The sequence below is a fragment of the Durio zibethinus genome, chromosome 22 (genome assembly GCF_047325235.1).
Source record: "Durio zibethinus cultivar Kanyao isolate XHJ-2024 chromosome 22, ASM4732523v1, whole genome shotgun sequence".
NCBI lineage: Eukaryota > Viridiplantae > Streptophyta > Magnoliopsida > Malvales > Malvaceae > Durio > Durio zibethinus.
Genome location: NC_143183.1, coordinates 8747959 through 8808906, shown reverse-complemented (window position 1 = coordinate 8808906; position 60948 = coordinate 8747959). Strand labels below are relative to the sequence as shown.

The 60948-nt window shown below is 41.5% G+C and overlaps 2 non-coding genes and 6 pseudogenes across 2 annotated transcripts; all 8 read right to left on the bottom strand.

The window, feature by feature from the left end:
- Positions 1–753: 753 nt before the first annotated feature.
- LOC149512564 (18S ribosomal RNA) lies at positions 754–2489 on the bottom strand (annotated as a pseudogene).
- A 7586-nt stretch (positions 2490–10075) lies between these two features.
- LOC149512563 (25S ribosomal RNA) lies at positions 10076–13385 on the bottom strand (annotated as a pseudogene).
- A 232-nt stretch (positions 13386–13617) lies between these two features.
- Positions 13618–13773, bottom strand: LOC149512562 (5.8S ribosomal RNA; annotated as a pseudogene).
- Positions 13774–14060: 287 nt separating this feature from the next.
- LOC149512561 (18S ribosomal RNA) lies at positions 14061–15852 on the bottom strand (annotated as a pseudogene).
- Positions 15853–20876: 5024 nt separating this feature from the next.
- Positions 20877–24269, bottom strand: LOC149512560 (25S ribosomal RNA). Its single transcript, XR_016332237.1, has one exon. It is a non-coding gene; the product is annotated as a 25S ribosomal RNA (ribosomal RNA).
- A 233-nt stretch (positions 24270–24502) lies between these two features.
- On the bottom strand, positions 24503–24655 carry LOC149512559 (5.8S ribosomal RNA). The gene has a single exon (XR_016332259.1). It is a non-coding gene; the product is annotated as a 5.8S ribosomal RNA (ribosomal RNA).
- A 7270-nt stretch (positions 24656–31925) lies between these two features.
- LOC149512558 (25S ribosomal RNA) lies at positions 31926–35077 on the bottom strand (annotated as a pseudogene).
- Positions 35078–45837: 10760 nt separating this feature from the next.
- On the bottom strand, positions 45838–48986 carry LOC149512557 (25S ribosomal RNA; annotated as a pseudogene).
- Positions 48987–60948: the final 11962 nt, after the last annotated feature.

Genomic DNA, 60948 nt, shown 5'->3' with positions numbered 1-60948 from the left:
GATTCTAAGGTATTCTAAGAAGCGATGCCTAAGAAATCTCTAGGTGAGAAAAAGTCCTTCTAATGTTACCAACGTACTGGAACATTTTAAGAATATTTCAATAAAAAGGTTTTAATTTATTTTTCTCGAGAATAAAATTTTTTTCTAATAAATAAAAAATCAAGGAAATTATTTTTTGAACACAAAAAATTAGACTATTTTTATCAAAATCAAAGGATAACACGTTGTTAATTGATACCGTTTTTAACAGGCGCTGTGGGGGTGCTAATTCTTCCCCACACATAACGGACTCTCGAACCCAGACTGTTTCACAGATCGTAAAATTATCTTTTTAATAAATTTTAATTAATTTTAAAACTTTATTAAAATGATATATTTTAGTAGATGGCCAATCGCACCTAGCCAAAAAAAATTGGTGGCGACTCCGTTATTTTTTATTTCGTTTTCAAATTCATCGGGCAGACACAAAACCGTTACAATAAGTCATTTTGATTTTTCATGTAAAAAAAAGTCACAGTGGTGCCCATGCATGCACCATGAAGGAGATGATGATGACACACATACCTTTTTTCATTTTGGTTGGTTCATATTTCAACTGTAGATGATGAAACCAATCATTTCACCTACATAGGAAGTAGAACGAAGTGATCGTCATGCAACTCAAGGCTAGAAGGGGCTCTAGGCACTAATGCATAGTCACTCCCTTGTTATTTTGTTAACACATTCACAGGTCATTTGTTAAGCAGGTTTTGACAATGATCCTTTTGCAAGTTCACCCATGGAAACCTTGTTACAACTTCTCCTTCCTCTAAATGATAAGATTCAGTGGACTTCTCATGACATTATGGGCAGTAAGCCATCCATGTTGCCATAATCTAAACATTTCATTAGACCATTCAATCGATAGGAGTGATGGGTGATGTGTACAAAGGGCAAGGATGTAATCAACCAATAATTGCAGTGACCTATCCTTATCACGATGAAATTTGAAAGATTACTCAACCCTATTAGCCATGGCTATAAACTCGTTGAATACATCAATGTAGTGTATGTGTGGCCCAAAACATCTAAGGGCATTATAGACCTGTTATTACCTTAAACTTCCTTAGCCTAAATAGCCATAGTCCCTCTAAGAAGCTACCAGAAGGATCACCTTCGTGTAGCTAGTTAGTAGGCTAAGGTCTCATTCGTTAATTGAATTAACTAGACAAATCACTTTGCCAACTAAGAATGGCCATGCACCACCATCCATAGAATCAAGAAAGAACTATCAATTTGTCAATCCTTCTATGTGGAGTCAAATAAAGTAACAAGCTCCACTCTTTGTGGTGCCTTTCCATCAATTCTTTTAAATTTTAGCCTTGCGACCACTCTCCCCTTGGAACCCAAAGACTTTGATTTATGATAAGGTTCCGATGGAGTCCTAAAAGTAACATCTGTTGATCCCTGATTGGCATCATTTATGGTTAAGACTAAGATAGGACTTTGATCGTCTTTGGGCCCCCAACTTTCATTTCTGATTAATGAAAGCATCATTAGCAACTACTTTGTAGTTGTTCATCTTTCATAGAATCAAGAATTTCATCTCTGACTATGAAAAATGAATGCCTTCAACTATCCCTGTTAATCATTACTTTAATCTTGAAGGCCAACATAATAAGACCAAAATTCTATGATGTTATTCCATGCTAATGTGCACAAGCATAGGTCTACTTTGAGCATTCTAATTTCTTTAAAGTAATAACGAAAAAAGAATGACCTGGCCAGTTAAGGCTAGAAGTGCATCATCAACAATAAGGATGAGTAGACCGATGCCTACCATGAGGTACACCAAACCACTCAACCCTCATTCCAATTACAAGCTTTTAACTACAACAACTTAAATATATGCTATTGGAGCTAGAATTACCATGGTTGTAGGCACCAAACTTGCCCTCCAATGGATCCTCATTAAGGGATTTAGATTGTATACTCATTCCAATTACCAGACTCATAAACCTTGTATTATTATTTATTGTCACTATCTCCCTGTGTCAGGATTTGGTAATTTGCGTGCCTGCTGCCTTCCTTAGATATGATAACTATTTCTTAAGATTTCTTTTTGGAATCGAACCTTAATTCTCCATTACCCATCACCACCATAGTAGGCCACTATCCTACCATTGAAATTTGATAGGGCAAAATTTTGAATGACGCATCACCAACACAAAGGCTATGAGATCTATCAAGTTATCATGAATCCTCGAGGCAATAGATAATGCCCGCATTGACCTTTTATCTAATAAATGCATCCCTTCCAAAAGTTAGGGTTTGTTGCACATATTAGATTTAGAATTACTATAGTTATCCGAGTAGTAGATACCATCAAAAAAACTATAACCGATTTAATGAGCCATTTATAGTTTCACAGTATGAATTAGTTCATACTTACACTTGCATGGCTTAATCTTTGAGACAAGCATGTGACTATTGGCAAGATCAACTAGATAGCATAGAGAGAACCAACACGAGGCACAAGCATCATGTGTGTTGAGCATGTAAAATGCATAGCATCAGATGAGCAAGGGCTAAGAGCCCACACCTATAAAATTTTTGCATCTAAAATCATGATTGAACACCAATATACCAATGAACCCATAAAGGTTAAGGTGGCACATTTGGGACACAGGGCATGATTAAGGTATAACCTATAGTCCCTAAGGAAAAAAGATGGATGGAGGATGGCAAGACATCTGACTTCCATCAATTTAGTTATGTAACATAAAATCTTGATTACACTCCCATGGTAAGCTGACCACATGGGGGGAGATTGAAAAAGATTATGGGTCAACAATTCGATGCTTCCAGCATAGAGCCTACTAACATGCACAACCATAGTACCACTTATATGCCCATTGCGTTCAAGTGGCATCATCCATGCATATCGATCGACAACCCACCTAATCGATTACTCGATGAGTGAGTGAAGGAAACAACGTACGATGCCACGCTAGAACCACATGGCATAGGACAAACACAAGCAAGGGCCATGAGACTACCTTGCCATCCAACAAGCAACAATGACATGACACAACTAATGCTTGCTTTGGCCAAGACCACACACACAAACTCTTCTGCTATCACCACACTAGAAGTATTTTGCCTAATTTAAAGACTTGTTCTTAGGGTTTGGGTAACATCGATTGCATGCATGGGCTTGGCTAGGACAATCCATTTATGTGGTCGATAAAAAGAGACCATGAGACTACCAAATAATTGAAAGACTTGGCCAAACCAAGCCTCATGACCGTAGCTTTTATTTCACCACCCCAGAGAGCCATTGCCTAATTTAGGGACATGGTCTAAGGACTAGGGCAACATTAGCCGTAGGCACAAGTGTCAAGACCATTTTTCATATGCATGCCAACCAGTCAAAGCCATGGTGCTTGCAGGTCATTGGAGCAACCAATCACTAGATGACAAGGCAAAAAAGCATGCATGACTAAGATTTTGCTCCAAAGATGTTGCCATGGATGTACGCAATGATAGGCCCAGCATGAACACCCCATAAGAGATTCTATAGATATACTAGTAGTAGACATTAAAGTGTCTAAAATGGGGACACATTCTTCAAATGGGCATATCTCACACTAAGGGTCTACTGGTGCAAGTGGTGGTTGAGGTATGCGCCCTTACCATGACCTGGCATGTGTTGATGGTATTTGAGGCAAGTAGTATTAGAGCAAGTTTGGAGCTAGTTCAAAGTTGACAAAAGTTGGTCTGAAGGAGATGATCAGTTTGGGTGCTACTAGAACCAGAGTTGGCCTTAGTGGAGGTTATAGATGTGCTGGTGTGAACATTCATTCGTGTAGAGCAAGCATCCTAAGTCATTTTTATGCTTTTGTGGTAGTGATACACCCCTTGGTGCATAAGGTACAAACGTGTAGGAGTGCAAGGTAGATGTTGCACTAATTACTACTATAATGTTATAAGCATCCTAGGTATACATTATAGGTGTGCAAACTGGTGCTTGATCGAGAGTGTAGGGCATACTGAGCTAGTGTGTAGATTGTTCCTGATAGTATGTGTGTTTTAGTGTGCTATGTCAATAGACAGGTGTATTGGTTCATCATGACCAAGATCGAATTATTGGAGTGCACAGAAAGTTGAAGTAATCTCTTTGGTTTTGTGCATTCATGACTGATAGTGTATTTGAGGTTGTGGCATGGCTAGGTAAACCAAATAGAGGGCCAGACCAAGGGTTTTGATGAGTGCCCACCTACAAGCAAGGCTAGGGAAGCTATATCGAGAGACATGGTGATGCCTCTAGACACCTAATTACAAAAGTGCAAGGTGACCATTGTTGATTTGAAAGAGAAGTTCAAGGATAGAGAAGGATCCTGAATGAGGCATTAAAAGAGCTCATGTAGAGAAATGAGGCCACAATGTCAACCTTGCGAAAGGAGCTGGAGAGGCTCAAGGTAGATCACAATATATTGTAAGATGTTGTAATTACTGGTGTGAGCTTAAGACCCAAGATAGTGGTGCTTAAGCACTTTTTAGATGGTTAAAAGTCAAGAGTTAAGATAATGCTACAATAGAATAGCGTGCAAGAATCAAGTCAAGCTAGTGTTGCTATGGATTCGAAGACTTAAGTCAAGTGCACAAAGTCTCCAAGGCCTAGGGGAAATGACTGAAGTGAGGGATAAATCAGTGTTTGTTCTTCAAGGGAGGAAAAGGTTATAGAAAAGCCTAGATTTTACAAGGTTAACAATGCCACCAATAGGGGCAAAGAGAAGAAGCCCTTCAGTTGCTTTTTGTGTGGTGGTCAGCACAAAGTCAAGGAGTGCCTAAGGCATGAAAGGTTTTCAACCATCAATCGAGTAGAGAAGCTATCCGTAGGTAAGAGTAGTAGAGATGATGAGCACTAAGAGGAGCCTAAGGTGATGCAACTCGATGTTTTTTTATTCTATCAAAAGGGTAGAACCTCTCTAGAAAATGAAAGCAAAGTGATAATGGAGTGCCATAGCATGAATCCTAAGGTATATCAAAATCCCTCCAAAAGGAGTGTGCAATGGACAACTCAAAGGAAGTAGAGGAAACATCGAGCTTGTAGGTGAAAAAGACCAATGCAACATGGGGCTGATGATACTAAGGAGAATAACTAGTAGAGTTCTTGATCAATATGGGATAGACACATTAGAAATATGGTTCAAGGGTAAAAGATAAAGCCAACTTGTATAGGGGCATGCAGTCTAAGTGCAGCATCCCCTTAGCAATAAGTGCATTGCTAGAGTGAGTGGGGGAGAATGTCATGATTTGCAAAAAAGATCAAGGCCAAGGTTCTTATCGAGATAAGGAATGGTCTAAGGTAACCAAGATTAAGTCAGAATGCAAGGAAAACTAGGCCTAGAGGCTCAATAGAAGTTCTAAGGGTAAGACCATAACCCAAAATAGGTGCGAGCACTAAAATGAGCTCATACAGCTCAGGCCAGGGGATTTGGTTTGGTAGCTTTCAGACAAACCCAAGCATAAGTGCAGGAGTAAGCCCAGGCACGAACAAAACAAATCTTGGCACAAGCCCAAAAAGAGGGCCCCTCGTAGGCACTGTTGATTAAAGAGTCCAACCGAGTTCAAACCTTTTTTTTGATAAAGTCCATGTAAAATTAGAACTTTTCAATTTAATCTTATTGTAATCTCTGGTATATATTAGACTTTTTATGAGCCCTAGGATAGGAACAATATTAGCCATTGATTTAAAGGAGCTTTAGCTATAAATAGAAGGTGCCCCCACCCTCATTGTACATATACCACAACTTGAGTAACACAAGTTTACTCTTGCCTATCATTGTTGTTCTCTTAATCTTTCCATTAAATAGTTTATGTGTAGCCTTGTCTAGCAACAAATTAGCATAGCTAACCTTGGAGTTTTGAGTGTCCATGCACTGGACTAGTTGAAGTTGATCTGGGATGTCGAATGAGTCCATTCCTGGGTCTTAAAGCCACACGAGTCAAAGCTTGAGTCTTAACCCATGATATATGCAGTAAGGGCTAGCATGTGCTAATGGTGTTCAAGGTATCTGCCCACACCAAGAGCCATCTTCTACCAATGTTGATCGAGGTATGTGCCTTTACCAGCTCTAGATTATGCCAATGCTGATCGACACATGTGCCTTCAATAAAGGCTAGCATGTGCTGATGGTAGTTAAGGCAAATGTCTATACCAAAGGCTAGCTTATGCCAATGGTGGTCAAGGTAGGTGCCCATACCAAAGGCCAGCTTATGTTGATGATGGTTGAGGCATGTACTCACACCATACTCCAACATGTACTGATAATGGTCAAGGCTTTGGCTGAAGTTTGATTCTAGGCAATGGTGCACATGTTAGACTATGGCATGTGTTGGTGCCACATTTTTTTGCTTAGGGCACTATCATCGAAGCATCATTGTGAACCTGACTGGCGATATTGGGGGTTTCAGCTATTAAGGGAGGGGTGAGGGCTGTGTGCACATGATATGTGATGAGTGTTGGTCCTTAGACCTTATATTGGCCCCCTATCCCCAAAGGAACCTCAACAACTCATAACCTCTTAAAGAGCATACAAACTTTTACAGGTTTGCAACTAGTTGCCATTTTAGTGTTTAAAATAGGGACACTTTTTCAAATGGCAACAAATTCTTTTACACATCAATTTTTTAGATGAATTTTTGTATGAATGATGAAAAAAATATAATGATCACACATTCCAAATTGGGGCCATAATGCCTTTTAAAAAAATTTCAAAAAATCTCAAACAGTGAAAAATTTTTAAAATCATGAAAATTGGAAAATGAGTCATCATGCCACAAAACTTCACATTAAGGCATTGGGGGAATGTTATATCAATTTACAAGCCATAAAAATGACATGTTACGGTAGATATATGAATATGTGCCTAAACCCACCTACTATAGATCGTGGTGTATGTGATGTATGGCTCGGGCCCAAGATACCCTCGCATGATGCGTAGCCTAGCATATGCTGATGCTATTTAAAAGAACTGCTTGCACTAAGGGCCAGCATGTACCAATAGTGGTCGAAGCATGTGCCGTAACCAAAGGCCCATGTGTCTCAATGGTGGTTAGGACATGTGTATGTGTCATAGTCTTCAAGCTAGTCTAGGTCCAAAGGTTCTCATTAAGTCGAGAAGTAGTTCAAGTTTGGTAGAATTGAGCGAGCCCTAGGAGCATGTGTTGGTGAACGTGCATTGGTGAACGTTATATGAATTTACAAGCCATAAAAATGGCATTGGCATGGTAAAAATATGAAGATGTGCCTAAACCAACCTATTTGCCTAGTCGTGGTGCATATGGTGCCCTATTCGAGCCCAAAAACTAGAGCTTGGTGCATGACCCAACATGTCTGATGGTATTCAAGGGAACTGCTTGCACAAAGGACCAACATGTGCCAATGGGGGTCAAAGCATGTAGCGAGACTAAGGGCTAACATATCCTGATTATGATCAAAGTATGTGCATGTGTCATGGTCCATAAGCTAGTCTTTGCCTAGTGTTCAATCTGAGTCGATGAGTAGTTTTAGCTCTAGCAGGATAGAGTTTGACAACCAGGAGGACCAGGCCTTGAGGTAACTATAGGCCTAGGTCATAGGGAACTAGCCTATAATAATGGTACGGGTAGTGATCAGGACTCCAGATGCTCAGGCCTGGTGTTCAAGTTTGATAGAATTAAGCCAGGCCTAGGTGAGGGCAATGGTGATTGTTATACGAATTTACAAACCATAAAAATGGCATTGACATGTCAGAAATATAAAGATGCGCCTGAACCCACCTACTATCCAGTCATGGTGCACTTGGTCCATAACCTGGGCCTAAGATATCCCCGAGTGGTGTGTGGCACATCATATGCCAATGGCATTCAAGGGAACTACCCACACCAAGGGCCAACATGTGCCAATTATGGTAAAGGCATGTACATGTATCATGGTTTGGAAGCTAGTCTAGGCCTAGAGGTTCTCTCATAGTCAAGGAGGTGTTTAAGTTTGGCAGAATTATGCCAAGCCTAGGTATGGGTGTTAGTGACCGTTATATGAATTTAAAAGCCATAAAAATGGCATTGGCATCATAGAAATATGAAAATGTGCCTAAACCCACCTGTTGCTAAGTCATGGTATGCATGGTGTTGGCTCAAACCTAAGATCCCTTACACTTGGTGCTCAACCCAGTATGTGTTAATGGTGCTCAAGGAAACTGCCCGTACAAAGGACCTATATTTGCTGATGGTGGTTGATGCATGTGTTGACACCAAGGGCCAACATTTCTTGATGGTGGTCAAGGCATGTGCATGTGTCATGGTCTACAAGTTGGTCTAGGCCTAGGGGTTCTCTTTGAGTCGAGAAACAATTTTAGCTTGAGTGGGATAGAGTTTGACAACTAAGGGGACTAGGCCTTGAGGTGTATTGGAGGCCCAAGTTATGGGGAATTATCCTAGGATAATGGTATGGGTAGTGATCAAGACTCTAAAAGCTTAAAAACAATGTTCAGACTTGGCAAAATTGAGCCAACCCTAGGTATGGGTGCTTGTGAGTGTTTATATGAATTTACAAGCCATGAAAATGGTATTGGCATGGCAAAAATATATGTGCCTGAACCCATCTACAGCTTGGTCATGGTGTGCGTGGTGCACAACCCAGCATATGCCGATGGTGGTCAACACATGTGTTGAGACCAAAGGCCAACATGTCCCAAAAGTGGTCGATGCAAGTGCCGAGACTAATGGCTAACATGTGCCGATGATGGTCAAGGCATGTGCATGTGTCATAGTCCACAGTTGGCATAGGCCTAAAGGTTCTTTCTGAGTCAAGGAGTAGTTCCATTCTAATGGGATAGGGTCTGACAGTTAGGGGCACTATGCCTTAAGGCCTACTGGAGGCTTAGGTCATAAGGAATTAGCCCAGAATAGTGGTATAGGCAATGATAAAGACTCCAAAGACTTAGGCATGGTGTTTAGGTTCAGCAGAATTAAGCCAGCCCCTAGTGTGGGTGTTGGTGAATGATGCATGGGCACACAATCAGACCCAAGTGCACGTACACCTAAACATAGTCTTGGTAGGATCAAATTTATGGGCTTCCAAAAGGTCAAGTACTGTAGCATGATATTTAACAAGTTAGAATTATGCTAAGCACCATGTTTCATAGGCTAACTTAGGCATACAGAGTCAATTCCTTATCCAAGGCCATATGGAGTTTGGCTTAAGATCGAATCCTGTGACACATGCACCAAGCATCATTTGATGTCGATGGCGATCGAAGGGTAGACAAGTGCCTTATACGAGAAGGTCACAATACACATGCTACACTAAGTGCCATCATTTGTTAAAGAGTTGTCTGAGGTAACAACCCATACCAAGGGCCCGTTTATGCTAATGATGGTCAAGGTATTTACAAACACCAAGTGCAAGCATCTAGCATGGTGTCAGAGGCAACATCTTACACCAAAGGGCCATTATCTAATGATGATATCTTAGTCAACATTAGGCAACAATGGGCTAGCATCGGGAAGGTCATAGTACACATGCTACACCAAGTGCCAGCATCTACTAAAGAGTTGTCTAAGGTAACAACCCACACCAAAGGCTTGCTTATGTCGACAATGGTCAAGGTAATTGCCCACTCCAAGTGCAAGCATCTAGCATGGTGTCATACGTAACATCTTACACCAATGGGCCATTATTTAATGATGATGCCTTAGTCAACATTTGGCAACAATGGGCTAGCATCTACTAATGGTGTTCGATGTGATTGCTCACACTAACCAAGGTCCAAATGCTATCAATGGTGTTCGAGGCAACTACCCACACCAAGGGCCAATGTGTGTCGATAAAGTTCAAGGTAGGTACCCACACCAAGAGTGAGCCTGTCCCTATAACAAATACGAAGGGCATTTGGTTGTTATGTACTTAGACATTCAAGAGAGGGATGTCATCCCCCAGCCAAATCAATTGCAATGGAGAACATCATTCATTCCTAACCCCAAAGAGGTACGGTGTAAAAGAATAAAGTGAGAGGACTTTAATGGGTGTGTGTGTGGGAAGGGACGGATGAATCAAAGCAACAAAAGGGTTAAATCTCAATGGATCATGGTAGTAAGGCCACTTTATTACTTACAATACCCTATTGCATATTTAAGTCATATGTAAAGGATTTTACCTGCCACTCAATAGGAATTGAGCTCTAAGGAGGCCCACGTGGCTTGTTCGCTACAAGGGCTACACCTACGACATATGCCCTTGGAGGCCATAGGCCTATACTACGGGTTGACAATCAAGCAATAGTACATCTGAATTATGACTTAGAAGCATTCAGATATAATCTAGGGTACAATAGCTTCATGCCACTAGATTTTCAATCAAATATGAAGACCAATTGTGTGAATCAATGGCTTATCCGTAATAGGTTGAATTACTATTGTGATGTTGCCATTAATAGGGTAAAACTAAGCTATCACACAAAGTCTAAACCTAACTGATGGTCCCTATTAGTGGGAGAACAATCCAACACTTAGTGAATTCTACTTCATAATGATAGGAAAAGTTGACATCAAAGGATCAAAATGCATGTTGCTATGAACATTTGGCTACCATAAGCCAGTTATCCTTGTGGTAACTTTTTTGACAGCTTTAGCTTCAAATTTCGAAGGTTTAAATGATCGATAGGCCATAATTTCATGGTTTGTATTCATACTAAAAATAAAAATCAAATAAGCTTTTACCCTTTTGTTCCACATGAGATTCTGCTATCATTGAGCTCATCTTAGGACACCTATGTCGTCTTTTAATAAATGTGCTACCCTGGCCAAGCTCCCTACTTGACAATGTCTTTAGCCTAGTTTGACTGGACATGGTCAACCTTAGCTTTAAAAGAAGAGGTTGTGCCCTGCCTTTGATTCATGAAATAAGTAAAATAACATTAAAGTAATGGTATTTGAATTTTGCTTGAGGGCTACCACTTATCCCACACCTCTCAAGTCATTTCAAAAAGTTGAACTAGAGTCAAGTTGAATAAGGTCTTCTTTCTCGATTGATTTTACCATGCTTATTCCTTTAGCTATGGTTTCGCTGGATAGTAGATAGGGATATTAGGAATCTTGTTAATCCATATCACTATTTAGATGACGAGGCATTTGGCTACTTTAAGAGAGTCATAGTTACTCATGTAATTTACTTACGCTTACTTAAATTTCTTCACTTTAACTTTTGAGCACTGCACAAAAGTCACATTGCACGAGCATCTACAAGGACAATTAGAATGCTTTATTTTAATTAAATAGTTAGATTCCCCATGTTCGTACCAATTTTGAGTAGACTATTAGTCACTCAAAAAAGGCCATCATGGGTGCCATTCCTAATCTATCCCCTAATCAATACATGGTGACCCACTCTTACCATGAGAGTAGCTCAAGCAATGCACTAACAACCAATGTGTTTGGGATTGGGACCCTCATGCCTAGCTCTCAGAGCCAATCTTTTTCTTGAGGTTATGAATCCACTTTGTCGACATCCCTTGTCTATATTGTTTCATCAACCACAGCCTGTTCACCTTGGAGACCTAATACGATTATGAGTACGATCGAGTACAGACGGCACTTGATCTTTTGGATTTTCAAGGGCCACCGTGGGCACATCATACACCATATAATGTACTATGTTGTTTCAACCATTGGACCCTACCTCTAGTTAAGTCATTTCCAAGGCGGGTAGACCATTAAACAGAAAAGATAACTCTTCCCAAGGCCTTCACCAATGTCTTTGAACTCCTTAACATTGCTAGCAGTCATTGCATCTCAATTCAAGAATTTTAACTCGATTTCCTTTCGAAGCTCATATTGGATGCACTATCAGATGGGCTTCCCTCGTCTCTTAGGATTGACTAACCCATGTGCAAGTGACATTCACATGAAACCCCTCCTTTCTTCACCCATCAAAGTTCTTATCAGGCACACACCTTAGATTTTGTGGCAACCACCATGCCTTCTTACTTATCAGAGACTAACGTATGCCTTAATGGTTGGGTGCAAGTTGTGTGCTTAAGTGCCAACCATTTTTTAGGCTAGTTGATTTAGTAGGTGAGTTGTTACATACTCTTTAGAGGTTTTCGACTTCCATGACCACCGTTCTGTTATCTTAATTGACCAACACCCTTGTAGGTTCTAGGTTAGTGTGTAGTTAGGCATTGTAACCCAGCTTTTGGTTCATCCTACATCACCAGTTTTGCTTACAAAAAAAGGCCCACTTGGAGCTCTTGATTTCATGGTGTGACCAAACGAAGTAGCCACATTATCCTACATATTTAAAGTTTAAGAACAGGCCAAAGGTGTTGCACCCTCGATGCCTCTAATCATTGGTGTTACTTGATAGAACTCGTTATGGGCTCTAGCTATCCTAAGGGAAACTTTGGATGCAACTATCTACCAAACGGTTTGATTAGTCTTTCACCCTTATACCCAAGTCAAATGAATAATTTGCATGTTAATATCATTGTGGGTCTTCACTAAAGTTTCCTATGGCTTCACCTACTTAGACATAGCTCACCATCTTTCGAGTTCTGACAAGCATGCTTACACTTGAACCATACTCAGAAGATTAAGGTTGGTTAGTGCTGCACCCATAAGGGATCCTATTAATTGGCTTCCTTGTGCCTTATGGGTTTTCTAGCCCATTGATTCACACACATGCTAGACTCCTTGGTCCTATTTCAAGAATGGTCGGATGGGGAGCCTATAGGCCGATGTTGGAAGCACGTAGGTGCTAGGGCATGCCAAGATGATGCGTGCTACATTCCACGATCACAACAATGATGTCTCCATAGGCATATCAAAAGTGTAGACTTGGGCTGTTACCATAACCCATATAAGTCCACACCACAAGTTGATCTACGAATCAGCTCTTATTGTTCCAAATCCAACTGAGGTGCATCGCCTAACCCAATATTCTTCCCTCTCAATACTTTCAAGCACTTTTTAACTCTTTTTTCAAAGTCCTTTTTATCTTTCCCTCATAGTACTTGTTCATTATCAATCTCTCACCCATATTTTGCCTTGGATGAAATTTATCATTTGATTTTGGTTGCATTCTCAAGCTACTTGACTCACAAATAGCGTTTCATGGTGCAATAGGGTCTAGGCACAACATGACTCTCAACCGCTGTAGAGCCCTTTTCCAGAGGACTTAGGCTCAGTCTACCACTGAAGATGCTTCTCTAGACTACAATTCAAATGTCAAGAATGCCCGATTCTCACGCTGGGCTCTTTTTGGTTCACTCGTTGTTACTAAGGGAATCTTGATAAATTTCTTTTCCTCTACTTATTAATTTGCTTAAACTCAGTGGGTAATCCCACCTGACCTAGGGTTGTAATATGACCATTGACCGAGCGATGCTGGTGGTTTGATGGGATCTAGATGGACAATAAGCATGCATCACTAGAGACAAGGCATGATGGGAGCTTTAGCACTAATGGTCATGGTGCTATCATTGCTGGAGACTCTTTTTTGGGTTAAGCATGATCAATGAGATCACGATAGGCCATCTTCTACCCCTTTCACCTAAAGCCTAATTGGCGATGATTAGAATGGGTGACAATTCATGGCACCCAAGCAGACATACCTTCAATCTAATGGCTTGGGACACAACTTATGTTTAAAGACATGATGGTTTATGGGATTCTACAATTCATACTAAGTATTGCATTTTGCTACATTCTTCATCAATGCAAGAGTAAAGATATCCATTATGAGTTGTTTTGGTTTTTTTATGACAAAAAGAGTCACAGTGCCACTCATACATGCACCATGAATAGGATGGCAAAGGTATACATGCTTTTTTTCATTCTAGTTCCATGGTACGATTCATGCTAAGGATTCGTTATTCGACCACGGATGATGATATCAATTCCTTCACCCACTCGGGAGGTAAAGTGAAGCAACTATCATGCATGCCCAAGGTTAAAAGGGTCTCAGGGCACATAGGCACCCTCACCCCTTAGGTTTTATTCATACATTCATGAGTTGTTCATTAAACAAGTTTTGACAATGATCTTTTTATAGGTTCACCTACGAAAAACCTTGTTATGACTTCTCTTTTCTCTAAATAATAAGGTTCAGTAGACTTCTCATGACATCGCAAGTAGTGAACTATCCACATCTCCATGATCTGAACATTTCACCAGACCATTCAATTGGTAGGAGCAATGAGCAATGTGTACAAAGGGCTGGGACATAGTCAACGTGAGCTAATGACTAGTGCTTACTAGGAATTCCTTATTGAAGACCAACAATTACAATGATATAACCCATTCATGATGAAATTTCAAAGATTACTTGAGCCTGTTAGGCAAGGCTATAGACTCATGGAATACATCAGTGTAGCATGTGTGTAGACTAGAACATCTAAGGGCATCATAGACCTATTATTGTGTCAACCTTCTTTGGCTTAAGTGGCCATAACCCTTCTAAGAAGCTAACCATAAAGGATCACCTCTATATAGATAGTTAGTAAGCTAAGGTCTTGTTCATTAATAGAATTAACTAGATAAATCGCTCCACCAACTAAGAATGGCCATGCACCACCACCCATATAATCAAGAAAAAGCTCTTAGTCTATCAATCTTTACTATGTCGAGACTTGGTAAGTTTCTCCGTGTTAAGTCAAATTAAGCTGCAAGCTCTACTTTTGGTGGTGCCCTTTCATAAATTCCTTTAAGTTTTAATCTTGCGACCATACTCCCTCAAGAACCTTAAGATTTTGATTTCTCATAAGGTAACAGCAGAATAATAACATCTGTTGATCCTTGGTTAGCATCATTTTATGGTTAGGACTAGCATGGTATCTGATCATCTTTTAGCCTCTAACTTCTATTCTTAATTAGTGAAAACATCCTTGGCCAATGCTTTTCCAATTGTTTTTTTTTTTTTATAAATCCAAGAATTTCACCTCTGACTTGAAATATGAAAGCCCTTGACTATCCCTATTAATCATAACTTCAATCCTAAAGACAAACACAATAGGAACAAAATCCTATGCTAATGTATACAAGTATAAGCTTACTTTAAGCACTCTAATTTCTTCAAAGTAACAGTACTAGAGGAATGATCTAGCTAGTTAAGGCAAGGAATGCATCACTAATAGTAGGGACAAGTAGATCAATGCTCATTGTGAGATGGATTGGATGACCCAACCTGAGTTTCACCTATGAGCTTTTTAACTGCAACAACTTAAATATATGCTATTGGAGTTGGAATTACCACAACTGCTAGCACCAAACTTGCCCTCTAATGGATGGTCATTAAGGGATTTAGATTGTACTTATTCCAATTACTAGACTCATAGAGCTCGGTATTGTTATTTGTTGTCACTACCTCCTCATGCCAAGACTGGTTAATTTGTGCGACTACTACTTTTCTTGGATGTGATAGCTATTTCTCAAGCTCTCTTTTTTGAATCAAACCCTAATTCTCTGTCACTCATCACCAGCATAGGAGGCCACTATCCTACCATCAAAAGTTTATAGGAAAGAAATTTGAATAATGTGTCACTTACACAAAGGCTGTACGATCTGTCAAGTTATCATGAATCATTAGAGCAATAGGTAAAGCCCATTCAACCTTTTATCTAATAAAGGTATCCCTTCTAGAAGTCAGGGTTTGTTGCACATATTAGCTCCAGAATTACTACTATTATTCGAGTAGTAGATACCATCAAACAAACTGTAACTACTTTAAAGAGCCATTCGTAATTTCACAGTCTAAATTAGTTCATACTTATACATGCATGGCTTAATCTTTGAGACAAGCATATGTCTAGTGGTAGGATCAATCGAGTAGCATTCCTTTAGGACATTAGCACTGCATAGGCCTTAACACACTAATCAAACAATAGAGAGAGCCAACACAGAGCACAAGCATCGTGCATGTTGAGCACGTAAAATGCATAGCATTAGACAAACAAAGGTTGAGAGCCCGCATACATAAAACTTTCCACATCTAATAGCATGATTGAACACCAATGCATCAATGTAGCCACAAGGCTAAGGTGGCACACTTGGGACATGAGGCATGATTAAGGTCTGACCTATAGCTCCTAAGGACACAAGATGGATGAAGGATAGCAAGACATCTAGTTGTCATCGATTTAGGCATTAGTATAGGATCTCGATTGCACCCCCTGGGCGCAATGACCACATGGGTAGAGATTGAGAAAGATGACGAGTCGACAGTTCAACGCATTGAGCATGAAGCCTACCAACATGCACAACTATAGCACCACTCATATGCCCATTGCATACAAGTGACAATGCACTCCAGTCCACAACCCACCCAAGCAATTACTCGATGACTGAGTAGACGAAATGATGTATGAGGCCACACCACAACTGTTTGGCATGGGAAAAACACAAGCAAGAGTGATAAGACTATCCCTACCACCCAACAAGTAATAACGGTATGACACCACCAATGCTTGGTCTAGTCAAAACCACACACACAAACTCTATTGTCACCACCCTAATAGGACGTTGTCTAGTTTAGGGACTTGTTCTTGGGGTCTTGGGCAATAGCACTTGCATGCATGGGCTTACCCAAGCCAAGGCATTTTTATGGTCAACGAAAAGGGACCACGAGACTACTAAATACCTGAGAGACTTAGCCAAACCAAGCCCCACATTAATAGCTTATGCTTGCACCACCCCAAAGAGTTGTTGCCCAATTCAGGGACTTGGTTTGGGGTCTAAGGTAGCATCAGCTGCAGGCATAGGGTTAAGCTTTTTTGCATGTACACCAACCAATCGAGGCCATAGGTGCTTGCAGGTTATCGAAATAACTAGTCATCAGACAACATGGACAAAAAACATACATGGCTTGGATTTTGCTCTAGGAACATTGCCATAGATATGTACAATGACAAGTCCATCACAAACACCTATTCCCCTCATGGGGGAGGGGGCCCCAAACAACCACCCCCTAAAGAGCATAAGAGATTCTATAGATATGTTAGCAATAGACATTAAAGTGTCTGAAATGGGGATAGTTTTTCAAACAAGCATATCATACACCAATGGTTAGCAAGTGCTGATGGTGGTCGAGGCATGTTTCCTCACCAAGGCCCAATATGTGCTGATGGTTTTTATGGCAACTACCCACCCTAAGGTTCATCTTCTACCAATGTTGATCGAGGTGCCTACACCATGTCCAGATTATGCCAATGCTAATCTAGGCATGTGCCTGTACCAAAGGCCAACATGTGTCGATGATGGTCAAGGTAAGTGTCCATACCAAAGGCCAGCTTGTGTCGATAGTGGTCAAGGTAGGTGCTCGTACCAAAGGTCAGCTTGTGCCAACAATGGTCAAGGCATGTGCCTATACCATGCTTTAGCATTTGCCTACACCATGCTCTAGCTTGTGCTAATGATAGGTAAGGCCTTGGTTAAAGTTTGATTCTGGGCCATAGTGCACATGCTAGGTTTAAGCATATGTTGGTGCTGTACTTTTTCACCTAGGGCATCATCATTGGAGGACTGCTAAAGAACATGACCAACAACATTGGGGGTTTCAGCTTTGGCAATTGAGGGAAGGGGCAGGCGACATGCATAAACAAAGTACGATGGGTGCTGGTCTTTGGCCCTTATATTGGCCCTCTATCCCCTAAAATTAAGCTTAGCCCAAGTGCAGGCATTGGTGAGCGTTATATGAATTTACAAGCCATAAAAATGGCATTTGCATTGTAAAAATATGAAGATACACTTGAACCCACCTATTGGCTGGTCGTGGTGCACATGGTTCGTAGCTCGAGCCTAGGAAACCCATACATGGTATATGACCCAACATGTGCCTATGATGGTCAAAGCATGTGCCAAGACCAAGGGCCAACATGTGCTGATGGTGGTAGAGGCATGTGCATGTGTCACAGTCCACAAGCTGGTCTAGGCCTAAGGGTTCTCTTTAAAGTAAAAAGGTGTTCAGGTTTGATAAAATTGAGCCAAGCCCAGGTGCAGGCGCTGGTGAGCATTATATGAATTTACAAGCCATAAAAATGGCATTGTCATAAAAGATATATGAAGATGTGCCTAAACCCAACCACTACCAGGTCATAATGCATAGGGTGTGTAGCTTGAGACTAGGATACCTATGCTTGTTGCATGGCCCAACATGTGCAAATGGTGTTCAAGGGAACTACCCACATAATGGGCCAACATGTGTCGATGGTGGTCAAAGTATGTGCCAAGACCAAGGGCTAACTTACCTTGATGGTGGTCGAGGCATGTCTATGTGCCATGGTCTGTAAGCTGGTCTAGGCTAGCCATTCTCTCCAACTCAAGAAGTAGTTCAAGTTTGGTAAAATTAAGCCAAGCCTAGGTGTTGGCGCTGGTGAGTGTTATATGAATTCACAAGCCATAAAAATTGCATTGGCATGGCAAAAATATAAAGATATGCCTGAACCCACCTGCAACCCAATCATGATGCACATCGTGTGCACTCTATGCCCAGGATACCCGTACGTGGTGCATGGCCTAATGTGTGCCAATGGTGTTTGAGGGAGCTGCTAGCACAAAGGGGCCAACATGTGCTGATGGTGGTTGAAGCTTGTGCCAAAATCAAAGGCTAACATGTCTCAATAGTGGTCAAGGCTTGTCCATGTGTCATGGTCTGTAATATGGCCCAGGAACAAAGGTCCTCTCTGAGTCAAGGAATAGTTTAAGTTTGATAGAATTAAGATAGGCCTAGGTAAAGGCACTGGTGAGCATTACATGAATTTACAAGCCATAAAAATGGAATTCGCATAGCAAAAATATAAAGATGTGCCTAAACCCACCTATTATCCAATCATAGTGCATATGGTGGATAGTATAGGCTCAAGATACCTGCACATGGTACATGGCCCAGCATGTGCTGATTGTGTTTGAGGGAACTACCCGCACCAAGGGCTAGCATGTGCTAATGGTGGTTGAAGTATGTGCCAACAACAAAGGCCAACATGTCCTGACGTTGGTCAAGTCATGTGCATGTGTGACGGTTTGCAAACTGGTCCAAGCCTGAAGGTTTTCTTTAAGTTAAGGAGGTGTTAAAGTTTAGCATAATTGAGCCTGACCTAAGTGCAAGTGCTAGTGAGCATTATATGAATTTACACAAGCCATAAAAATGGTATTGACATGGTAAAAATATGAAAATGTGCTTGAATCTACTTACTGCTAGGTAGCAATGTGCATGGTGCACAGCCTAGGCCTAGAATACCTATGCTTGGTGTGTGGCCTAGCATTTGTCAATAGTGTTCAAAAGAACTACTAACACAAAGGACGAGCATGTACCGACGGTGGTCGAAGTGTGTGCTAAGACCAAGGGCCAACATGTCTCGATGGCAGTTGAGGCATATGCATGTGTCATGGTTTGTAAGCTAGTCCAAGCCCATGGGTTCTCTTCAAGTCAATGAGCATTTTTAGCTCTAGTGGGATAAGGTTTGACAACTAGGGGATAGAGGCCTTGAGGGGTATTGGATGCCCAGGTCATGGGGAACTAGCACAAGATAGTGGTATGGGCAATGATCAAGACTCTAGAGGCTCAAGCATGGTGTTAAGGTTTGACTGAATTAAGCCAAGCCCAACTACGAGCATTTCTGAGTGTTTATATGAATTTACAAGCTATGGAAAAGGCATTGGTATGCTAGAAATATGAAAATATGCCTAAACCCACATACAACCTAGTCATGGTGTGCATGGTGTAGGGCCCATCATGTGTCGATGGTGGTCAACGCATGTGCCAGGACCAAAGGCCAACATGTCCCAATGGTGGTTGAGGCATGTGCGTGTGTCACGATCCATAAGCTGGTCTAGGCCAAAGGGTTCTCTTCAAGTCGAGGAATAGTTCCAGTTCTATCGAGATAGGGTCTGATAGCTAAGGAGACCAAGGCTTAAGGCCTACTAGAGGCCTAGGTCATAGGGAACTAGCTCAAAATAGTGGTATGGGCATTGATCAAAATGCCAGAGGCTCAGGCATAGGTTCAATAAAATTAAGCCAAGCCTAGGTGCAGGCACTAGTAATTGATTCACAGGCATACAGTTAGACCTAAGTGTAGGCATGCTTAAACACAGTCCTAGAAGGATCAAAATTTTGTGCTTTTAGAAGGCCTAGTACTACAACACAATCTCTAGCAAGCCAAAATTAGCTGAGCACTTGAATTTTGTAGGTTAACCTAGGCACACAACTCAATTCCCTATCCAAGGCCGCATGAAGTTTGGCTTAAGACTGGAGCCTGTGACACACGCACTAAGGGTCATTTTATGCCGATGGCAATCAAGGAACAAACAAGTGCCTCAGGTAGGAAGGTCACTGTACACATGCTACTCTAAGTGCCAACATATAACAAAGAAGTGTTCAAGGCAACAACCCGCACCAAGGGCTCACTTGTGCCAACCATGGTTGAGACAAGTGTCTTCAACAAGTGCAAGTATCTGGTGATGGTGTTTGAGGCAACATTCTACACCAAAGGGCTAGCATTTGGTGCTAGTTTCCTAGTCAACATCCGACGACATTAGGCTAGCATCTGTCAATGGTGTTTGATGTGATTGCCCTCACCAACCAAAAGCCAAGTGCCAGTGACGGTGTTCGAGGCAACAACCTGCATTAGAGGCTAACTTGTGTCGATAGAGTTTGAGGTAGGTGCCCGCACCAAGGACAACCCCATCCTTATAACAAATGCAAAGCGCGTTTTTTGTTATCATTTACTTAGACACTCAAAGGAGGGATGTCATCCCTAGCCAAATAAGTCATAATGGAGAACACCATTCATCCTTAATCCCAGAAGGTGCAATGAAAAAGAATAAAGTGAGAGGACTTTGGTAAGTGTGTCGAGTGAGAGACGATTCGAAGTGACAAAGGGCTAAATCTCAGTGGATCATGGCAAAAAGGCCACTCTACCATTTACAATACCCCATTGCATATTTTAGTCATCTGCAAAGGATTCTACCTATCACATTATAGGAATTAAGCTCTAAAGAGACCTTTGAGGCTTGTCCGCTATGGGGGCTGCACCTATGACAGGTGCCCTTAAGGGCCATGGGCCCCTACTTCAAGTCAACAATTAAGCAATGGGTGCATGCATAGCTTCTAGCCCAGATTCTAACTTAGAGGCATTCAGTCATAATCCAATGCATGATAGCTTTGCACCGTTGGCATTTCAACGAAGCATGATAACCAATTGCGTGAATCAATAGTTTCTCTCATACTAGGTTGAATTACTATTGTGATGCTACCATCAGTACAGTAAAACTAACCTATCTCATGATGACTGAAACCTAGCTTATATTCCCTATTTACGGGTGAACAATCCAACACTTAGTGAATTATACTTCACAATGTTAGAGAGAGCCAATATCAAAGGATTAAAAAGCAATGTTGCTATGAATGCTTGGCTACCACAATGCTTGGCTGCCGCAAGCCAATTATCCCTGTGGTAACTTTTCTGACACCTCTAGCCTCAAATTTTAAAGGTCTAAATGATTGATGGGCCATGCTTTTGTAGTTCATATTCGTACTAGAAATCAAAATCAAATGAGCTTTTACCCTTTTGTTCACATGAGATTTTTATTCTTGTTGAGCTCATCTTAGGACACCTACATTATCTTTTAATAGATGTGCCACCCCGACCAAATTCTCTATCTGACAAAGTCTTCTGTTGGGATTGACCAACTGAGGCTAGCCTTGGGTCTAAAAGAAAGGGCCATGCCCTACCTCCTATTCACGAAATAAGTAAAATAATGTTAAAAGTAGTGGTATTTCAATTTCGCTCTAGGGCTCCCACTTATCACGTCATTTCACAAAGTCAAACTAATGTCGAGCTCAACAAGGTCTTCTTTCCCTATCAATTTCACCAAGCCTATTCCCTTGGCTATGATTTCGTTGGATAGTAGATAGAGACAATGGGAATCTCGTTAATCCATTCACATGCATCACTAATTAGATGATGAGGCATTTGGCTACCTTAAGAGTGTTATAGTTACTCTTGCCATTTACTCGCTCTTGGTTGAATTTTTTCATTTTGACATTTAGAGCACTAGGCAAATATCACATTGCATGAGCATCCATAGGGACCATCACAATGCTTTGCTTTAATTAAATAGTCAGACTCCCTTTGTTTGTACTAGTTTTAAGTCAACTATTCATCACTCGGGAAAAGCCTCTAAGGGAGCTGTTCCTAATCCATCCCCCGATCGGCATGTGAGGACCCTCTCTCATAGAGAGAGCAACTCAAAAGTGCATCGATAGCCAATAAGTTTAGAATGGGATCCTCATACCCAGCCTTTAGAGCCAATCATTTTCCCAAGGTTTTGAATCCATTTTACTGACTTCCCTTACCTACGTTTGTTCCATCGACTAAAGGTTGTTCACCTTGGAGACCTAATGCGATTATAAGTATGACTAAGCATGGATAGCACTTGGTTCTTCAGATTTTCAAAAGCCACCGAGGGTGCACCAAACACCACATAATGTGTGGTGCTTTTCTAGCCACTGGAACCTAACATCACTGAGCTATTTCCAGGGTGGGCAAGGCATTAAATAGAAAAGATAACTCTTCCCAAGGCCTCTACTAACATCTCTAGCCTCCCTAATGTTACCATTAGCTATCGTGTCTCGATTTAAGAATTTTAACCTGATTCCCTTTTAAAGCTCATGCTAGACATGCTATCGGATGGGCTTTTCCTATCTCTTAGGATTGACTAACCTATGTGCAAGTGTTGTTCACATGGAACCTTTCCCCTATTTGGCCTTCAAAGTTCTTATTTGAATATTTGCTACTACCACCAAGATCTACATCGACAGCCACTTCACCTGGGCTCACACCTTAGGTTTTATAGTTATCACCATGCCCTTCAACTCATTGAGGCTTGGCCCTTGCCCTGAAGGTCGGGTATAGGGTGCACTATTAACCATCCATTTTCAAGGCTAATTGATTTGGCAAATGAGTTGTTACACACTCTTTAGTAGATTTCAACTTCCATAACCATCATCTTACTATCTTAATTGACCGACATCCTTTGTGGATTCTAGGTTAGAATGCAATTGGAACCATAACCCAACTTTCAGCTCATCCCACATCACCAATTCTGCTTACCAAAAATGGCCCATTTAGAACTCTTGATTTCATGGTACGGTTCAAAAGGGTAGCTGCACTATCCTACCTATTTAAAGTTTGAGAATAGGTAGAAGGCATTGCACCATCGATGCCTCTAATCATTTGCTTTACTCAATAAAACTCGCTAAGGGCTCCAACTATCTTGAAGGAAACTTCAGAGGGAATCGGTTACTAGATGGTTCAATTAGTCTTTTACCCTTATACCCAAGTCAAAAGAATGATTTGCATGTCAATGTTGCTGTAGGCCTCCACTAGAGTTTCCTTTAGCTTCACCCCACTTTGGCACAGTTCACCATCTTTCAAGTCCCAATAGGCATGCTCACACTCAAACCCTTCTAAAACAATCAAGGTCAATCAATAGTGTAATCGTAAGGGATCCCACCAATCAACCTCCTATCACCCTATGAGTTTTCTAGCTCATTGACTCGCACATATGTCAAACTCCTTGGTCTGTGTTTTAAGACAAGCTAGATGGGGAGCTTACAGGCTAACACCAGGAGTAGGTAAGTGTCAAGCCAAACTGAGATGGTGCTTACTACATTCCACAATTGTTTTGATGATGACGAGTTCCTAGGCCTATCAAAAGCATGGGCTTGGGCCGTCACTGTGACCCATATCAATCCATACCTTAATATGATCAACAGACTAGCTCTCACCATTCCATATCCGATTAGGGTGCATCACTAACCCCCATCTGCTTTATTTTTAATGATTTCATGCACTTTTTGACTCTCTTTTCAAAGTTTTTTTTCATTTTTCCCTAGCAATGCTTGCTTGCTATCGGTCTTTCATCTATATTTAGTCGTGGACAAAATTTATCACCCAATTGGGGCTGCATTCCCAAACAACTCAACCCTTAAGTAGCACTTCATGTTGCGATAGGGTCAAGCTTAATAAGGCTCTCACCCTCTCTGATGCTCCTTTCTAGGGGACTTAGGCCTAGTCTAACGCTGAGGACGCTTGTTTATACTACAATTCAGACATTAAGGGTGCTCGATTCTCAAGCTAGGCTCTTCCTAGTTTGCTCACCATTACTAGGGGAATCCTAGTAAGTATTTTTTTTCCTCCACTTATTAATATGCTTAAACTCAGCAGGCAATCCCACCTGACCTAGGGTCATAATACGAGCATCAACTGAGCAATAAGAAGGGTCCAATGGGGTTTGGATGGACAACAAGCATGCATCACCAGAGATAAGGCACATCAAGAGCTTCACCTCTAATAGCCACGAAGCTTATCATTGCTGGGAACTCTTTTTTGGGCCAGCCACGATCAATGAGATCATAAAAGGCCATCTTTTTCCCCCTCACTGAAAGCCCAATAGGCAAGGGATTGGAGGGGATGAAGATGCATAACACCCAGCCAAGCGTGCCCTCGGCCTAATGGCTTGGGGCGTAACTTGCATGCAAAGACTTGATGGTTTATTGGATTCTACAATTCACACCAAGTATCACATTTCACTATGTTCTTCAATACAAGAGCTGAGATATCCGTTGCTGAGAGTCATTTTGGTTTTTCAAAACAAAAAGAGTTACGGTGCTACCTAGACATGCACTATGAATGGGATGGTGGTAGCACATATGCTCTTTTTCATTCCAATTCCTTGGCACAATTCATGTCGAGGGTTTGTTATTTAGCCATGTGCAACCATATCAATCATTTCATCCACTCAGGAGGTGAAATGAAAGGACTATCTCGCATGCCCAAGGCTAAAAGAGGCTTAGGGCACGGATACACCAATGCAAGCATACTCGTGCCTACAAAACATTCTTCATCCAATAGCATGATTGAACACCAATACATCAATGTAACCATAGTGGTTTAGGAGGCCCACTTAAGACATAAGACATGATTAAGGTCTAACCTATAGCCCCTAAAGACATAAGATGGATGAGATGGCAAGACATCTGATTTCCATCGATTTAGGTATACAGTATGAGATCTTGATTGAACCTCTAAGGTACAATGACCACATAAGGGAGATTGAAAAGGATGATGGGTCAATAATTCAATGCATCGAGCATGGACCTATCGATATGCATAACCAAAGCACCACTCATATGCCCATTATGTACAACTGATAGCATCCACGTACACTAGTCCATAACCAACCAATCGTTTACTTGACAAGCAAGCAAAGGAAATAACATACGAAGCCATGCCATAACCACTTGGCATGGGAAAAACAAAAGCAAGGGCCACGAGACTACCCTTGCCATCCAATAGTCAACAACAGCACAATACCACCAATGCTTGGTTTAGCTGAAACTACAAATGAAAACTCTACTATCACCACCCCAAGGGAACGTTGCCTAATTTAGGGACTTGCTCCTATGGTCTTGGGTAGCATTAGGCCAAGCCAAGGCATTTTTGTGATCAATGAGAAGGGACTATGAGACTTCTAAATACTCGAGAGACTTGGCAAACCAAGTCCCACAACCATAGCTTCTGCTTGCACCATTCGAGGGAGCCATTACCCAATTTAAAGACTTAGTCTAGGGTCTAAGACAACATTAGCCATTGGCACAGGCTTGAGCTTGGCACAACTGAGTGCCTTTTTTGCATGCACGCCAACTGATCAAGGTTACGAGCACCTGTGGGTCACTAAAGCAACCAATCATTGGCCAACATAGCTAGAAGGCATGCACAGCCTAGATTTTGCTTCAAGAACATTGTCGTGGATGTATGCAATAATAGGCTTATTACGAACACCTATTCCCCTCGTGAAAAGTAGAAAGGGGCTTGGACAACCACCTCCTAAAGAGTATAAATGATTTTACAGATATTCTAGTAGTAGACATTAAAGTGTCTAAAATGAGGACACTTTTTTCAAACAAGCATATCCTAGACCAAGGGTCCATAGTTGCTAATGGTGGTTGAGGCAAGTGGTATCATAATAGGTTCGAAATGGATTTAGAGTCGGTAAAAGTTAGTCCAGAGGATGTGATCAGTGTTGGGCATTGCTAGAACTAAAGTTAGCATTAGACATTTTAATACAAGTATTCGTTCATGTGGTGTAGGCATCCTAGGTCATTTCTATGCTCGTGTGCTAGTGATACCCCTCAGTGTACAAGGTACGAGCTTACAAGTGTGTAGAACAGATGTTCCGCCAACTATACTATGGTGTTGTGGGAATGCTGGGCATGCATTGCAGTTGTGTAGACAAGTGCTTGAATGAGAGTGTAAGGTGTGCTAAGCTAATGTGTAAATTATGCCTAATAGTGTGTGTGCTGGTGTGTTATGCCAATAGATAGGTGTGTTGGTTCATCAGAACCAAGACTGGATCAGTGGAGTGCATAAAAAGTTGAGGTAATCTATTTGGTTTTGTACATTTATGATTGACGATGTGTTCGAGGCTGTGGCATTGTTAGGGTAAACTAAACAAAGGGCTAGACCAAGGGCCTTAATGAGTTCCCACCTATAGGTAAGGTGAAGGAAGCTAGATCAAGAGACATGGTGATATCCCTAATACCTGATTGCAAAAGTGTGAGGTAACTATTACTGATTTAAGGGATAGGTTCGATAACAGGGAAGGATCTTTGAACGACGAATTAAAAGTGCTCATATAGCAAAATAAGGCATTAGAGGCCATGGTGTCAACCTTGCGAGAGGAGCTAGCAAGGGTCAGGGTTGATCACATTGCACTGTGAGCTACCATAGTTACTGGTGTGGGCTTAAAACCTAAGGTAGCATTGCCTAAGCATTTTTTAGATGGTTGAAAGCCAAGAGTAAAGACTATGCTGCAATAGAATGGTGTGCAAGATTCAAGTTAGACTAGTTTTGTTATAAAATTGAAGACTTAGGTTGAGTGTATCAAGTCTCCAAGACTTAGGTGAAACAATTAAAGTAGGGAAGACATCGATGTTTCTTCTTCAAGGGAGGAAGGGGTTACAAAAAAGCCTAGATTTTGCAAGGTTAATAATGTCACCAATAAGGGTAAGGAAAAGAAGCCCTCAAATTACTATTTATGTGGCAGTCAGCATAGGGTCAAGGAGTGCCTAAGGTAGGCAAGGCTTTCACCCATCAACTAGGTCGAGGAGTTACTATAGGTAAGAGTAGTAGTAGTAGTGATGAGCACTAACAAGTGCCTAGGATGATGTAGCTTGATGCTTTTTGATTCTGTCAAGAGGGCAAAACCTTTCTAAGAGATGAGGGCAAAGTGGCAATGGATGCCATAACATGAGTCCTAAGGTGCAACCAGATTCTTTCAAAAAAAATGTATAGGAGGCAACTTAGAAGAAGTAGAGGAAACATCAAACATGTAGGTGAAATGGACCAATGCAACATGGGACTGATAATACTTGTGAGAACAACTAGCAAAGTACTTGTTCAAGTATGGGATTGATACATAGGAAATATGGTTTGAAAGGCAAAAGACAAAGTCAATGTGCGCAGAGGCGTGTACTCCAAGTGTAGCATCCCTTTAGCAATTAGGGCATTACTAGAATAAGTGGGGGAGATTGTCATTGTCTGTGAGAAAGACTAGGCCCAAGGGTTCCTATCAAGACAAGGAATGGTTCTAAGGCAATCAAGACCAAGTCAAAATGCAAGGAAGACCAAGCCCAAAGGCACAATGGAGGTCCTAGGGGTAGGACCATTATCCAAAATAGGTGCGTATGTGCTGAAATGAGCTTAGTAAGCTCAGGTCAAGGGATTTGATTTGATAGCTTTTAGATAGACCTAGGTGTGAGAGTGAGAGTAAGGCTAGGCATGAGTAAAACAAATCCAAGCGTGCACCCAGGGAGGGCCCTTACGCGAGCATCACTGATAAGAGGTCCAACATGATTCAAACTCTTTTCTTGATAGAGTCCATGTGAAATTAGAACTCTATAATGTAATCCTATCATAATCTCTTGCATATATTAGACTTTTTGTGAGCCCTAGGATAGGAACAATGTTAGCCATTGATTCAATAGGGCCTTAGCTATAAATAGGAGGTACCGCCACCCTCACTATACACATACCACAACTTGAGTAATATAGGTTTACTCTTGCCAATCATTGTCGTTCTCTTTAGGTTTCCATCAAATAGTTTATGTATAGCCTTTTGTAGTAACAAATTAGGGTGGCTGGCCTTGGAGTTTTAAGTGTCCATGCACTGAACTAGTTGAAGGCTAATCTAGGATGCCAAATGAGTTCATTCCCAGGCCTTAGAGCCGCATGAGTTATGCCAATGATGTTTAAGGTAACTGCCCATACCAAAAGCCATCTTTTGCTAATGCTAATTGAGGCATGTGCCTGCACTAGGTCCAGATTGTGCCAATGTTGATCAAGGCATGTGCATGCACCAAGGGCCAGCATGTACTGATGGTGGTTAAGGCAGGTGCTTGTACCAAAGCCCAACTTGTGTCAAAGATGGTCAAGGCTTGTGCTTACACCATGCTTTAGTATATGCCCACGCTCTAGAATGTCCTAATGATGGTCAAAGCATTAGCCAAAGTTTGATTCTAGGGCATGGTGCACATGCTAGGTTTGGGCATGTACTAGTGCTATATTTTTTTGCCTAGCACATTATCACTAGAGAGCATTATCGGAGAACTTGATTGACGGCATTGGGGGTTCGATGATTAGGGGAGGGGGCGAGGGGTATGCACACATGATGTGTGATAGGTGTGGTCCTTGGCCCTTATAATGGCCCTTTATCCTCTAAGGAACCTTAACAATTCACACTCCCTTAAAAAGCATAAGAGCTTTTACAAGTTTGTAGCTAGTAGCCATTCAAGTGTCTTAAATGGGGACCTTTTTTCAAATGGCCACAAAATCTTTTACACTTTGATTTGTTAGGTAAATTTTTTTATGGATGCCAACAAAAATAAAAGGATCACATATGCCAAATTTGGGGTCAAAACTCCTAAAAAATTTTAATAAACTTTAAAATCATGAAAAATTCTAAAAATTTTGAAAAATAAAAAATGAGTCATCTTGCAACAAAACTTTACATGAAGGCTTAAGGGACCATTATATGAATTTACAAGCCATAAAAATGGCATTGCCATGGTAAAAATATGAAAAAGTTCTTAAACCCACCCACTATTTGAATGTGGTGTACATGGTGTGTGGCTCAGGCATAAGATACTTGCGTGTAATGCATGGGCCAGCATGTGTCAATGGTGATCAAGAAAACTACCACACCAAGGGCCAGCATGTGCTAATGGTGGTGAAAGCATGTGCCAAGACCATAGGCCAACATTTCTCGAAGGTGGTCAAGACATATGCATGTGTCATGGTCTACAAGCTGGTTCAAGCCCAAGGGTTCTTTAGGAGTCAAAGAGTAGTTTAGGTTCGGCATAATTGAGCTAGGCCTAGGCACAAGCACTGGTAAGCATTATATGAATTTACAAGCAATAAAAATGGTGTTTGCATGGTAAAAATATGAAGATGTGTTTGAACTCACCCACTGCCTAGTCGTGGTGTACATGGTGCATGACTTAGCATGTATTAATGGGGTTTGGTGGAATTGACTACACCAAAGGCCAACATTTATCGATGGTGGTTAAAGCATATGTTGAGACCAAGGGCCAACATGTCCCAATGGTGGTCGAGGCATATGCATGTGTCACGGTCTACAAGCTAGTCTAGGCCTAGGGTTCTTTCAAAGTCAAAGAGCAATTTAGGTTTAGTAAAATTGAGCTAGGCCCAGGTGCGGACATTGGTGAGTGTTATATGAATTTATAAGCCATAAAAATGGTAATAGCATAGTATAAGTATGAAGATGTGCTTGAACCCACCTATTGTCTCATCGTGGTGCACACAATGCATAGCCTGAGCCTAGGATACCCATATGTGGAACGCAACCTAACATGTGCCGATGGTGTTCGGTGGAACGACTTGCACCAAGGACCAGCATATATTGATAGTGGTCGAAGTATGTGTCGAGACCAAGGGCCAACATGTCCCGATGTTGGTCAAAGCATGTGCATGTGTCACAATCTATAAGTTGGTCGAGTCGTAGGGGTTCTCTCCTAGTTACAAAGGTGTTCAGGTTTGGTAAAATTAAGCCAGGCCTAAGTGTGGGCACTAAGGAGTGTTATATGAATTTACAAGCCATAAAAATGGCATTGGCATGTCAGAAATATAAAGATATACCTAAACCCACTTACTGCCAGTTTATTATGCACATGGTGTACGATTTGGGACTAAGATACCCGCACTTGGTGTGTAGCCCAGCATGTATCGATGGTGGTTAAAGCATGTGTCAAGACCAAGGGCCAACATATCCCGATGATGATTGAGGCATGTGTATGTGTCATAGTTCACCAGTTGGTCCATGTTTAGGGATCTCTCTAAGTCAAGAAGCAGTTTTAGCTCTAATGGGATAGGGTCTGACAGCTAGAGAGACCAAGCTTTGAGGTGTATTGAAGGCCTAGGTCATAAGAAATTAACCTAGGACAGTGGTAACTGCAATGATCAAGACTCCAGAGGCTTAGACATGGTGTTTAGGTTCAACAAAATTAAGCTAGGCCTAGGTGCAGGCAATTGTGAACACTTACATGAATTTACAAGTGATGAAAATGGCATTAGCATGGTAGAAATATGAAAATGTGCCTAAACCTACCTATAGCTCAGTCGTGGTGTGCATGCTGCATGGCCCAGCAAGTGCCGATAATGGTCATGCATGTGTCGAGTCCAAGGGCCAACATGTCATAATGGTGGTCGAGGCAAGTGCTAAGACGAATGGCTAATATGTGCTAATGGTGATTGAGGTATGTGCATGTGTCATGGTCTGCAAATTGGTCCAAGCCCACAAGTTTTCTCTAAGTCAAAGAGTAGTTTCAGTTCTAGTGGGACAAGGTTCAACAGCTAGAAGGACTAAGCCTTGAGGCCTACTAGAGGCCCAGATCAAGGGAACTAGCCTAAAATAATGGTATAGGTAGTTTTTAAGACTCTAAAGGCTCCAACACAGTGTTCAGGTTTGGCAGAATTGAGTTAGGCCCAAGTACAAGCACTGGTGAGTGATAATCGAGCACACAATCAAACCTAATTGTGTGTACACCTAAACACAATCCTAAAAGGATTTGATTTGTGGGCTTCTAGAAGGCCTAGCACTATAGCACAATCTTTGACAAGCTGGAATTATGTCGAGCACTTGAGTTTTGTAGGTTGACTTAGGCATATAAAGTCAATTCCCTATCTAAGGTTGCACAAAGTTTGGCTTAAGATCGAAGCTCATGGCACATGCACCAGGCATCATTTAGTGTTGATGGTGATCAAGGGGTAAACAAGTGCCTTGCATGGAAAGGTCAAGGTACACATCTACACTAACTGCTAGCATCTGAAAAAGAGATGTTAAGGCAATAACTCACACCAAGGGCCTGCTTGTGCCAACAGTGGTCGAGGCAAGTGCCCACACCAAGTGCAAGCATTTAGTGATGGTGTCTAAGGCAACATCCTGCACCAAGGAGACAGCATCTGTCGATGGTGTCTTAGTCAACATTCAACAGCAATGGGCTAGCATTATCGATGGTGCTCGATGTGATTGCCCATAGCAACCAAGAACCAAATGCCATTGATGTCATTCAAGGCAACAACCCACATGAGGGACTAATATGTGTCGATGGAGTTCAAGGCAAGTGCCTACACCAAGGGTGAGCTCTTCCTTGTAACAAATATGAAAGGCAATTGGTTGTTGTTTACTTGGACACTCGAGGGAGAGATGTCATCCCCTAGCTGAATCAATAACAATGGAGAACACCATTCATCCCCAACCCTAGAGGAGTGCGATGTAAAAGAATGAAGTGAGAAGACTTTGGTGGATGGGTGTAGGGGGCAAGAGGGATGAATCAAAGTGATAAAAGGCTTAATTTTAGTGGATTATGGCAGTAAGGCCACTTTACCACTTACAATACTCTGTTGCATATTTAAGTCATTTATAAAGGATTCTACCTACCACTTAGTGGGAATTAAGCTCTAATGAAGCCTATACGGCTCGTCCGCCATAGGAGCTACACCTACAGCAAGTGCCCTTGGGGGGCCATGGGCTCCTACTATGGGTCAACAATTAGGTGATGGGCATGTGCATCACTTCTAGCCCAAATTCTAACTTAGAGGCATTTAGTCATAATCCAATGCATGGTAGCTTTATGCCACTAGCTTTTTAACCAAGCATGTGACCAATTATGTAAATCAATGGTTCTTTTTGTACTAGGTTGAATTACTATTATGACACTATCATTAATAGGTAAAACTAACCATTTCATGATGGTCTAAACCTATCTAACGTTCCCTATTGGTGGGTGAACAATCCAACACTTAGTGAATTTGCTTCACAATGATAGGAAGAACCGACATAAAAGGATCAAAAAGTAACATCACTATGAATGCTTAGCTACACAAGCTAGTTATCCCCATGGTAATTTTTCTGATACCTCTGGCTTCAAATTCTAAAGGTCTAAAGGATCGATAGGCTATACTTTCATAGTTCATTTTGGCACTACAAATTAGAATCAAATGAGCTTTTACTTTTTTATTCCACACAAGATTTCTATTCTTGTTGTGCTCATCTTAGGACACTTGTGTTGTCTTTTAATAGATGTGCCACCATAGCCAAACTCCCCACCTAACAATCTTTTTCCTCTAGATCTACTTACTGAGGCTGACATTGGGTTCAAAAGAAGGGGTCATGCCTTATCTTCAATTCACATAATTAATAAAATAATGTTAAAAGTTATGGTATTTCAATTTTGCCTGAAAGCTTCCACTTATCCTACACCTCTCAAGTCATTTCACAAAGTCAAACAAGAGTAAAGCTTAACAGGGTCTTCTTTTCCCACTGATTCTACCAAGCTTATTCCCTTGGCTGTGGTTACACTAGATAGTAGACAGAGATAGTGAAAATCTCGTTAATTCATTCATGCGCATCACTAATTAGATGATGAGGCATTTGGCTACCTTCAAAGAGTCATAGTTACTTTTGCCATTTACCCACGCTTGGTTAAATTTCTTTACTTTGACATTCAGAGTACTGGGTAGAAATCACATTGCATGAGCATTTGTGAGGACCATTGCAATGCTTTGTTTTAATTAAATAGTTGGATTCCTATTGTCCATACTAGTTTTGAATCAACTATTCATCGCTTAGGGAAAGCCTTAAGGGAGCCATTCCCAGTCTATCCCCTGATTGACATGCGGTGACCTATTTTGTTGTAAGAGTAGCTCAAGTACTGCATCGGCAATCAACAAGTTTGAGATTAGGACCGCCATGCCCACCCTTCAGAGCCAATCCTTTTCCTAAGGTTATGGATCCATTTTGCTAACTTTCCCTGCCTACATTCTTCCATCAACCACAAGCTGTTCAATTTAGAGACCTGATGTAGTTATGTGTATGATCGGGTAAGGATGGCACTCAATCCTCTAGATTTTCAAAGGTTGTCAAGCGCATATTGAACACCATGCGACATGCAGAGCTTTTTTGACCACTACACGCTACCTATGGGTGAGTTGTTTCCAAAGTGGGTAGGTTGTTAAATAGAAAAGATAACTCTTCTCGAGGCCTTTGTTAACATCTTTGGACTGCCTAACATTGCCTTCAACCACCACGTCCTAGTTCAAGAATTTTAACCCAATTCCTTTTTGAAGTTTGCATTGGACATGCTGTCGAATGGGCTTTCCTCATCTCTTATGATCAACTAACCTATGTACAAGTGTTGTTCACATGGAACCTTTCCCCTCTTTGGCCTTCAAAGTTCCCATTTGAATATTTGCTACTACCACTAAGATCTACATCGATGACCACTATGCTCAGGCTTGTACCTCAAGTTTTGCAATGACCACCATGCCTTTCTACTCATCAGGGCTTGGCCCTTGCCCTAATGGTTGGGCATAGTTTATTACTTAAGCACCATCCATTTTCAAGGCTAGTTCATTTAGTAGGTGAGGTGTTACACACCCCTTAGCAGATTTCAACTTCTATGACCACCATCTTACTGTCTTAATCGACCAACACCCTTTATGGGTTCTAGGTTAGCATGCAATTAGGCACTATAACCTGACTTCTGGTTTATCCCGTATCACCAATTCTACTAACCAAAAATGGCTCACTTAGAGCTCTCAATTTTATGATGCATCTTAATAAAGTAGTCACAACATCTTACCTATTTAAAGTTTGAGAATAGGTTGAAGGTGTTGTGTCCTTGAAGCCTCTAATCATTGGCTTTACCCAATAGAACTCGCTAAGGGCTCTAGCTATCCTAGGGGAAACTTTAAAAGGAACCAGCTATTAGATGGTTTGATTAGTCTTTCACCCTCTACCTAAGTTAAATGAATGATTTTCACATCAGTGTTACTGTAGTCCTCTACTAGAGTTTCCTCTGGCTTTGCCCCGTTTAGGCATAGTTCACCATCTTTTGAGTCCTGACAGGCATGCTCACACTTGAACCTTTCTCGAAAGATCAAGGTTGGTCAGCGATGCACCCAAAAGGGATCCCGTCAATTAGCTTCCTTGCACCTTATAGTTTTTCTAGCTTGTTGACTTGCACACATGTCAGACTCATTGGTCTATGTTTTAAGATAGGCTGAATAAGAAGCCCATAAGTTGACACCGAGAGCATATAGATGCCAAGGCACGCTGATATAGCATGTATTGCATTCTATGATCACAGCAACGACATCTTTGCAGGCATATCAAAGGCTCGAGCTCGAGCTGGTCGCTAGTCATGAAGGATCACCTCCACATAGCTAGTTATAGGCTAAGGTCTCATTCATTAAGGAAATTAACCAAACAAATCACTCCACTAACTAAAAATGGCCATGCATTACCATCTATAGAATCAAGAAAGAGTTTTCACTCAATTAATCCTTACTATGTCTAGACCCAGTAAGTTTCACATGTTGAGTCAATTTAAGCCATAGGCTCCAATCCTTGTGTTACCCTTTTATCTATTCATTTAAGTTTCAACCTTGCGACCATACTCCCCTTGAAACCCAAAGACTTTGATTTTTCATAAGGTGTCGATGAAGTTTTAAAAGTAACATCTATTGATCCCTAGTCAGCATCATTTATAATTAAGACTAGGACGGTATCTGATCATCTTTAAAACCCTCAACTTTTATTCTTGATTAATGGAAACATCCTTGGCAAATGCTTTTACAATTGTTCGTCTTTCAAAAATTCAAGAATTTCACCTTTGATTATGAAATACGAATGCGCCCAACTATTTTTATTAATCATTACTTTGAACCAAAAGGCCAACGTATAAGACCAAAATCCTATGATGTTATCCCATGCTAATGTCTACAAGCATAGGCTTGCTTTGAGCACTCTAATTTCTTCAAAGCAATAATGTCAAAGGAATGGCTGGCCATTTAAGGCCAGAAGTGCATTATTGATAGTAGGGACAAGTAGACCAATGCTCACCATGAGGCAAACCAGACAACCTAACCCTAGTTCTAACTACAAGCTTTTTGACTACATCAATTTAAATATATGCTATTGAACTAGAATTACCACGACTACTACCACCAAACTTGCCTTTCAATGGATTTTTGTTAAGGGAATTAGATTGTACTTATTCTAATTACTAGACTCATAGAGCATGATATTGTTATTTATTACCACTACCTCCTCATGTCAAGATTGGGTAATTTATGCACTTGCTACCTTTCTTGAATGTGGTAGTCATTTTTTAGGCTCCTTTTCTAGAATGGAACCCTAGTTCTCCATCACTTATCACCACTATAGTAGGCTACTATCTTACCTTCAAAAGTTGATAAGACAAAAATTTGAATGTTGCCTCGCCAACAGAAAGGTCATGTGATCTATCGAGTTATCATGAATCATTATAGCAATGAGCAAAGCGTGCATTAACCTTTTATCTTATAAATGCATCCCTTCCAAAAGTCATGGCTTGTTGCACTTATTAGCTCTAGAATTATAATGGTTGTCTGGGTATTATATACCATCAAACAAACTATAAGTGATTTAATAAGCCTTTTGTAGTTTCACAATATGAATTAGTTCATACTTACACATGCATGGCTTAATCATTGAAACAATCATATGACTACTGGTAGGATTAACTAGGTAGCATTCCTTCAAGACATTGGCACTGCATAGACCTCAATGCACTGGCCAAATAGTGGAAAAAGCCAACATAGAGCCCAATGATCATGTGTCAAGCACGTAAAAAGCATAGCATTAGACGAACAAGGGTCAAGAGCTACACCTACAAAACATTTCACATTTGAGAGCACAATAGAACACCAATACACCAATGCGATCATACAGGTTTGGGTGGCACACATGGGACATGGGACACAATTGTGGTCTGACTCATAGCCCTTAAGGACACAAGATGGATGAGGGATGGCAAGACATCCAATTTTCATTGATTTAGGTATGTAGTCCAGGATCTTGATTGTGCCCCTAGGGTATGATGACATTTTGGGGAGATTAAAGAGGATTACGGGTTGACAGTTCAATGCATCAAGCATGAAGCCTACCAACATGTATAACTATAGCACCACTCATATGCCCATTATATACAAGTGGCAACATCTGTGCACACTAATCCATAACCCAACCAATTGATTACTCGATGAACGAGTAGAGGAAATTATGTACAACGCCACTCCATAACTGCTTGGCATGAGACCAACACAAGCAAAGGCCATGAAGTTACTCCTGTCATCCAATAAGTAACAATGGCATGACACCACCAATGCTTGGTTTGGTTGAGATCGAACATGTAAACTCCACTGTCACCACCCCAAAGAGACATTACTTGATTCAAAGACATGTTTCTAGGGTTTTAGGTAGCAACAGTTGTATGCACGAGTTTGGCCAAGGCAAGGCCTTTTTATGGTCGACGAGAAAGGACTATGGGACTACCAAATACCTGAGAGACTTGGCTACACCAAGCCCCACAATCGCAACTTCTACTTACACCAACCCATAAAGTTGTTGCCCTATTCAGGGACTTGGTCTAGGGTTTGGGATAGCATCAACTGTAGGTAAGGTCTTGAACTCAGCATAGCCAAGCCCTTTTTCCACATGTATGCCGATCGATCAAGGCCATGGGTGCCTACAAGTCAATAAAGCAACCAATTGCCAAACATCATGGCCAAAAGGCATGCATGACCTAGATTTTGCTCCAGGGACATTACCATGGATGTATGTAATGATAGGCCCATCACGAACACCTATTCCTCTATGAAGGGAGAAGAGGACTCGGATAACCACCCCTTAAAGAACATAAGAAATTCTATAGATATGCTAGCAATAGACATTAAAGTGTATGAAATGGGGACACTTTTTCAAACAAGCAAATCCTGCACCAAGGGTCTATAGGTGCTGATGATGGTCGAGGCATGTGCCCTCACTAAAGCTTGACATGTGCCAATGGTGTTCAAGGCAAATGCTCGAGGTAAGGGCTAGCATATGGCAATAGAGTTTGAGCCAACTACCCATGCCAAGGGTCATCTTTTACAAACGCTAATCGAGGCATGTGCCCATATTGAGGGTCAACATATGCCAATGGTGGTCAAGGCAAGTGTTTGTACCAAAGGCTAGCTTATGCTAATAGTGGTCGAGGTAGGGGCCTATACCAGAAGCTAGTTTGTGCTGATGATGGTCGAGGCATGTGCCTACACCAAGCTCTAGCATCAGCTAATGATGGTCGAAACCTTGGCTGAAGTTTGATTCCAAGCCATAATGCACATGCTAGGCTTGGACATGTGCTGGTGTCATATTTTTTTGCCTAGGGCACAATCGTTGGAGCATTACCAGAGAACCTGCTTGGTGACATTGAAGGTTCTAACAATTAAAGGAAGGGGAGGGGGTGCACACATTATGTGCAATGTGTGCTGGTCCTTAGCCCTTATATTGGCCCTCTACCCACCAAGGAACTTCAACAACTCACACTTTCTTAAAAAGCAAAAGAGATTTTACAAGTTCGTAGCCATTAACCATTCAAGTGTTTGAACTAGGGATTCTTTTTTCAAATGGTCATAAAATCTTCTACCTTTTGATTTTTTAGTTGAATTATTTTGTAGATGCCAACAAATAAACAAGGATCACATATACCAAATTTGGGGGCAAAACTCGATAAAATATTTCAAAAAATCATGAATTTTGGAAAATTTTAAAAATCGTGAAAAATAAAAAATGAGTCATCTTACCACAAAACTTCACGTGAAGGCTTAGGGGACCGTCATATGAATTTACAAGCCATAAAATTGGCATTAGCATGGAAAAAATATGAAAATGTGCTAGAACCCACTTACTGCCAAGTCATAGTACACATGGTGCATGGCTCGATCCTAGAATACCTACATGGTGTGCGGCCAGCATATGCCAATGGCATTTGAAGGAACTACCCACACTAAGGGCCTACATATGTTGATGGTGGTTGAAGCATGTGTCGAGACCAAAGGTCAACAGATCCCGATGATGGTCAAGAAATGTGCACATGTCATGCCCTAGGTGGGTGCGCCAGGCACATCAGGCGCACCAGCAGGCGAACCAAAGGTTGAGGCCCTCAGACCAGGCGTGCTAGTGGGTATTCACGCGCAAGGCCTAGGAGATGAGCTCAGAACGCCCACCCAGCTTGCAGGCCAGCCCGTGAGACCAAGGCCTAGCATTCAAGCTATTCGCACCACATCTAGAAGGGCCCAAGGTGCTGGACACGTAAGGAAAGCTTCTAGAAGCATACAGGATCAGCAAGAGCATCCTAGCAGATTTGGTTGACCCTAGAAATCAGGAGTTAGCATCCTGATTGATTGTAATCTGTATAATCCCTTGATTTTAGCCTTTATTCTAGGGATATTGCCATTAAGTGTAGCTAGAGCCTTAACTATAAATAGAGGGCTACTCCACCCTCATTTGTACACCATCAAACACTTCTATTTCAGTGAATATATAGCATATTCCAACATTCTACCTTATTATCCTGTTTCTCTTTAACTTGCGTAATCAGCCCTTTCCATTGTTCTAGTGCCTGCACGCTTGTGTTTTAGGTTGACTTAGGCATAAAAGAGGAGACTCCAAGCCTAAGGCCGCATGGATTCGAAGTCTAAGGTTAGAGCCTGTGACAGTTGGTATCAGAGCAAGTTTGATTCTACGTGTTTGTGTTGTGTAGGTTAGATCGTGATTGAGGAGATGGCATCCCAAAGTGACGTTGCTAACTAACAACCAGAGGCCCAGGAGCGTGGGCGTGGAAGAGGTAGGAAAGCCAGTTCTAGAGATATTTGGTCTACCATGGACGGTAGGCTGGCCAAGGTGGAGGTGACCATGGGTGACATAGGAGAGAAGCTTGAGGAGGTAGAGACTCACATTGCATCGCTAGACTCCATGGGGGAAGAGATCCAAAGTGAGCTGCAAGCTGCTCTCAACAAAGGCATGGACGTGTTCACCCAAAAGAATGGGGCCTTTGAGGCTGAAATGCTGACCTTGCGCGATGGCATGGAGGCTATGTGCCAACGGATGGAAGAGCTTGCCAGTGAGCTCGTTGCTTGCAAGACTGCCATTGGGAATGGCATGTTTGCTAGAGTGTCCAAATTCAGATTGGATGTCCTCAAGCCTAAGGAGTTCAAGGGGACTAGGGCGGCCAAGGAAGTAGACAACTACCTATGGGGTATAGAGCAGTACTTCCAGGCCGTGGGCATGCAAGATGAGGCAATAAAGGTAAGCACCGCTGCTATGTATCTCACTGATGTAGCCTTATTGTGGTGGAGGTGCAGGTGTGATGATGTCAGGTGTGGGAGTGCCAAGATTGGAGCCTGGGTAGAGTTTCGAAAAGAGTTTAGAGAATAATTTTACCCAGAGTATACCGATGATGAGGCGCAGGCTGAGCTAACAATGGGACATAAGGAAGTATGTCCAAAAATTCTTTGAACTGATGCTACAGATCTTGGATCTAGGTGAAAAAGATGCCTTATTTACTTTCATGGATGGGCTGAAGCCGTGGGTAAAGCATGAGCTACAACGGAGGGGAGTTCGTGACTTGGCTAAAGCTATGACTACTATCGAGGCCTTGATAGAGTTCAAGCCTTTGAACAAGTTTGAGTCTTCCAAGCCCAAAGGTAAAGGCAGGGATGATAGGGACCGAAAGAAACAGTCCAAGGGAAAGGACCGTGATCGGGAGTCCAAGGATAGAGATCAAGACCGTTCAACCAAGGATGGTGAGAGGAAGCCACCAGCAGGCAAGTGGAAAGCAAAGGGAGATCGAGAGCCACTAGCATGCTACCTATATGGAGGGAGCCACATAGCGCGCACCCATAGAAGGGCAAGCTGGCTGCTGTAGACAAAGAGTCTGACGAAGAGCCAGAGTCAAAGGCAGCAAAGCTTGGGTCATTGATGCTCAATACTGTCCAAAGTAAGGGGAGCCGCAAGATAAAAGGCTTGATGTTTATGAATCTGATGGTTACGAGTCAGAAGATGAGTGCACTGGTGGACACAGGTGCCTCACATCTTTTTATTTCAGGTGATGAAGCCCGAAAGCTTAGACTAAAGGTACAAAAAAAGACTAGTACCATTAAAACGATGAACTCTAAGGAGGTTCCAGCCATTAGAGTAGCACGGGAAGTGGAGTTACAGCTTGGAGACTAGAAAGGCAAAGAGACCAGAGAGGTAATACCCTTTAATGACTATGAGTTTGTGATTGGGTTGATTTCTTTGTTCGAATTAATGCCCTCCTTGTGCCTTTTACCGATTGTGTTACATCCTGGGTGCACGGTGCCAATGCCTAGTGCCATTGAGGAGAGGGTCTGGAGTTGGGTCATGGGTGGTGTCAGCCATCCAATTTGCCAAGGCGGTAAGTAGACAAGAAGACACCTTCTTGGTAGCCCTGAAATATGATAAGCCAAGGGAGAAGGAGACCGAGTCACCCTTGGAGGTGCTAAAGACCTTTAATGATGTGATGCCCGCAAAGTTGCCTAGCTAGCTACCACCTAAGAGGGAGGTGGACCACAAGATCAAGCTGGTGTCAGCTAGAGCCCCTTATCGAATGTCTTCACTAGAGTTGGAGGAGTTGAAGAAGCAGCTCAAAGAGTTAGTTGACGCTGGCTTCATCAAGCCATCAATGGCACCCTATGGTGTACCAGTTCTATTCTAGCACAAGCATGATGGGTCATTGTGACTGTGCATAGACTACCAGGCTTTGAACAAGCTGACCTTCAAGAACAAGTCCCCATCCCACTCATTGCGGACTTGTTCGATCAACTTGGAACCACAAGGTGGTTCACCAAGTTGGATTTGAGGTCAGGCTACTATCAAGTTAGGATCGCGGAGGGAGATGAGCCCAAGACAGCATGTGTCACTCGGTATGGTTTGTATGAGTTCTTGGTGATGCCTTTCGGACTCATGAATGCCCCAGCAACATTCTGCACCCTTATGAACAAGGTACTTCAGTTGTTCATTGATCAGTTTGTTATGGTTTATTTGGATGACATTGTGATCTATAGCCAGACTTTGAGAGAGCATGTAGACCACTTAAGACAGGTGTTCGAGGTGTTACGGGCGCACAAGCTATTTGTCAAGAGGGAGAAGTGCTCATTCGCCCAGCAGGAGATCCCGTTCCTAGGCCACATAGTGAGAGGTGGCAGGATATGCATGGATGAAGGCAAGGTGCATGCCATCTTGGAGTGGCAACTGCCAGCTAAGGTCACTGAGTTGAGATCATTCCTTGGGCTGGTTAACTACTATAGGCACTTCATCAAAGGTCACTCAGCAATAGCCACGCCATTGATTGACTTACTCAAGAAAGGGAGAGCATGGGAGTGGAGCGCAGGGTGCCAGGAAGCGTTTGACAGGTTGAAGCGGGCTATGATCGAGGAGCCAGTCTTGGCCATGCCAGACCATGCTAAGCCATATGAGGTGCATACGGATGCATCAGACTTTGCCATAGGGGGCGTGTTGATGTAGGAGGGATGCCCAGTCACGTTCGAGAGTAGAAAGTTGAATGAGACTAAGTGCAAGTACACAGTCCAAGAGAAAGAGATGACTATAGTGGTGCACTGCTTGCGCACTTGGTACCATTACCTGTTGGGGTCGAGGTTCATGGTTAGGACGGACAATGTGGCAACCAGCTACTTTCAGACGCAGAAGAAGCTGTCCCCCAAGCAAGCGAGATGGTAAGATTTCCTTACAGAATTTGATTTCCAGATGGAGTACAAGCCGGGACGAACGAACCTAGTGGCAGACGCCCTAAGCAAAAAGGCTAACCTTGCTACCATTAGCCAACCAGAGGGGTCACTAGTGCCGCGCATCAAGGAGGGACTTACGCATGATCTTACAGCCAAAGCTTTGATGGAGTACGCCCAGCAAGGTAAGACTAGGCGATTTTGGTTGCAGTATGGTTTATTGAACGCCAGGGGTAGTAGACTGTTTGTGTCATAGCATGGAAAGCTCCGTAAAGAAGTTTTGCAAGAATGTCATGATTCAAGGTGGGTTGGACACCCCGGAGTGAGTCGCACCTTGGCGCTGATCGAGGATCGGTACTACTGGTCACACATGAGGGACGATGTGGAGGCTTACGTGAAGACTTGTCTTGTGTGCCAACAGGATAAGGTGGAGCTTAAGAAACTAGGTGATCCCTTGGAGCCATTGCCAGTGCCAGAGCGACCATAGGAGAGTGTTTCTCTAGACTTTATAGTCGGTCTACCTAAAGCAAAAGGGTTTGAAAGCATCATGGTAGCGGTGGACAGGTTTTCCAAGTATGGAATCTTCATTTCAACAACCAAGGAGTGCCCAGCCGAGGAGGCAACTCGATTGTTCTTAAAAAACATGGTTAAGTATTGGAGAGTACTGAGGACCATTGTTAGTGATCGGGACGGACGTTTCACGGGTGAGTTTTGGACTGAGTTGTTCAAGCTGTTGGGGTTAGACTTGAACTTTTCCACCAGCATGCATCTGTAGACCGATAGGCAGACAGAGTGAGTGAATGGACTATTAGAGGTCTACTTCTGCCACACAACGAGACTGGCCAAAGCTGCTAGATGTTGCACGATTTTCCTACAACTTGCAAAGGAGTGAGGCAATGAACCAGAGCCTATTTGAGGTTGTGATAGGGCAACAACCACTAACACCCGGTTCGAATGCTACAGGGTATACAGGGTCGAATCTAGTAGCTTACACGTTTGCCAATGCATAGTAGAAGCAAACTGACTTGGCCAGAGTTTGTCTACACAAGGTGGCCAAGAGGTCAAAGAAATAGGCAGACTAGAATAGGCGGGACGTGCAGTTCTAAGTTGGAAACTTAGTGTTGGTGAAGCTGCATCCCATTGTGCACCACAAAGGGCTGCACAAAGGCTTAGTCCAGAGGTATGAGGGACCTTTTCGAGTAGTCAAGAGGGTATGCAAGGTTGCCTACAAGCTAGATATGCCACCTAAACCGAGGGTGCACCCGGTGTTCCATGTAAGCATGCTCAAGCCGTTCCATGAGGATAAGGGAGATCCAAGATGGGCAGAGTCAAAGCGTGCCCTATTAGGAGTAAGGGCCTTATATGAGAAGGAGGTCCACAGCATCATAGCTGATCGGAAGGTGAGACAGAAGAACTACCAACCAAGACAAGAGTACTTGGTGTGCTGGAAGGGACTTTCAGATAGTGAGGTGAGCTGGGAACCAGTAGATGACTTATGGCAGTTTGAGGACCAGATCCGGTAGTACCATACAGAAGACGCAACGAGGGTGTTACATAATCAGGTTAGGGAGAATGTCACACCCTGGGCGGGTGCGCCAAGCACATCAGGTGCACCAGTAGGTGAGCCAGAGGTTGAGGCCCGCATACCAGGCGTGCTGGCGGGTATTCGCATACAAGGCCTAGGATATAGCTCAGAACGACCACCCAGCTTGCAGGCTAGCCTATGAGACCAAGGCCTGGCATTCAGGCTACCCACACCACATCAAAAAGGGCCCAAGGTGTTGGACAAGCAAGGGAAGCTTCTGGAAGCATGCAGGATTAGCAGGAGCATCCTGGCAGATTTGGTTGACCCTGGAAATCAGGAGTTAGCATCCTAATTAATTATAATCTGTATAATCCCTTGATTTTAGCCTTTATTCTAGGGATATTGCCACTAAGTGTAGCTGGAGCCTTAACTATAAATAGAGGGCTGTTCCACCCTCATTTGTACACCATCAAACACTTTTGTTTTAGTGAAAATACAACATATTCCAGCATTCTGCCTTGTTATCCTGTTTCTCTTTAACTTGCGTAATCAGCCCTTCTCATTGTTCTAGTGCCCGCACGCTTGTGTTTTAGGTTGACTTAGGCATAAAAGAAGAGATTCCAAGCCTAAGGCCGTACGAATTCTGAGTCTAAGGTCAGAGCCCATGACACACGTGTCATGGTCCGCATGTTGGTCCAAGCCTAAGGGTTCTCTCTGAGTCAAGGAGAAGTACAGGTTTGGCAGAATTAAGCCTAACCCAGGTGCAGGTGTTGGTGAGTGATATATGAATTTACAAGCTATAAAAAAGGCATTGGCATAGTAAAAATATGAAGATGTGTCTGAACCCACCTATTGCTTAGTCGTGGTGCACATCGTGCATGGCCTAAGCCTAGGATACTTGCTCTTGGTGTGCTGTCCAACATGTGCCAATCATGTTCACACACACAAAGGGCTAGCATGTGCTAATCATGGTCAAAGCTTGTCCTAAGACCAAAGGCCAACATGTCCCGATGGTGGTCAAGGCATGTGCGTGTATCATGGTTCGCAAGCTGGTTCAGGCCCAGGGGTTCTCTCTGGTCGAGAAGTAATTCTAACTCTCTTGGGATAGGGACTAACAGCTAGAGGGGCTAGGCCTTGAGGCATATTGGCAAACTAGGTCATGGTTTTCTTTAAGTCAAAGAATAGTTCTAGTTCTAGTGGGATAGGGTACGATAGCTAGGGAGACTAGGCTTTGAGGCCTACTAGAGGCTTAGGTCATAGGGAACTAGCCCAGAATAGTGGTACAAGTAGTGATCAAGACTCCAAAAGCTTAAGCATGATGTTTAAGCTTAGCAAAATTGAGCAAGGCCTAGGTGCAAGCGTTGGTGAGGGATCTATGGGCATAAAGTCAAGCCCAAGTTCAATCACATCTGAACACAATCCTAGGAGGATCAGATTTGTGGGCTTATAAAAGGCTTAGTACTGTAGCATAATCTTTGACGAGCTGGAATAATGCTAAGCACTTAAGCTTTGTGGGCTAACTTAGGCATGCAATGTCAATTCCTTATCTAAAGCAGTATAAAATTTGGCTTAAGATAAGAGCCCATGACACATAAACTAAGTGTCATTTGGTACTAATGGTGGTCAAAGCAAGTGCCCACACCAAGTGCAAGCATCTAATGATGGTGTCTGAGGCAACATCTGGCAATAGTGTCCAAGGTAATATCTCTCACCAAAAGGCCAACATCTGGATATGGTGTCTTAGTCAACATCTTTTAATAATGGGCCAACATATGTTGATGGTATTTGATGCGATTGGCTACACCAACCAAAGGCCAGATGCCATCGATGGCATTTGAGGTAACAACCTGCACCAAGAGGTAACATATGTCAATTGAGTTTGAAGTAGGTGCTAAGGAAAACCCATCCCTGTAACAAATATGAAGGGCATTTGGTTGTCGTTTACTTGGACACTCAAAGGAAGGATGTCATCCCCCAACTGAATTAATTGCAATAGAGAACACCATTTATCCCTAATCCCAAAGAGGTGCAGTGTAAAAGAATGAAGTGAAAGGGCTTTGGTGGGTGTGTGTGTAGGAGGCAGAAGGTATGACTTGAAGCGAAAAAGGGCTAAATCTTAGTGGATCATCGTAGCATGGGCACTCTACCACTTACAATACCCCATCGTATATTTAAATTGTTTGCAAAGAATTCTATCGATTGTTTGATGGGAATTAAACTCTAAGAAGGCCGACATGGCTTATCCATTGCGAGGGTTGTGCTTATGACACATACCCTTGGGGCCATGGGCCCTTACTATTGGTCACAATTAGGTGACAAGCACGTGCACTGCTTATAGCCTAAATTCTAACTTAAAGGCATTAAGTCATAATCTAATGCATGGTAGCTTCACGTCATTGGCTTTTTGACCAAGTACAATGACCAATTGTGCGAGTCAACGATTCCTCTCATACTAGGTTGAATTACTATTACGATGCTGCCATCAGTAGGGTTAAACTAACCTATCTCACAATGGTTTAAACCTAGCTCATATTCCTTATTAGTTGGTGAACAATCCAACACTTGGTGAATTTTACTTCACAATAATAGGAAGAGCCAACATCGAAGTATCAAAAAGTAACATCACTATAAATGCTTGGCTTCCAAAAGCTGGTTATCCCTATGATAACTTTTTTGACACTTCTAGCTTCAAATTCTAAAGGTATAAAAGATCAATAGACCACACTTTCATAGTTCATATTTATACTAGAAATCAAAATCAAACAAGTTTTTACCCTTTTGTTCCATACAAGATTTTATCCTCGTTGAGCTCATCTTAGGACACTTACATTATCTTCTAACAAATGTCCCACCCTAGCCAAACTTCTTACCTGACAATGTCTTTTACCTAGATCGATCGATTGAGATCGACCTTGGCTCCAAAAGAAAGGGTCATGCCCTACCTCTGATTCATGAAATAAGTAAAAAAACATTAAAAGTAGTGGTATTTCAATTTTACCTAAGGGCTTCGACTTATTTTATACCTCTTAAGTCATTTCACAAAGTCAGACTAGAGTCAAGGTCAACAGAGCCTTCTTTCCTTGTTGATTTTGCCAAGCCTATCCCTTGGCCATGGTTTCATTGGATAAGTAGATGGGATAGTGGAAATCTTATTAATACATTCATGCATGTCACTAATTGGATGATGAGGTATTTGGCTACCTTAAGAGTAATAGTTACTCTCGCCATTTATACGTACTTGGTTGAATTTCTTCACTTTGACATTCAAAGCTCTAGGTATAAATCACATTATGTGAGCACCTGTAGGGACCATTGTAATGTTTTATTTTAATTAAATAGTTAGATTCCCCTTGTCCATACCAATTTTGAGGCTTTGGATCCATTTTGTCAACTTCCCTTCCCTACATTATTCCATCGACCAAAGGCTATTCACCTTGAAGACTTGAAAAGGTTATGAGTATGACTGGGTGAAAGTGATACTTGATCCTATAGATTTTCAAGGGCCACCAGGGGTATACTAGACACCATGTATTGTGCGATACTCTTCTGGCTGCTATACCTTACCTTTAGTTAAGTCATTTCTAGGGTGGCAAGCCATTAAACAAAAAAGATAACTCCCATCGAGGCATCCGTTGATGTCTTCAAGCTCCCTAGTGTTGCCATCAGCCATCATGTCCCAGTTTAAGAATTTTAACTTAATTCCCTTTCAAAGATCATGCTAGACTCGCTATCGAATAGGCTTCTCCATCTCTTAGGGTCAACTAACCCATGTGCAAGTGCTGTTCACATGGAACCTTTCTCCTCTTCGGCCTTCAAATTTCTCATTTGAATATTTGCTACTATCACCAAGATCTACACTGATGGCCATTCTACCTAGGCTTGCACCTTGAGTTTTATGGTGATAGCCATGCCCTCCTACTCATTGAGACCTGACCCTTGTCCTGATGGTCGGGTATAGGTCGTATGTTTAAGTGCCATCCATTTTTGGGGCTAGTTGAATCAGTAGGTGAGTTATTATACACTTCTTAATGGATTTTGACTTCCATGACCACCATCCTATTATCTTAATCAACTAGCACCATTTGTGGGTTCTAGGTTAGCACACAGTTGGGCATCATAACTCGACCTTTAGTTCATCTCGTAGCACTAGTTTTGCTTACAAAAAATGGCCCACTTAAACCTTTCAATTATGTGGTATGGCTCAACAAAGTAGTAGCACCGTCTTACCTCATTAAAGTTTGGGAATAGGTCAAGGGTGTTGTGCTCTCAATACCTCTAATCATTGGCTATACTTAATAGAACTCGCTAAGGGTTCCAACTATCTTAAGGGAAACTTCAAAAGGAACCAGCTACGAGATAGTTCAATTAGTCCTTCATTGATATACCCAAGTTAGACAAATGATATGCATGTCAATATCGCTATAGGCCTCTACCAAAGTTTCCTTTAGCTTTGTCCTTTCACCATCTTTCGAGTTTATACAAGCATGCTTAAATTCAAACCCTTCTTAGATGATCAAGGTTGGTTTGTGGTGCACCTATGACAGATCTTACCAATTAACTTCCCTACGCCTTATGGGTTTTCTAGCCCATTGACTTATACGCATGTCAGACTCCTTGGTCTGTGTTTCAAGATAGGCCAAATGGTGAGCTTGTAGGTTAATGTTAAGAGCATATAGGTGCCAAAGCATGCCAAGATAGCATGTGCTACCTTCCATGATCATGGTGATGGCATTGTCGCGATGGCATTGCTGTAGGCATTCAAAAGCTCGAGCTTGGGTTGTTGCTTTTACCCATATCGATCTACACCCTAAGCTAATTGATGAACTAGCTTTCACTGTTCCACATCTAACAAGGTATATCATCGACCCCCATCTACTTCGCTCATCACAATTTCAAGCACTCTTTGGCTTTCTAGTGAAAGTCATTTTCATCTTTCCCTCATGGTACTTGTTAGCTATTGATCTCTTACCCATATTTAGCATTGAAAAAAATTTACTACTCAATTAGGGCCTTATTCCCAAACAACCCAACTCACAAATAGTGCCTCGTAGTGAGATAGGGTCCAGGTAAAATGGGGTGAGGTCCAGGCACAGTAGGTTTCTTAACCTCTCTGATGCCTCTTTCTAGAGGATTTGGCCAATTGGGTTTGAAGGAACTACCTACATAAAAGGTCAACATGTGCTAATAGTGGTCCTAGGATTAGACTTCATGATGTTGGCTTAGGTGATCCTAATCCTACTATTAGCTGTCTATTGTTCTTGGGGGAATGCCCATGTGTTATACCAGCCATGATCCTCCCTAAAAACAGAAAGAAAATGATTGCAATATTATAATTCAAGAAAGGGGTAAAGAAAGGAAAGCCCTCCTATGTGGCCATGCCGACTTACAAGATGGGATTGAGCTAGAATTGATACTTGATAGGGTGCAAAAAGATTGGAAAACTTTGAAAATGTGATGCCAGAGCAATTACCTAAGGTCTTACCTCTTTAGAAGATTGGTGGACCATGAGATTGAGCTTTTTTCAAGAGTTAAACCATCAGCTAAAGGCCCATATCACATGGCTCCATCAAAGTTGGCTGAATTGAGAAAACAATTAGATGAGCTCTTACAAGCTAGATTCATTAGGCCATCGAAAGCACATTGGGGCACCCATGCTATTTCAAAGAAAGCATGATGGGAGTTTGCAATTATGTGTGGATTATAGGGCCTTGAACAAAGTCATTATGAGAAACAAATATCATATTCTTCTTATTACAGATTGTTTGATCAACTAAGCCAAGCTAAGTACTTTTCCAAATTGGACTTGAGATTTGGCTATACCGAGGGAAAAATCCATGAACTTTCAACCTTAGCAAAGAATGGAGGCAAAACACAAAAATTGCACAAGTATACTTAAAGAAAGCATCAAAGTGCATGAAGAAGTAGGCAAATAAGGATCAAAAGGCACTATGATTCAAAGTTGGTGATGTTGTTCTTGTTAGACTAGTACCTAAACAAACTAGGTTCCTAAGGAAATGAGATTGTAGGTTGGTGTGTAAGTATGAGGCTCAAAGAAAGATCCTTTCCAAAGTGGGGAATGCCTCTTACAAAATCAATCTGCCAAAATGAATGAAGGTGCATCCAATGTTCCATGTGAGTAACTTAAAGCCTTATCATGCAAACCCCATAGATGTAAGTTGTAATGAATCACCCAGCACTACCATTACCATGAAGCCACCATCAGAAAATCGAGTTAAAAAGATTTTAGCTCATAGGGTATCCCAAGTATCTTGAAAAATAGTTCAAAAATATTTAGTGACGTGGGAGGGATTAAGACTAGAATAAACCAATTGGGAGAGAGACCATGACCTCCAAGCATTCAGCCAAAAGATTGAAGAATTCTAGGCCAACAAGTTAACGAGGGCATCGATAAAATAGGTGGGGAAAAATGTCATGAGCTAACCTTGTATAAGGCCATAACTGGGCATAAGATGTCATGAGCCACCCATATATAAGGCCATGACCAAGTAAAGGTGCCAAAGGGGAAGACAGGTCTCATGTACTAGGATAAAGTATCCCCATTTCAAACATTATAATGGTTTTAAGTAGCATAGCTATAAAATCTCTTAAGCTCTTTAGAGGAGGTAAGTAATTGGCATATTATTGGACTCCCTCAGTGGCAAGTTATGTGTTAAACCACCCATCTAGGGTTGCTCTTCTAGCCTCGATGATGGTGGGAAGACTCGATGCTCTTTTTGTACTCGATGTACTATCTCGATATTAATAAAATATTTTTCTACAAGAATGCCAAGGTCATCTTAGTGTGCTCCCATTATGCCTCAATATATCATTGTGTATTCTTGATATTAACTTGTGGCTTTTTGGTTGCCTATTCAGATATCAAACTATCCATAGCTAACTTGTATGGAAGCATTCATCCAAGTGTCGTATAGTCTATTGCTTTATTGAGGAAAAGCTTAGCCCATGACACCCGGCATGTGCCAATGGTGTTCAAGGTAAGTTTCTATAGCAAGGGCCAGCATATGCCGATGATGTTTAAGTAACTACTCACACTAAGGGCCATATTCTACCAATGGTAATTGAGGCATCTGCTCGCACTAGGTCTAGATTATGCCAATGCTAATAAAGGGATGTGCCCATACCAAGGGCCAACATGTGCCAATGGTAGTCAAGGCAAGTGTCCATACCAAATAATAGCTTGTGCCGATGTTGGTCGAGGTAGGTGCCCATACTAAAGCCCAGCTTATGCTGATTATGGTCAAGACATGTGCCTGTGCCATTCTCTAGCATGTGTTGATGATGGTCAAGGCCTTAGTCAAAGCTTGATTCTGAGCCATGGTGTACATGCTAGGCTTGGGCATGTGCTAGTGTTGCATTTTTTTGCCAAGGCACCATTGTCAGAGCATTGCCGAAAAACTTGACTAATGGCATTGATAGTTCTAGTAATTGGGAGAGGGGTCAAAGCGTGTGCACCCATGATGTGTGATGAATGCCAGTCCTTAGCCCTTATATTGGCCCCCTATCCCCAAGGAACCTCGACAACTTACACCCCCTTAAAAGGCATAAGAACTTTTATAAGTTCGCAGCCAGTAGCCATTCAAGTGTCTAAAATGGGGATATTTTTTTCAAATGGCCACAAAATCTTTTACACTTCAAATTTTTAGCTAAATTTTCTTGTGGATGCCAACAAAAATACAAGGATCACATATGCCAAATTTGGAGCCAAAACTTCTAAAAACATTTCAAAAAATCTCAAACCATGAAAAATTCTAAAAATCATGAAAAATAGAAAATGAGTCATTTTGCCATAAAACTTCACATGAAAGCTTAAGAGACCGTTATATGAAATTACAAGCCAAAAAATGTCATTGGCATAGTAAAAATATGAAGATGTGACTTAACCCACCCATTACCCAATCATGGTGCACATCGTGCACAGCTTGAGCCCAGGATACCTATGCATGGTGCATAACCCAACATATGCTAATGGTGTTCGAGGGAACTGCTGACATCAAAGGCTAGGATGGGCCAAGATGTGTCGATGGTGGTCAAAGCATATGCTAAGACCAAGGGCCAACATATCTCGATGGTGGTCAAGTCATATGCATGTGTCGCAGTCCAAAAGCCGGTCCTAGCCTAGGGGCTCTCTTCAAGTTAAGGAGTAGTTCAGCTTCAACAAAATGGAGCCAAGCCCAGGTGCAAGCACTAGTGATCATTATATGAATTTACAAGCCAAAAAAATGGCATTGGCATGGCAGAAATATGAAGATATGCTTGAACCCACCTACTACTCCATTGTGGAGAGCATGGTGCATAGCCCGTGCCTAGAATACCCATGCTTGGTGCATGCCCCAACATGTGCTAATGGTGTTCAAGGGAACTGCCCACATAAAGGGCAAGCATATGTCGATAATGGTTGAAGTATGTGCTAAGACCAAGGGCCAACATGTCCTAATGATGGTGGAGGCATGTGCATGTGTCATAGTCCAGAAACTGGTCAAAGCTAAGGGGTTCTCTTTGAGTCAAGGAACAATTCTAGTTCTAGCAATACATGGTCTAAAACCTAGGGGACTAGGCTTTAAGGTGTATATAAGGCCCAAGTCATGGTGAACTAATAGTGATCAAGACTCCAGACACTCAAGCACGATGTTCATGTTTGGTATAATTGAACCAGGCCCAATAAAAGTGCTAGTGAATGTTATATGAATCTATAAGCCATAAAAATAGCATTGGCATAGCAAAAATATAAAGATGTGTCGAACCCACCTACTACTCAGTTATGGTGCACATGGTGTGTGGCTTAGGCCCAGGATACCTATGCTTGGTGCATGGCCTAGCATGTGCCAATGGTGATTAAGGAAACTACTTGCACAAAGGGCCAACACGTCCTGATGGTGGTTGAGGCATGTCCATGTGTCATAGTCCACAAGCTGGTCCATGCCTAGGGGTTTTCTATGAGTCAAGGAATAGTTCAAGTTCAGTAGAATTAAGTTATGCCTAGGTGCAGGCACTGGTGAGCGTTATATGAATTTATAAGCCATAAAAATGGCATTAGCATGGCAAAATTATGGAGATGTGCCCGAACCAACCAATTTCCTAATCAAGCTCAAGCCTAGGATACTCACAAGCCCAACATGTGCCAATGGTGTTTAAGGGAACTACCCGCACTAAAGGTCAACATATGCTAATGGTGGTCGAAGCATGTGCCAAGACCAAGGGCCGACATGTCCAAAAGGTGGTCAAGGCATGTGCATGTGTCATGGCCCACAAGTTGGTCTAAGCCTAAGGGTTCTTTCCATGTCAAAGAGGTGTTCAAGTTTGTTAGAATTGAGCTAGGTCTAGATGCAGGCACTAACTAGGACTTGGCGACCATTATATGAATTTATAATTATAAAAATGGTATTGGCATGTCAAAAATATGAAGATGTGCCTGAACCCACCTACTGCCAAGTCATGGTGCGTATGGTGCTTGGTCCAGGCCTAGCATATCCGTGCTTGGTGTGTAGCTTAGCATGCACCGATGGCATATAAGGGAACTACCTAAACGAATGGCCAATATGTGTCGGTAGTGGTCGAAGCATGTGCCAAGACCAATAGCCAGCATGTCTCGATAGTGATCGAGGCAAGCCCAAGTGTTACAGTCTATAAGCAAGTCTAGACTCAAGGGTTCTCTCTAAGTCAAGGAGTAGTTTAAGTTTACCAGAATTGAGCTTGGCCCGGTGTAGGCATTGGTGAGCGTTATATGAATTTACAAGCCATAAAAATGGCATTGGCATGAAAAAAAATGAAGATGTGCCTGAACACACCTACTACCTAGTCGTGGTGTGCATGGTGCAAGCTTAGGCCTAAGATACCTATATGTGGTGTATGGCCCAGCATGTACTAATGACATTCAAGGGAACTATCTGTACCATAGGCTAGCATGTGCTGATGATGGCAAAAGCATGTGCCTACACCAAGGGCCAACATGTCCCAATGGTATTCAAGGTATGTGCATGTGTCATGGTCCATAAGCTAGTCTAGGCCCAAGGATTCTCTCCGAGTCAAAAAGGTGTTCGGGTTTAATAGAATTGAGTGAGGCTCAGGTGTAGGCACTGGTGAGCATTATATGAACTTACAAGCCATAAAAATGGCATTGGCATGACAAAAATATGAATATGTGCCTGAACCCACCTACTGCCAGGTTATGGTGCACATAGTGCATAGCACCCAAGCCTAGGATACCCGTACTTGGTGCATGACCCAGCATGTGTCAATGGTGGTCAAGGGACTACCCACATAAAGGGCTAGCATGTGCTGATGATGGTCAAAGCATGTGCTAAGACCAAGGGTCAACATGTCTCGATAGCAATCGAGGCATGTGCATGTGTTATGATCTACAAGCTAGTCCAAACCTAAGGGTTCTCTCTTAGTCGAGGAATAGTTTCAGCTTTAGTGAGACATGGTCTGACAACCAGGGGGACCAGGTTTTGAGGCATATTAAAGGCCGATGTATTAAGGAACTAGCCCAAGATAGTGGTACAGGCAGTGATCAAGACTTCAAAGGCTCAAGCACAGTGTTCAAGTGTGACAGAATTGAGCCTAGCCTAGCTACGGCACTTGTGAACACTTATATGAATTTACAAGCCATGAAAATGGCATTGGCATGGCAGAAATATAATGATGTACCTAAACCCATCTATAACCCGATCATGGCAAGCATGGTGCATGGCCTAGCATTTGCTGATGGTGGTCGACGCATGTGTCGAGACCAAGGGCAAACATGTGCTAATGGTGGTTAAGGCATGTACTAAGACCAAAGGCCAACATGTGCTGATGGTGGTCAAGGTAGTGCATGTACCACAATTTACAAACTGGTCTAGGCCCAAAGGTTTTTTCTAAGTTGACGTGCAATTCCAGTTTTAATAGGATAGGGTCTGACAGTTAAAGGGACCAGGCCTTGAGGCCTACCAGAGGCCTAGGTCATGGTGAACTAGCCTAAAATAGTGGTACAGATAGTGATTAAGACTCTAAAGGCTTAGACATGGTGTTCAGGTTTGGTAAGAATTAAGCTAGGCTCAGGTGCAACCATAAAAATGGCATTGGCATGGCAAAAACTTTAAAATGTGCCTAAACCACCTACTACCCAGTCGTGGTGCACATGGTGCATGGCATAGGCCTAGGATACCCACACATAATGTGCGGGCCAGATATGCCGATGGTGTTCGAGGAAACTACCCTCACCAAGGGTTAGCATGTGCCAATGGTGGTCGAAACATATGCTGAGACCAAGGGCCAACATGTCTCGATGGTGATCAAGGCTTATACATGTGTCACAGTCCATAAGCTAGCTAGGCTAAGGTGTTCTCTCTAAGTCAAAGAGCAACTCTAGCTCTAATAGGATAGGGACTGACAACTTGATGCCGAGAATTAATGGTTGAGATGTTGGAGATTAATAGCAAATAGAAAAACTCACAAAGAAGACAACTCACAAGAATTTGTATAATGGTAGAATATGATTATTGGATTAAAAGGAATAGAAGTTCACCACCAAGGCTAGACACTAAGGGATATAGAAACATTACCTTAAGAGTTCTAATCAAGGATATAAAACAATAGAATTTCACCACTCAAGGAAATCCTCCTAAGAGATTAGAACATGAAGAACAATCTAAAAGATTGATTAAGGATAAAGAAAACACTATTCTACCTTCTACCAAAGAATAATAGAAAATAACATCCATCCAAACATGGGAACTTCATAGATTGAATTACTAGAATCATGCCTAAAATCATGGGATTTGCATGTGAACACAATAATTTGTAATGTGAACACAATTATCTACCCATTTACTCTCGCAAATTACATGATAATGAATTTAACCATAATCCCATCCATCTTTATGCTCTTTTTTTCCAATAATTGTGAACACAATCTCCCTATTCCAGTGCACCTTATTTTTGCATTTGTTTAGTGGATTTGGACCAAAGATAAGCCTATCTTATTTTTGAATAAATCTTTCTTAGTCTCAGCCTAAGTTGTAAGATGTGTTGACATTGTAGGGTCAATCTCTTCTGGTTGGAAAAGACTTGTCCTCAAGTCTAAATTAGGTTTTTCACCATGGTAGGGTAACAAATCAGCAACATTGAAAGTGGAAGATACTCCATAAGTGTCAAGAAGCTTTATCTTGTAGGCATTCTCCCCAATGCGTTGGAGAATTCTAAATGGACCATCTACCTTAGGTTATAATTTGCCAAACTTCCCTAAAGGAAATCTCTATTTCCATAAGTTAATCTACATCAAATCACTTTCTTTGAACTCCATATGTTTTCGATGCTTGTTTGTTGCCTTTTTATATTTCTCATTTTACTACAAAATCCTAGCTCTCACTTGTTCATGTAATTGTTTGATACCCTTAGTCATTTCTTTCAGCATCTCCACTAAATTGTTGATTAGTAGAGAAAGGAACTAAATCTAAAAGGCTAATTGGATTTTTACCATACTCCACCTTAAAAGGGCTACAACCAATGGTTTGGCTTAGTGAGCAGTTGCAGGCAAACTCTACTTAAAGTAAAACAAGATTCCACTGCTTGATATTCTTTCCTACATAACTTCTTAGAAAGTTGCCCAAGCTATGGTTGGTTACTTCCATTTGACTATCTGTTTAAGAATGATGAGAAAAACTACACTTGAGATTAGTACCAAGCTTCTTCAAAAAGGTACGCCAAAAATGACAAAGAAACTTGGAATCTTGATCAGACACCAAGGATCTAGGCACTCTATGTAGCCTCATAATTTCCCTGAAATACAAATAAAAAACATAAGAAACATCTATAGTTCTGGTACAAAGAACGAAATGGGCCATCTTGAAAAAATGATCCACAACCACCATGATGGAGTATTTGTTCCTTTGAGTTCTAGGCAGTCCAACTACAAAGTCCTAACTAACATTCTTCTAAAGAGCATTAGGCATGGGTAGTGGAGTATACAATCCAATGTTTTGACCATGACTCTTGGCAATGTGGCACACACCACATAGTTCAAGGTGTTTCATCACATCCCTCTCTATTTTCAGCCAATAAAACCTATCCTGCAAAAGAGCAAGTGTCTCGTTTTCCAAAGTGTCCACCTATTGCACCATCATGAGCTTATTAATTAAGGCTTGTCTTAAGGAAAATGAAAGAATGCAAAGGCTGTTAGCCTTGAAGAGATATCCATCATGCAACAACAACTAGTTGTGTGGTCCTTGCTTGCATTCTTACCAATTTTGGCCAAAGCAAGGGTTTACCTTATAGAGCCCTTTGATCATATCACATCCAATAACTTCAATAGCCATAGTTCCCAATAAAGAGTGCTTTTCACTCAAAGCATCTACCACCATATTTTGAGTTCCTAATTTGTGTTTGATAGTGAAGTTGTAGGCTTAAAGGAACTCCATCCAAGCTATACGCTTTCGGTTGAGCTTGTGCTGGCTATTGATAAACTTCAAGGCTTTATGGTCTGAGTATAAGACAAATGGCTTGGTGAGAAGATACTAACTCCAATGGAATAAAGCTCTATATATAGCGTAAAACTTCTTGTCATAAGTTGAATACTTCCTCCTGGCTTCATTGATCTTTTTACTAAAAAAGGCTATAGGATTTCCTTCTTGACTTAAAATAGCACATATTCCAAATTGGATGCATCACATTCCACCTTAAACACTTGATCAAAATCTAGTAAGGACAAGATGAGGGCTTCAGTGATCCTAGTCTTGATGAGCTCAAAGCTGTGTTAGGCTTCTTTGGTTCATTTAAAAGCTTCATTCTTCAAACATTCAGTGATGAGAGCCATAATGGAGCTATAACTCTTAATGAAGCTCCTATAAAAAGATGTAAGGCCATGGATGCTTCGGATATCATACAAGATACTAGTGTTGGCCAATTTAAAATTACCTCAATCTTGCTAGGATCATCTTTATTCCTTCCTTTGACACCACAAACCCAAGAAACAAAAGGCTAGAAGTAAAGAAACTACACATTTTAAGGTTAGCACAAACTTTTTGTACCTTTAATATGCAAAAAATTTGGTGTAGATGATTCAAGTATTGGTCCTCATCTTCATTGTACACTAGAATATCATCAAAATATACTACTACATATCTGCCAATATAAGGTTTAAGGATATGATTCAAAAATCTCATGAAAGTACTAGGAGTGTTGGATAAACCAAAAGGCATTACCATCCATTCATGGAGACCATCCTTTATCTTGAAGGCTATTTTCCACTCATCTTTAGGCCTCATTCGGATTCAATGATAACCACTACATAAGTCTATCTTGGAGAAGATAGTTACTTCGTGTAAATGGTCCAAAAAATCATCCAAGCACAAAATAGAAAAGCAATAGCCAACTATGATTTTGTTGACTACCCTACTATCCATACACATACGCCATGATCCATCTTTTTTAGGCACCAAAATGCCTGGGACTATACAAGGGCTCATGCTTTTCATACAACAATCCTTTTCTCACTAAGTCATCAACTTGGCATTGGAACTCCGCATGCTCTTTAGGACATATCCTATAAGCTACCTTGTTAGGTAAAACAACACCTGAGATAAGGTTTATGTAGTGTTGAATGTCCTTTATTAGTGGTAGACTAATAGTTAACTCTTCTTGAACAACATTTTAAAATTTTACCAACAATGGTTTTATACTATAAGAGGTTCCTCACTATCTTCATTTACCTTAATCAACACTAGTGCATGCATGTATCACCCATCTTAATTTTCTTTCTATAATTGGCCTTGGTAAACAAGTTGTTTTCTTCCCTTTTGGTTGGTTTTGACATCATTATGGGCTTAGTAGTGCCTAGGATGATTTTGCATCCATCTTTCACAAATTGTGAGTGTTGCGATAACCATCACAAATAACCCTCCTATCATAATGCCAAGGTCTTTCGAGCAATAAATGACAACCATCTATCAGAGCTACATCACACCACACTTCATCCTTGCATTGCTTTCCTATGGAAAAAGAACCAAACACCTCTTTCTAACCTTGATTTCATTCTTTTTTTCTAGCCAAGATAACTTATATGGTTAGGGGTGATCCACTATTTTGAGGCCTAATTTCTACACCATAAAAGTAGAAACAACATTTTCAAAACTTTCACTATCAATTATAACATGACATACCTTTCCATAGATAGGACATCGAGTGTGGAACACATCTTTATGCAACCAATATTCTTTCTTAGCAGGTGCAGTACTCAAGCTGCATTATATGACTAAGGATGTTCCATAATTGCCATAGGTTACCTCTTCCTCCTTTTCAAGGTTTTGTTCTCTTTAACAAGCTTCTCTTCATTTTCGTCCAAGTTTTCCTCTACTAGAGTCATAATCTTCCTATATGGGCATTTTGAGGCAATGTGTCCAAGCTCTTGACATTGAAAGCACCTTTTGGTTTGTGCACTAGACTGAGGCTTGCTTGTTAAGGTTTCACCTTTCTTTTAGGGCTACTTTGGAATGGACTTAGAAGGAATAATAGTTTTGGATGAGCCGTCTTTATTGATATAGCCTTTTTGGGACCCAAATCTCAAGTTGCTACCACAAGCCTCCTTTTGTTGTCTCTCTACTTTAAGGGCAAGCTTGCATACATCATTGAAAGTTTAATAGGGTTACAATTGTACCACATTACCTATTCAATCTTCAACCTTCCAAAAAAATGCAATAGTTTGCTCCTCTTGTTCCATTAATTCGTATTTCAACATGAGGTGCTCAAACTTAGCTATATACTCTTCCACTAAGAGATTTTTTTACTTCAAGTTATAGAGCCTAAGAAAGATGTCTTCACGAAAGTTGTCTTCACGAAAGTTGTTTAGGAGATACGTCTTATTTAACTCTCTTGTCATCTTCTCCCGAATTGTAATTTTTCTCTTGCCTTATCTTTCTTTTTGCTTTTCCAAATTTTCCTAGCAAAAGGATGCTTGTTTTCTAAGTTTGATGGCCACTAGCTTCACTTTGCAATATTCAAGGGCATCATGGTATTCAAAGATACATTCCACTATATGTATCCAATGTAAAAACTCTTTAGGTTGCATTTTCCCTTCGAATTCAGGAATCTCTATTTTTAGATTGAATATGCTATTTGAAGTTACTTTCTGCATAGATACTCTCTGACTTATCATAGGTGAGGGGGTGGTATCATCAAAATCGTTGTTATTTCCATGGTATAGATTGGTTTCTCCTTCATCTTCTTCACTCCTCCTTCTTTGCCTCCTTATCTCTTTTCTCTTTATGTATATGCAACTGTTGTTGTAGTTAAAAGATTTATTGCCATATCTCCTCTATAAGGGCATCCCTAGGATCATCATTAATAGTTGCTGCAACGTCGATGTTAGCTTCAACCTCTTCTGTTGATGCTTGACGAAAATGACCTACCATAGCTTTAATACCAATTTAATGTTGAGAATTAATGGTTGAGATGTTGGAGATTAATAGCAAATAGAAAAACTCACAAAGAAGACAACTCACAAGAATTTAAATAATGGTAGAATATGATTATTGGATTAAAAGGAATAGAAGTTCATCACTAAGACTAGACACTAAAGGATACAGAAACACCACCCTAAGAATTTTAATCAAGGATATAGAACAATAGAAGTTCACCACTTTAGGAAATCCACCTAAGAGATACAAAACTTGAAGAACAATCTAAAAGTTTGCTTAAGGATAAAGAAAACTATATTTTGTCTTCTACCAAAGAATAACAAAAAATAAATAGGCTAGGAACATCCCTTCAAGCATGAGAACTTCATGATTGAATTGCTAGAATCCTGCCTAAAATCATGGGATTTGCATGTGAATGTAATTATCTACCCATTTACTTCTACAAATTACATGAGAATGAATTTAACCACAATCCCATATATCTTCATGCTTTTCTTTTTCAGGTAGTGTGAACACAATCTCTTTATTCCAACCCACCTTATTTTTGCATTTCTTTGGTCGATTTGGACTAAGGATAGGCCTATCTTATTTTTGGATAAGACTTCCTTAGTCTCAGCCCAAGTTGTAAGATGTGTTGACACTCTAAGGTCACAACTAGGAAGACCACGTTTTGAGGCATTCTAGAGGTCTAGGTCATAGGGAACTAGCCTAAAACAATGGTACAGACAGTGACCAAGACTCTAGATGCCTAGGCATGGCGTTCAGGTTCTGAAAAATTGAGCTAGGC